This window comes from Clupea harengus, chromosome 14 (assembly GCF_900700415.2).
Source record: "Clupea harengus chromosome 14, Ch_v2.0.2, whole genome shotgun sequence".
In the NCBI taxonomy this organism is placed as follows: domain Eukaryota; kingdom Metazoa; phylum Chordata; class Actinopteri; order Clupeiformes; family Clupeidae; genus Clupea; species Clupea harengus.
Window position 1 is genome coordinate 6,544,184 of NC_045165.1, and position 69,722 is coordinate 6,613,905.

The window sequence follows — 69,722 nt, forward strand, 5'->3', positions numbered from 1 at the left end:
AATATAAAAATTGACGGTTCATTTACTAGATATGTGTACTGTAGATATGGTACAATATATATACGGACAAAGTTTTGGGAATAAAACATACAAATTTTCAAAATATTTCCAACCTGACTTTGCACCAATTCGGTAGAATGGCCCATAAACCTTGTGCGATGTGTTTATCATGGCTTCACTTTCAGCCTTGTGCTGGGGGTGAGCCCGATTGCAATTGTTGTTTGTCTAATAAATATACTTATATGCAGCTCCGGAGTCCTGAGGTAACTAGGGTGAATTTTCACCTAACATAATTGGGGGCTTGTGTCCGGGATTCCAACAACCTCATCGAAAAATCATGTCCATAGTTTTCATGTCACTACCGAAACACAGGAGTTTTAGTCCGTTGGCTGAGCCTGTTTTTTTAGCCAAACCCCTGCATTTATAACCAGGCAGTGATACTGCATCCCTGTCCCTCATGGCTGAATGGTAAGTAGCTAGATCCCATACTTTTGATATAAATGTGTTCCAAAGTCTGAAAATCAGTGTGTAACCTTAAGAATTGTCATTACCGAACACCTTTGTTTCTTCAATTAAGTAAACTTTTTGGGGTTTTATGCAAAGTATTATGTTTGTTTGTGTGTACACCTCTTCAAAGATGTGTTTGATAGCCATGTGCTTGCTAGAATTATTTATTTATGCTCAAATTTAGCTAGAATTGTCACTACCGAAACAGTCACTACCGAAACAGTCACTACCAAAACATATGGTAAAGTTTCAGTAGTGACAAAATGGAATGGTAAGTAGTTCAATCCCATCATTTTGAAATGTGTTATGTGGACTAAATGGTAAAGATGTAGATAATGCTGATTTCTATCTGAAATGGTTCAGGAGAGAAAGAATCATAAGACACCACAATGCCAAAAGGAAAAAGTGGAGCAGAGAGGCTGAGAGAATACCGACAAAGAGTGAGGGATGACCCAGTGAAACACCAAGAATATTTAAGGAAGGAAAGAGAAAGAAAAAGAAAAAAGAAACGAAAGGAAGAAGGAAAGTTGAAATGTATCAGTGATTTATCCAACAGGGAGCAAAAGAAGGTCAGAAAATCATGGAGGAAAAGACAGCAAAAGCACAAAACATTTGTGTTTTTAATATTCCCAACCTAAAGCATGGTATGAGTTAAGATTAAGCAATATGGTTGAGGAAATATGATACAACCTTGCAAACAAAATACTGTGGTCACTACCGAAACAGTGCTGTCACTACCGAAACAGTGCAGTCACTACTGAAACACTGGATGTTTTGTAAAAAATAAAGTATATTGAGTTCATTGAGTTATCAACTAAAATGTTATGATACTGATTGGTTTAATGTATGTTCAATTTCATCAATCATCAACTCTGGAATCAATGTGATCAGTATTTTGCATTTTACAAAGAAATATTGCACTTAGATTTTGATGAATTGTATAAATTGAACTTTGAAATTTGGTAAAAATTTCATTTTTATTGATTTCATTGTGAAAACCTTCAAGAAATATTTGTAAAAATACTCTTCAGAGAAGGGAAGGAAACACAATCTGAACAGGTTAATAATAATACGTTTTTACTATAGTTTATTACTATGTTTCGGTAGTGACAATTTTTGGGAGAGGAAAAACATTCCAACACATTCTGAAAATACAATATAAAAATTGACGGTTCATTTACTAGATATGTGTACTGTAGATATGGTACAATATATATACGGACAAAGTTTTGGGAATAAAACATACAAATTTTCAAAATATTTCCAACCTGACTTTGCACCAATTCGGTAGAATGGCCCATAAACCTTGTGCGATGTGTTTATCATGGCTTCACTTTCAGCCTTGTGCTGGGGGTGAGCCCGATTGCAATTGTTGTTTGTCTAATAAATATACTTATATGCAGCTCCGGAGTCCTGAGGTAACTAGGGTGAATTTTCACCTAACATAATTGGGGGCTTGTGTCCGGGATTCCAACAACCTCATCGGCTTTCCTCGCTGGGCTAATCATCAGGACCTGAACCGTATGGGGGAGTACAAGACTCTTTTTTCTAAAGTCCTCCAACTTGAATTGGAAGGAGGCCAGAGCCTGCCAGCGAGGTGAGCCGAGAGTGACGGAATCTGATGGGACTAGTGATTGGACTCTGAGCTGTATGTGAGTATATTCTTTGGGAGAGCTATCTCCGGTTTACAAAAGCGAGGAATATACGCTGAGGTATATTCCGGTCTCCTTAAGAGGCAAAGCCGGTCTCCATAAGAGACAAAAGCATAGTCAAGGGTATACGCTGAGGTATATTCCAGGAGAGCTATCTCCGGTCCTCTGGTAGCGCCAGAGGGCAAACATAGCCAGGACTCTTGGAGACTAACTTCTTTCCTCCTGAAAGGGTAGTAGAGGGCTCCTGTGTTTGTTGTTTTCCAGGACTCTTGGAGACTAACGTCTTTCCTCCTGAAAGAGTAGTAGAGGGCTCCTGTGTTTTTGTTTTCCAGGACTATTGGAGACTAACTTCTTGCCTCCTGAAAGAGTAGTAGAGGGCTCCTGTGTTTTTGTTTTCCAGGACTCTTGAAAGGGCTCTTGTGTTTGTTGTTTTCCAGGACTCTTGGAGACTAACTTCTTTCCTCCTGAAAGAGTAGTAGAGATGCTCCTGTGTTTGTTTTTCTGGAGGAGTTAGAGACTAACTTCTTTCCTCCTTTCCCTTTACCTTGTGTTTTCCTGTGGGGTTGAAACTGTTTTAGATATACTAAAGAATTTACTAGAGTAAGCTCTGGGTGCTGAGGTACAGCCCAGTCTCCTTAAGAGGCAAAACATAGTTATTTTTATGTGGAACAGAGTCATTTGATTGACTGAGAGATTCCTGCTCCGATGTGTATGTGGAGATACCTGATGGTAGAGAATATAATTCTTTCCTAATGAAAGAATAGAGAGATTCCTGCTCCGGTGTGTATGAGGAGACTCCGTTGTGTGTTTTCTGTAGGAGTTAGAGACTAACTTCTTTCCTCCTTTCCCTTTACCTCGTGTTTTCCTGTGGGGTTGATGCTAACTGTTTTAGATATACTAAAGAATTTGCTAGAGTTAGAGATACTCCTGGGGGCTGAGGTAAATTCCGGTCTCCTTAAGAGACAAAACATAGTTATTTCTGTGAGGTTGGACGAACTTTTTACAATGGGTAAAACACAGATATTTATAGTCATAATTTATGTAATTAAAGGACTGATTTCGCATTACTGAGATGCCTTGACCCGGAACCAGTAGGGGACTGATCACCCCAGGGAAATCCCCTGGCCTCAACCTCCTCACCAAACGAGAGAGACGGAGGATCTCTGGTCGGGCTTGGGTTGACTCAGCATTGCGATCTCAAGAACAAACTATGAGAGTATGTATAGAATATGTATGTATAGAACACTGTTTAGCCCCAAAAAAGATTTAAAGAGAAACTTAAACCTGTCACACTAACTACATTAACCTAGAATGATGCATTGGACTACACAAGCTGGGTGGGGGCTGAGTGCTGGCACAAAAGACTCTGCTGTATTTTCTGGGAATGATAATTCTGTAGATAATGGATTCCTAACTACGCGATAGAAAAACAAATGTTGCAGAGTTTACTTTTTGTTTTGCCTTACAGCCTCATATCACCATTGAGCGCTGCGTGACATTTAACCCAGCTACACTTTGACTTACAGCAGAGGATGGTAATCAACATGATTGTGTAGCATAGACCAGAGCTGACCTACAAGATATGCCTTTTCCAAAAAGCTGATTTAACTATTGTTTGTTGATGGTTCAAGCAAATAAACCTTGAACGCACAGCCACTACTTCCACACTATTCCGTACAGGCAGTGGAACTAATTGCCCTGATTGCTGCTTGCTTTTGTTTATTACTTTTATTACTTTTTTTTCCCTTTTATTATGATTTTAGTAATCCAAGAAGCCTATTGGAACATCAGGTTCTGATACGATGTTGATCACTTTGAAGAATTAGACTTAAAGTAAACTTAAAATGGGATATTTATCACACAAGGAAGACATTAAATAGTGTATTTAGTCGCCCTTTCGAATAAATAATTTCTTGTATATCTAGTCCCAGTGCATGCAATCTAGATTCTATACTTTGATGCTGCACTGCTTTTTGCGGACCTACAACAGGCATGCGTTTCTCGCAATTCTCCACTAGGTGGACAGAGTGACCAAGTAAACAGCGCCTGCTTTGTAGAATTAACTTGATTAAACTTAAGACACATGATTGTCTAGTTTTTAAGAAAAGAAACCAAAATTGCACTGTTCAAAAAGTTGCAACTTTTTTGTTTGTTGTAAATTATTTCTAACTGTATATAAAGGATAAGGTCCGGTATTTGGCAGACACTTTTAGCTTTAGAAACACATAGGCATCCAGGACTGTCCAGGAAAGGAACCCAGATCGACGATAACCACTGTACCAAAAAACACCATTAAGCTTTATATATGTTGATACATTTCTTAAAAATGAACATGTTCATATCAAATTGGGCACTAATATTCTCAAAGGCACTTCAAGTGGCATGTGTTTTGAAGTCAGATTATGCATCATTGAACCATTCATTTGCAGCTTGATGTAGGAAATACATTTATTTGTTCATTTGTCTGTTTGCATTTCTTTGCTTCATGGGGTGATCTAGAAGAAGCCTGTTGTGTATGTACTGATGTCATACTGATTCTTGCTAGCTAACTGTTCTTCTTGTAATTGATTGTTTTGACAGACTGGTACTCTTTAAACCAAAAGCATGACATGTTACATTCTTCTAAATTTGTTAGAATTTTGTTCTTTTTTTATGAGAGAATAAGAAATGATCAGAAACTATTTCTTTCTTTTCAATGATTTCTTTATTTTTAATCACATATGTGATACCTTTTGGACCTTATATTCACATTATCAATTTTTTCAATCAAAAACGTCAAAGCATGACACAAAAATCATTATACTGTTGTGTGATTTACTAATGAAATGATGATGTGGCAACAAATTCATCACTTTCCACTTGCTCCAGTAATCATACATTTGATGGATGGATCATTCTTCTTAACCGCATAGCGATGGCAGTTTGCCTTGTCATACACCTCCATGCAGTCATCAGGAAATGATATTGAAGTTGCCCCACTGACATAAAAAAAGAGACAAAAGATCTTTCATTGACAGTCATTTTGGATTTCATGCAGTTGATATTGTACAGCTAATGCTCATGTAATGGATCTAATACAGCTCGTGTAGAGGTGGCAACAGGTTGGAATGTATGCAGACTTGGAGGCGTAGTCAAGGGTAACCATGTTTATAAGAGATTTCAGACAAAAAAAAACAGTTGAGACAGAGTCCACAGTGCTAAACAGTGCCACAGATATTATATGTGTTGTGTTATTTGCAGGGAATGAGTGAAATAAACAGTTTAAAGGAAAGTAGTGTGTGTATAGATGAACCTGGATTATGAATTGTACAGGCCTTTTAAATAATATATTTAATCAAATGCCTTTTGACAGCAATGGTAATGAAGGTGGCAATGGTAACTTACACAGAGCAGCAGCTCATCCCAGTGGCATCGCAGGTGCAGTCCATGCAGTCCTTAGTCCTCCATTTGGTCCCTACCTCGTGCAACTGCCCACCATCCCTGCAGGCACGCACCATTTCTGAATAGAAACAATGTGGGAAGATATCATCAAAACAAGGAGACCTTTAATGTTTGCCCCTGCTTAACCCACATTGCATATGGCACTCACACAACAGTGTTTTCTTTTATTATATTAATAGAACATTGTACTTTGTGAACCTTGTGCCTAAGTTTAAATCTGTTAAAGTTATAGTTACCTGGTAAATCCTGACTTCTAACGCAATAAGCATGAGCCAGGGAGGGCAATGTGCACAGCACCAGAAGCAGTGCTGCAGGGACCTTAACATGAAACAAAGATGAAACCCTCAGTGTGCATCACTTCAATACCATGGATAGACCATAATGAAATAACGAAACTTACCATGGTGTCAGACTGAGTGAGTAACGCTGATGCAGCAGGTAGCAAAGGCTCTTTTTTACCTCTGAACGGCATGGGCAGTTAAATACCCGGTGGAATAGGGGTGGACACCAGAGGAGGGTCATGGACTTCCTCTGTTTTTTTTTCATGCTCCAGATATTGCCTAACATGGTAACTAATTGTTTCAGACCTGCACTGTCAGCATTAAAAGAAACATTTCGAAATAATCCTTTTAACCAACCATAGATATCAACCAAAGATATTCTAGCTCATAGAGTACATGATGATTAAATTACTGTAGGGATAACAATAATGTGAAAATGGCAAAGACTTTCAGCTCGAAATTGTAATACTGCCTTTTAAATGGAGTTAAATGAGTAAAATGGGCCACTTCACAACAATGAGAACATATCAGTTGTTGCAGCAGTTTGGTTGGCATGCATGTAGACCTGAAGTTCCTGAAAAAGAGATTCCTGCAGAGAACATTTACATTTAGTCATTTAGCAGACGCTTTTATCCAAAGCGACTTACACATGTGCGACTTACAATGTATACACATTTTACATATACACTGATGGCACACTGCACATTAGGAGCAATTAGGGATTCAGTGTCTTGCTCAAGGACGCTTCGACAGGGAATCGAACTAGCAACCTTCTGATTACTAAACGACTTATCTACCACTGTACCACTGTCGCCCTGTCTACCACTGTCGCCCACATGTCCTCTTATTTGTTGCAAGTGGGTTATATTGGAAGTGGTTAAATCATGGAGCAATTCATCAACGACCACTGGTTGGTATCAGCAATGATTCTAGAAATCAGTACTGGTCCTAGAAAAGACATGCTTAACATGCATTAACATGTCTCCTGAACACAGTGGAAGTTTGTTTGTGCTGTATGCTTTGTGTTATTACTTTATATGTTGAATAACTTGGAATAAGAGACTTGCAGAGAAGAATCTGAGGGCAAATAAGATTGGGTAGACAGACCATGTATTTACTGGGGAAAGCTGAAGACACCTCCGTCTTTGGGATGGATGCCACTCTGTGCATCACCTTGTGTGCCACCAGTCATGTCAGAAGCGTTGAATCATAGAATGTTGATCCCTCCAGTAGGAGAACGCCGAGCTCAGTCATCGTTCTAACTGTTGGGGCCAAGAGCACCAAAGACATGGGCTGAGAACAGGATTCCTTGATGTATTTGCCCAGTGTAGGGCGTCTCTATCTTGCTCCAGGCTTTCCCCGTGCACAGTGCATCTTCAGTCTTCAACCACAGTGCTCCTTGGTCTTCTCCTGTGTTTATTTGACTACTGGAATAACATTCTTCACAAAGGCTAACCTGCGTTGATGTTCACACCGAGAGAGCGACATGTTGAACATGGTAAATTATCATATCACGCAAATGCATTTCACTGTCACAAAATCTGACATGGAACTACACACAACATGAATTCAAACAGTGCAGGCTTTACCAACGAGAAGGAAAAAAATTCTTTGACATATTGTACACAGTCCAGACATGGGTTTATTTCTCCCCATCTCGTTTGTAGCTGACTAGCTGAGATGTGTTGATGCTGCTGACCAGAAGCTTTATAGCACATTAGCCATGCCAAAAATGTGTAGTGTAAATAGTTAGCATTAAACATTAAAATTCCCTTTGATTTGCACATCACTGGGTTCGAAGATTGCAGAAACTGCAAGATTGTACTGCAAGATTGAACATGTTCAAGTCAAGTTAAGTTGTGCAATATGTTGCAAAGAACAGAAAAAGAGGGCATCATTTCCCTTCCTGCAAATTTGCACAACGCATGTTCCTCCTTGAATATTTAGAAAACTGGGTGTGTTGCAATTGCAAAAACCGCCAGACTATAACATTTGCAGAGGCTGCATTTAATTTAGACTGAATTAATAAATGTTTCACATACCGATGCACACCAGTTTTTCCATCCATCTTCTGATGCATAAACTTGAACACATCACCAGTGTTGTATCCTGGAGTCTTCAGGCGTTTTAGGTCTCACAACAGACACCCTCGTCCAGGTGATTCGATCAGGATTGATCAAGCCTTGACTTGAAATGGCGTTCTACTGACCCCACTGGTCACCCCTTTTCAGCCAGAGCCATCTAGACACTTTCTCTGCCCCCTCCATGTTGCTGAAGGCTCTTCTCCTGCTTGCTCCTGTGATGCCCAGGGATCCATAGGCCTTGCTGAGGGAATGACTTGCGAGCCCCCAACCACCCGCCTCCGCTGGCATGCACCTACCTCAACCACCCGCCTCCACTGGCACGCACCTGGTACCTCCACTGGCATGCACCTGGTACTCGACCTGTTACTGCGACATTACTCCACCAGCTCCTGATCACTCGCCCTCTTCCACTCATGCGCCTTGAGCTCCTGAAGTCCGTCCCAGCCCTGTGCCACGCTCCCTAGCAGGGCCCAGTGCCACACTCGCTGTGCCACGCTCCCTGTGCCACGCTCCCAAGCAGGGCCCTGTGCCTCCTCACGGCTGCTATCCGTCCACTTCCTCCCCATCCTCACGGCTATCCCGGCACTGGACACGTTGGAGTCCCTTGATCCAGTGAGCTGCGGGTGTCTTCGTGCCCACGCCACGATGAATCCCTCCCTGACAGAGCTGAACGGGAGGATCATCGAGAAACATTTGTATTTGTTTTCTTTAATACCCTTTTGGGTTCGTCAAGCAAGCAAGATGGTGTGTCTCAGCTAAAAGCATTTCGTAATTACGTCATTACATCATTGAAATGTTGAAAATGCACAAACTCAATATTTTAAAAGAGGCTTTTATAGGGGCTTGTAGAATTCTGTACCTACTGAACATATACAAATGTATATATAATATACATACCAATTTAAGAGCATTTTAGATGCTAAGGATGTGCCTCAATGCTGTCGTTTTAAATGATTCTCTGATTTAATTATTTTTACTTTATGTTAGTTTTTTTATACTTAATTTCTGAGTTGTTTAATGTGTTTTGTTTATTTATTTTGTCTGTTTTGTTTTGTTATGGTTTGTTTATTGATTGTTGTATGTATTGTGTAGCCTCAATCAGGGCATTGCTGCAAAAGAGGCCTGTGCTCAGTCAATTCTCCCTGAATAAACAATGATGATGATGAAATGACTTGCCTAGTACAGAACATTTACACATAATCGACATTATCTGGATTTCAAAGGTACAGCATCAACCTGCATCTGTGTTTGATGAAGCTTGTCATTTTAACTCTGTGCTTCCCCACAACCTCTCCTTTTCCGACTTTCCTCTCTAATGAATAGGTGCTACATGAGTATATATATTACTAAAATAATTAGTAAAAGAAGCAGCGGTACAATAGCTGCATGTGAGGACCGGATTTATTCACCACAACAGTGAAGACTCACTGCTCCATGGATAAAAGAAGCACATGTTCCACTGCACCAGATGTGCATGCTTGTGGACTGGACTTGTAGCCTCATAGGCATGTTTGTGTACTGGACTGGAAATGTTCCACACATTTGTATGCTGATCCCCGATAAATTCACATATAGTTAAGGGTTTAAAAGTGGCGGCCAGACTGTATCCACTTCACAGACATAATGAAGCTTGTATATTGGTTTTGGACCTTGTCAGTGGCTAGGTTATCATTCTACAAGAACATAGCTGACAATGGTTGTTAAAACCAATATTACTTCTTAACCTAATACTTCCATGGAAATATGTGATTTTATCCGCTCTTAAACGTTCTTATACTTTGAAAGCCATGAAGATAGTGTCAGTGTCTGTAAACTTTTCAGATACATAGATTAGATCAATAGATTAGTTCCATAGATTAGATCCATTAATATAACGTTTTCTTGAGAGACTAATGACCAATTCTGATTCATTGTGGTCGGAAGTCTCACTCCAGGTAACTTCAGTCTGTTTAAAATTAAACCCAATGGCCCAGATAAAAACCTTGGGATGATGGGGGAAGGGCTTAACAAAGTCTTAATTCCTCAAAGGTTCATGGGGAGGGCCGGATTTAAGACAGAACACAGAGTCGTCTTTTTTTCAGTGTTCTAGTGAAAAATATGTCATCGAGTAACATCTTTACCGTCCTCCAGATTAGTACAGTATATGGTAAAGTGGGGCCTCCTTCTGGACAGTTGAAGTACTGTATAATTTATCCCCTCACACCCCCCTGCACTGTCTGTGTAGTAGGATGGCTGGTTCATTTCCCAATAGAAAGGAACCTACCAGTTTGAGTGATGGCATTTACTATTTTTTGGTAATAGCCATAACGGTCAGACAAAAAAATAGTTATATGACTGAAAAGGCTACAGAACTGTATGATTGCCCATGTTATTATATTAAAAAATCTCTTAATTTGTTTCCCAGCAAATAATTCAGACTTTTGCCAACCTGTTCTTTAATTGTGTGGAGTTTGATGTGTTAATTACCTGCATATCAAACTCATAACTGAGCCTCATCTAAGTCGTGCATGCAATGTTATGTACAGATCACAAACTATGAACAGATGTCACAATATTAATCCGAGATAGCGCTTTTGGATTACAAAAAGATCTGATATAGTTTCCGACTGCTGTTTATCAGTAGCTACAGGCATTATTAAAACACGGTACAGTAACACTATCGTTTGTATACAAAAACATGGATGATGGCTATTGGGGGAAAGTGTACTGCTACATTCTTTACTGTACGTGGTGAATACAGAATTGTAATAGCCTATCTACCCCTGGCCACACAGGCTTTTTTTGGACGGCAGACTAAAAACGGGTCAACACAGAGTGGCATACTTTACTTTTCCCTTCCCATGGACTGACCATTCTACCTTTACCCACGTTGTACCACTTGTTATAATACTTGTTATTACCACTTACTAAACCAATTGGTGTAAACCTGTTTATTTAACATTGTTGACATAAACATTAATATTCATGCCGTTAATGTCGTCGTGGGAGCGTGTGTAAGGTAATGCTGTTCTCTTTCACGGCAGGCAGCACACCACTCAAACTGCGCCAAATTACATAACGGGGGCTGGTGACCTGCCACTAAACACGCGTCCTGATCTGAATGTACTCTATGCGCGAGCGTACCCGCCGCTCGTACAGCGTGCTGGCAAGGCGTCCGCAACAAATATGGAAAAACTTGAGGGTACTCTGTACTGCGATGACGCAGCTGGGCATTGCATTGCAGGGGAGCCAATGGTGTGTCCTGATGCGACAACAGGGAACCAACTGGGGCGGCAGTTCTGGGAGTTCCCTGGACGTCATGCAGAATGTGGCTATATAAGCTGTCGATGGAGTTTGTTGTGGGGTTTGAAGGAGCGCGTCTCTTAGCGAATACTGAACAATTCGGTGAGATTTGTTATTGGTTGCGTGGGCAACCACAACACAGCTTAGACAGTTTTGTTTGACCATCTTAACCGGAAGCCTTGCGGTTTTTATTTTTTGTGATGAAACTCTTGAAACTCTGTGCGGAGCAGTAAGATCCATCCCGACAGTTTAGAGCGGTTACTGAATTTGGAAACTTCAGCCATAGTGATCTCCCCGCTCACTACTACAAATTGACAGTAAAATCGACTAGTAGTAGGACCTGCTTTTGTAAAAAAAAGAGCGCTGTGCATGTCAAGTCATTTTACTGGAAAATATACTGAAAGGTATAAGAGGGACGAGTGATATCCAGTTTTGACCATGCCTCTCGATTTGGGAATGTATGACAGCCACGCGGGTTATAAATCTGAAAAGCAGTGTCAGAGAACATCGTTCGCATTTTACCAAGCCGTGAGAGACTTGTTACCTATATGGGTGCTGGAGGATATGAGGACAATGGAGGTGTTTCACTGGGAGGACGATGGACGGGCATGCTCTTACTCCCCATGCGAGGCTTTATTGTACGCGCTGGTGCACGACCATCAGCAGTACGCGAGATACCTCCTAAACCGCTATTCCATCCAGGCACTGGAGATGCCAAGCCGAAGCTTCTGCTGCTGTCAGGCGTCCACCACGCCGCATCTAAATGTCGCCATCCGTTACAACCGCGTCAACATCCTCAAAATGATCATGGACTCTATTGGAGACTTCACTAAGACCGAGAGACAGAGCTATCTGAATCGTCACGGTTGTGTTCACATCGACGGCGGCAAGACTGCACTGCAGCTTGCTTGCGACTTGGTGCGTCCTGAGTGTTTGATCCTGTTGCTGGGACATGGCGCTTGCCCGTACGTGACAGACCGCTCTGGTAATACCCCTTTGGACTGCCTCCTGAATCAGATATGCCAGAGCAATTTTGACATGCGGCGGAAACACGTCTGCCTGGGATACCTCATCCTCTTCATGCCGGAGCTGCGCTTCCGGATGAAGAGCCAGCTGCAGGCGAACGCGCTGCAGTGGCAGGCGCTCCTGGGCGAGCAGGCGTTCCAGTGGCTCTTGGGAAAGGCCCCTCCGTCCCTGTTCGTGCAGGCCATGCAGAAGCTCTCGCAGTCCATCCCCCCTGAACAGCTGGACTCTCTACCAGATTTCCTCAAGCCACCTGACTTCAGACTGCACCAGCTGCAGAACGTGGCATAGACTTTATCCCCCCCAAAACTCAGCGATGGACTGCATTGTAAATAGTTTCACGGACTGAAATGTTGGGAATCACAGAGAATTCCACTGTAAATAGCGGTTAAGAGTACTGTAGGAATTGTTTCAAACATTGCACAGAAGAATGCAAAAAAGGCAAGCATATAAGCCCTGTACAGTGTATAAATTAAAGGTCATTTTCTTAAAATGGTTTTGCCCTGTATTGTTGCTGTGGCAAACAGCCACTGAGGACAATAACCAGTTTAACAACACACAAGTTCAACCACAGCGCAACGCTGAAACAATCCACCAACTTGATCACACACACTGCTTACTTACAAAGTGTAAAGACGGCACATGAGACATGCAGCTGGATACTGCATGCTATAATGTCAAAAACAACGCTCCAACTCAGAGAAATTGTAAACATCTTTATTTGTGAAGTTTGTGAAGCATGGGTCAAAGACAAGGCGGGAGTCATTTGGGTTTGTAAGTCGTTCTGTTAGCTGCATTGCTGACATGATGCCAGGCATACTATAGAGCACACTGAGGGGTTGTTAATGCTATTGTGTTATTCCCTGGAGCAGAAGAGACAGAGGTCTGACAAATATGATGGGGGGAGGCGGGGGTCTCCTGAAGCTTGCCCATTGGGTTATCTTGTCCAAGTAGACTCAACCAGACAGCACAGCAAAAGCCTCTTATGCAACAGATACAGTGCCATTCGTTGTCAGTGGTGATCAAGTCCAGATACAGTAACATCAGAGACGCCCAAAGCTAGATCACATTTTAGCACCAAAAGTACAACCAGAACTTAAACCTGTAATTGACCGTCATGGTCATCTTGACATAATCAGTAATTATCTTTTTAGGCATCCATGTTGAACAGCCAATTTAGGTCAAAGGTCAGGTTGGACCTCTGAGAGAATCATGATGAAACAATGACGGGAAATTAAAGTGTGACCCGTAGACAGTGCTGACCTGTCAGGCATCTCGTCTCCGGCTATCTGTGCTGTGAGATACACAGGACGCGCTTGCAAAGACTGGCAAATCAGCATCTGTCTGCATGATAAAGTGATGATGACGTTAACACATAGTATTAGTGTCAGTGTTTCCTTTTCAGATAGGAAACAAATAAGAAATCAGAGATATTTCAAGTGAGACAATTGAATACATGTAAGCCACAGTCCCTCAAACATTTCTCAACCAGTATATCTAGAAGGTTAGACAAAGCTGTTATAAAAGTGCTGTTGCAAAGATTATGTTACCAAGACACAAGTGCTATAGTAGCAACTTGGTGAGCAACATGGTTGCAACCTGACACTATTGCAACCTGTAAGCTTCTGGTATTCTGTGTGAATGAGGCCCTTGTGACCGACACCCTTATGGCCGAGCTTCAGGAGATCCATTAAGGGAGAGACTTCTCTCAGGCTTAACAGCATGGGAAGGAAGAGCAAGAAGCCAAGCTTGGACCGGTAAGCCATCCCCAGGTTCACAGTTTCACAATGGCCGTCATGCAGTCCATGGGCAGTAGCAGCTAGCCTTCGAGTAAAAGCTGTTCAAGCCCCCACATCCTTATTGAAAGTCAAAGCTGACCATACAGTAGATGAAGAGAAATCCCCTCCCCCACTAACAAACTCTATAAATTCACATACACAACTTCATTCGTAGCTGCAAGGCCAGTGCATATCATTAAAAACAAAAGACAATTGTCCAGCATAAAACAACAATCATCTTTCACAAACAGACACGTCTGTTTCGTTATTTCCCTTTCACATGTAAAGAGTTAAGTGTTAAATGTTAAACAGCGACCACCTTGAATTGCCACATATTAAAATGCTTAACAGATGTCTACCCTGGTTTGTTCTGAGGTAAATAAAATAAAGTAAAAGGGAAATGCCACTCTAGGGTCTTCATGTACAGTACTTATCACGATTAGTATGCACTACACACACACCCACTATCTTTTAACTAGTGAAGTTACTCTTGACCCATTAGTATGGTTTAATATTTACACACTAATTCCCTATAGATTCCAGAAAGCTACTTTATCACACGGTGACTCCCAGGAGGTTGCATAAACATGACAATAGTGCCACAGGTTGTTTCTGTTCCAATGATTAGCTGAGAAACCTCTTAGAGGGGCACATAACCACAGCAAATTTAACCATATGCCTAGTTTTCTGAACAATATGGGTATTTGGACTTTTGTTAGAATCAGAACACCATGTCCAGTAGAGCTGTAACACCCAGGTTAAACAGAATACATGATTAGCCATCCAGTGTCTCTCACTTTGTGATGGTGACTTCTCATACTTGGTACCTCATAGATCCTTTTAAAATATTGCCTCTAAAAGAAATAAAAAATAAAAATAAAAATGTTCTTCTGGAGAAGATGTAATAAATTATTCCACAATTAAAATGGGTAGATTAAGACCAATTCTGAAGGACCACAATTTCAGTTCAGTGGTCATAAGTCTGTACAGCGTAAGCCAACATCCATGAACATATTTGAGCCAGTCATGCCCACAAAGCATGGCCCATCCCTTTGTTACCAGACGGTTATTTACACAGGTTAGAAAGAGAACAAGTAAAGTGCCTACTAGCCAATCAAATGCAACCGTTCCTAGAGATGCATGGTTTGATTGGACACACAACACAGGGGTTGTGATTGGAGGGGGAGGATACAAAACATAACAAGGTACCGGAAAGATCCTAAATAACTTCAACAAAACCTAAAAAAACCTCATTGCTCTTCGAGAGAGCAATGCAATTAAAAATGCTGATAGGAGGAGGAAGAAAAAGAAAGATGTAAACAAAAACCAAAAAGTTTCTCTCAACTGGTCCTGCCTAGACCAGTAACCTAAAGAGTTCTCCCTGCATGAGGGGGGGGGGTTAGATGACTTCCCACTCGTCCTCCATGTCGTCGTTGCTAAGGGACCCGGTGGAGGGGTGTGGTTTGGGGCTGTGGGGCTGTAGGGCTTTGGTGAGGCGCTGGGTCAGGCCGCCGGCCGGGGTCACGGCCCACAGCTCATCCAGAGGAGTCACTGAGGGGAGACCAGAGGGAATCAGTCCACACACATCAATACTGAACACACACACACACACACACACACACACATCAATACTGAACACACACACATCAATACTGAACACACACACACACACACACACACACACATCAATACTGAACACACACACACATATACACACACACACACACACATCAATACTGAACACACACACATCAATACTGAACACACACACACATATACACACACACACACACACATGAATACTGAATACACACACACACATACACATACACACACACACACACACACACACACACACACACACACACAAACACACCAATACTGAACACACACACACACACACACATATACACAGACATGTGGTAAACAATGAAACCAACCCCCCGCCCCCCCCCACACACACACATGTACCTGAAGATAACCAATTAGCCAATTACACTGCACTGCAAAGTTAACACATTCATCTGAACACAGTGAACGACCTCAGCCCTGAACCGAAACACTTCCGTTCACTATTCACCAAAACAATGCCTACAGTAAGCTCATGCGCGTCTACACAGGAGAGACCCAGAACTGCATTCATGCAGACTGGGTCTACACAGGAGAGACCCAGAACTGTACTCATGCAGACTGTGAAAGAGGTTACACAGGTACGCTTGGGTAGGTGGCTCATTCAAACAATCACCTTTGTTCCACTTCTCCTAACCTTTGCACGGATTCCAACCCTGATGTTCAGCAGATAATATTCTTGGACATAGGATAATCTTAACATAACATAACCATAAAACTGTCTGATAGCCCGTTAGTCATACTGAAATGAAACCCGTTAGTCATACTGAAGTGAAACCCTGGAAGAGGTAGTCGTCTCACCTGTTAACCAGCTGACCAGGCCAGGGATCTTCTTCCAGTAGTCGCCTGCGGGATTTTTGTCGGTGATGCCGTACCGCCTCGCCACCTCACCATTAGGGCACCGTACCCACACCGTCCTCATGCCCACCGCAAGCTGACTGGCCTGTAGGCCTACAGGCAGACAGACAGACAGACAGAATAAGACAGGCATCATGGACAGCAAACGTATTGTACACACTGTACTGTACACACAATAAACCACATTTTGATGACCTTAATGTTTCCTAATGATAACCTTCTATTTCGGGTCATGTTGGATATTTCCAAACCCATTAGTAGATTACTTACAAATGGTTTATGAGACATTTGAAAAATGTTGTAAATGTTTAATTTATGCATAACTTACATATCTATAGTCAACAAAACTACCCAAAAACCCATAAAAACTTATAAACACATTATTATTATATATTATTTAGAAAGATAATAATCAATGGCGCCTAACACAATAAGATGATTCACTAAGGCGTTTATTATGCTTTATCAGTTTATTGAGTTTTTGGCAGCCCCCCAATCTAAAGGGAGTACTATTTATACTTTACATACGTTGATATGAAATGATGAATAAAACATCAATTATGACTCAAAGACATGCTTGTATGTTAAAAAACTGCTTGTAAAATACAGCACATTAAAAGCTAAGAGTGCAGACTCACACTGGCTGTTTAGTGAGCTAAGAATCATTCCCAAGATCGTTATGAGAGAGTGTGTGTGTGTGTGTAATTTGATGCTACAGAAATATTAATTGACGTACCTGGAATGTGTTCCCAGTCCGTGCCCACTGGCATCTCGTCAGTGATGCCCACCCTCACGTGCACATTGGCGCGGCTGTCCAGCCCCCACAGCATGTGGTCATTCGGGCTGGTGTGCACCCTAACCAGCTGCACTCCAACCGGCTACACACACACACACACACACACACACACACACACACACACACACACACACACACACACACACACAAATCAATGCACGTTAAGAAGCTCTCTTTTTATAACAATATCTTGCACTGAAAAGCTGGTGTTTTGAATATTTAAAATGCTCAGGTGTCACAGTATGATGAAAGGCAAATCAGAGACACACCCAGAAACACATGGTAATGAAGGCCTTGCTCAGACCATGATACTCTGTCAATGCTCAAGTCCAAACTGAAACATGTACCACTGGACACACCAGTGTTGAGCTCTTAGCAAGGATTAGGTATCGTGCTCTTCAGATAGCAGCTCTGCTCAGTGACGTCAAATGAGCCATATTTGTGGCGCGTGCGTGTGTGTGTGTGTTGCTGTGTGAGTGTGTGTGCTTGTATGTTTTTGTAGATAACACTGAGACAAGCCCCTCAGACTCACGTCACATCTTGTTAGGAGGTAGTGGTTAAGGTTACTTTCTTGCGAGTATGGTTTTTGTGAGCGGCAAAGGGTGTGTGTGTGTGCCATGAACGTGAGGGGGGCGTTGCTGTTATCTTGCGAACACACACACACACACACACACACGCACACACACACACACACATACACGCACAGCTTCAGTCAGCAGTCAAACAGTCCCATTTCAACTCATCACAGGTCTTTCTTGAGGATGCCTATCAAGGTCCTTAGATTTGTTGTCCATTTTGTTTGGGTTTCTCTGTGTGTGTGTGTGTGTGTGTGTGTGTGTGTGTGTGTATGACACAGAGTGCAAGACGGACCAACTTTGCTACCTGAAGTATACTGAGCATACGTAAAGTGTATATGTGTGTGTATATGAGTGTGTGTGTGTGTGTGTGTGTGTGTGTGCGCGCACGTGTGCATACCAGAGTAGGTGAGTCAATGCAGATCCAGGCAGGGAGCATCATGCTGGGATTGAGAGGCTGCGTCCCCACCCTGAAGTACACCATCCCGCAGGAGTCACTCCCCCACACATTCTGGCTCCCGCACGACATGCTCACCAGCCTGGCATGCCCTGATGAACACACACACACACACACACAAACAATCAATCAATAAATCATCTTTAAGGGAAATTTCATGATCTTTTAAACTGGGCCCTATTTTTAGAACTTTTTGGGTCTAAAATTTTACAAATTTTCCTACTAAAAAACAATTGAAATCGGTCCAGTGCTGAGCACTAAAACTGGCAACCGCAAAACAGCTATACAATGGAATCCTTTGGAGCTAGCAACCACTTGTTTTAGCCACTGATCAGCTATATATTATTATTATTGTGAGGGTCTGACAACATGGATCCCCAGAGATACACCTGCGTCTGTATAGAACTGTAAAGAAACTGTAAAAAAGGACTGTTTGTACGGTCGGTTTTTAATTGATTGAATACTTCACGAGGTCAAGGAAAGATGTGAAGTAGAATTATTAAAAGCCTGAGTCTGTTTACCAGTTTGTACGGTCAGTGTTTGACCTTTCTCCTCTTCCTGTCTCTGATGCAGCACCCCATTCAGTGCCTGTAGTCGATTGGCCTACCGTGTGGTGCTGCAGTGGGCACATAGAGGAGAGCGCCTCCCTTCGATGATCGCCTACAGCCACTGAAGGGGGAGCTACATCAGTTTCTTCAGTCTCTTTACAGTTATTTGGAGACGCAGACGTAGGCAGATCTCTGTGGGAACCCTTTCCATGTTGTCGGACCCTTATTGCATAGCCGTTTTGCGGTTGCAGGTTTTAGCGTTCTAACTCAATACTGGACCGATTTTGATCGTTTTTGTCCCTAGTAAAGATTTCAACCCAAAAGAAACAAACTAGGGCCCAGGTGTATTTTCAAATTCAGTAGTTTCCCTTTAACAGACTGGACAAGAGAACAGTGGGTTATCGCTGCTTGTTTGCATAGCCACAATACATACCCCATACACAGATATGAAAAGCATAAACAAATGGTTATCTGAAATAATATTAAAACTGAGAGAGAAACATAAGCAAGTTACACAGAGAGACACAGATCAGGCTATCGTCATTTCCACACACACTCTCTCTACACACACACACACACACACACACACACACACAGGAGCCAGTGGGGCAGAGGGTGGCCTGACTTGTCACCTGCCTGCCCTCTCCACACATTCCCTGCACACATACACGTCACACACACACACACGTACACACACACACACATAGATACACACACACACACACACACACACACACACGTCACACACACACACGTCACCATGACCCAAAACATGCCTGTCTTCACCAGCCTATATGACAAAACGTCCCCTTCCTGTCACAGTGATGATAAATGATGCCCCCTCCGCAGGGTGCTCCTCTGGGCCTGAAGGCTCACGTCACGTGTGTTCCCCCATGCAACAACGCCAGAAACCAGACTCCTTCCGCAACAACGGATACCAGATTCTATTTCGCCGGGAGGGGAAAAAAAAAACCCAGCAGAAAGTAGACCACTTAGAGACAGCAGCGGGCCAACACAGCGACCCAAGCTTAAAACGTAACTAGGCCAGGGTCACGAGCACAGGTCCCTTAGAGACTCCGGGGGAGGGACACGGTGTTCCAAATTAATACATCGACGCTCGCAACAGCCAACTTACGTGCAATATATAGCTGAAGTGCACACAAAGTAGAATACTATCAGTGCCGTGTCACGTGTCATGATCGGTTGAGCCTCCATTGGCTCCTCTAAATGGGGTTGCCCTGATGTTATTAGCGTTAACACAAGGTGTCTGAGCTGTGGCTCCATGTCATCTAATCACTCCGACCGACTGTTAACCCGTCTAGGCCAATACACATTGAAGCAGACATGTTATCTGTTGAATGTTACTGGAGAGGACCTTAATACTAGAACAAAGAGGTCGCCCAGACTGGTGACTGAAGGTCATCGTGACTCTGTTCTGATTAAGTTAACATCACTGCTACCAGTAGAGAACCTGCAGAGAACAAGGCTGCATCAGGATTCCAAAGGTCTTAATACCAGCGGTTCCTGCCGCTGAACTTTTCAAATAGAACTGCGGAACTGAGGAACTGTGGAACCAGTGAAGACAGAAGTCCAATAGAGCCATATGAAAGGTGTTTACATTACTGGGGCAGCTGTGACTATAACAAGCCAATGCTGTTTACTTCTTTCTAACCAGAGTGCCTTGGTCAAAACAGATCCTTGTCCGTCCAGGGAATGTTGACCCTGTTGAGCTTGTGGCTCTGGAGTTGACCTAGAGTTGAGCTGTAGATTATCCTGTGACCATTCTGCCTATGGCTTTTTAATGGAGCTACAGACTCACAAGGGGCAAGGGTCTGTATAAGTCAAATCACAAGTCCAGTGGGACAGAGGAACGGGCTAAAAATGTGTCTGCCATCAGCTGGCCCACCGAGCTCACAGACACGCACGCACACACACACACACACACACACACACACACACACACACACACACACACACACACACACACACACACACACACACACACACACACACACACACACACCCTCCTCCCAAAAACGGGCATGGCTACAGCTGCCCTCATCACATGCTTCTCTATTTGTAGATCCGTCACGGACACGTATACATTCACACACACACACACACACACACACACACACACACAGACACACACACACACACACACACACACACACACACACACACAGACACAGTGTCTTGCAGTGCCCCATGTGTAAGAAAACACACAGTTCCAGGATGTCCTTTCAGGCCCATCAATCTCCCATTAACCCTGTTTAGCTCTCCTTACTAAATCAAATCTTTACAAATCCAGATTTTCCTTTTCCTTTAAGAGTCTTTTTAAAACAAAAATGAATTGTCCGTATACACCTCTGTTCTAGTGTTGTTTTGTGTATTCTCAATATAAAAATAAATAAATAAATAAATAAAAAAAAGACACATTTTGCCACAATTTTGGCCAAAAGTCACAATGCCAGTTACAATAATATAGGAAACGGAATCATTTCAGCAATAACGGGTAACTACAAAAGACTGCTTCTGAATCTGTACGGCATCCATGGAGTATGCTAATTAAACAAAAGTAATATGCAAGCCCTTGTGAATACAAACAGTCCAGAATGCAATGTCATGCCAAAACCTGTATGTATAAGTGAGACTCACCTAAACCACATAAATGTTGAGTTTCAGTGTGTTTTTGGATTCACATTGCATTCAGTCATTCTCAATTACATGACCAAGAAGGGTGCTTTAATAAATATTATGTTTTCAGCAAAGCGCAGAAAGACACACACGCTAAAACCTTCAGGACACCTTTTCCGCCATTGGTTTAGGGGGCGTGTCTTACACATGTCTCACATGAACAGCATACAAACACAAACACACAAACTCAAACACACATGATGGTGAAAACATGATTTAACTGAATCATTATTCGAATGATTTGACTTAGAGAGACATAAAGTCGTTGTGACTTCTGTGCATCTACAAGTCCTTTCCCTCTCTCTCTTCTCCCTCTTTCTTACACTCCCCAGTCTCGAACCTTGACACATCACATGGGGACGAGGACCTTATTAGAAAAACATGTTACGCAAGAACCACCTGGCCCTGTAAAAATATAAACACATCCCTCAACAGCGAGTTTGGACATGTGAGAACCCCTACAACACCCCCTCCACGCCCTCGCCCTCTCCTCTCCAGGAGTCAATCACCCGCCCCCCCCCCCCCCCCCCCCTGAAATGTGTCCCTATCAAAGTCAGAATGTCACACTGTGTTACTTCAGGACAGGAACACCATGACTGACAACTGCACCTCTGTTGTGTGTGTGTGTGTGTGTGTGTGTGTGTGTGTGTGTGTGTGTGTGTGTGTGTGTGTGTGTGTGTGTGTGTGTGTGTGTGTGTGTGTGTGTGCGTGTGTGTGTTTGTGTGTGTGTGCGTGTGTGCGCGTGTGCGTGTGCGCGCGTGTGTGTGTGTGTGTGTACATGTGTGTCTGCATGAGGTGCACAGAAGACGGGGGGTGTGGCTCGGCGGGGGATGGCGGTGGGGGGCGGTTGAGGTGACCCGTCATGCGTCAGCGAGGGAAACTATGTTCCCCACGCAGCCCAGTGTCACTCCTGACCTCAGTACTGTGCACCTGACACCACAACAGACCACTGACATTTCAGCCAGCCCCTCCAAAAATGTCCCCAGTCCTGGCTCCCGCAGCTGAACATTAAGCTCATTTGTACACATAGGTCTGCCTCCAAATAGATGTATAATTACCCATTTCCCGCACGGAAGCTCTCTGAAATAGTATTAAACTTAACTAAACTTAATGGGACAGACAGTGGGCACTACAAATATTTTCTCTCAACAGCTGTTCTAGGAAAATCATCCAGACACCAGGGCTTTATCGATGTCCCCCCCCCCCCCCCCCCCCCCCCCCCCCCCCCCGAGCCACATTTAGCACCCATGTGATCAACAGGGTATGTGGCGTTTCCTCTCTGTTGATGTAACAGTCTTTGTATGTGTGAGTGTGTGTGTGTGTGTGTGTGTGTGTGTGTGTGTGTGTGTGTGTGTGTGTGCGCACACGTATGTTTGTATTTGTGTGTGAAGGAAGGCAATGCCCCTCATCATTTGGAAGGCAAACTCGTGGTAGCCCTCTGTGGGGGTGTGTGTGTGTATGTGTATGTGTTTGTGAGTGTATGTGTGTATGTGTGTGTGTATGTGTATGTGTATGTGTATGCGTTTATGAGTTTGTGTGTGTGTGTGCCTGCATGAGCTATTTTACAGATGCCGCTGCAACAGGAGACACATGTTTACCATCCACAGTAAAGTACAGTGGAACTATGCATGCAATGGTTCTCTTTTTTATGGACATATTCATAGTTCATTGTGTTCCATGCCTATTTATGTGTGACCTTATGGGGCCATAGTTTCATAGATGGGCAACGAGCAGCGCAACAAGCAAGGTCCGTCGCACATGAACTAAAGCTATCGTGTGGATCGTGAGCATTGCACTGACCCACCCATGTTTGTGCTTAGGATCTTGCTCATGGTATTAAATCAGCAAAATGATCTTGCCATGTTAATAAATTAGCTTCACCTCATGCAGGGACTTTGCTCGTTGCTTTGCTCATTGCCAGTTGAATTTAGGCCAGAAATTAAGGCCCATTAACTCTATCTGTGTGTGTTTCAAGTTTAACTTAAATATGCGTTATTTTCATGGGGAGTTGAACTTACTGTGTATGTGCGAATATGTTTATATGTATGCATGCGTGTGTGTGTGTGTGTGTGTGTGTGTGCATGTATGCATGCATGTATGCATGTATGTATGTCTGTGTATGCCTGTGTGTATGCATGTATGTGTGTATGTATGTATGTATGTATGTATGTGTGTGTGTGTGTGTATGTATGCATGTATGCATGTATGTATGTATGTGTGTGTATGCCTGTATGTATGTATGTATGTATGTATGCATGCATGTATGTATGTGTGTGTATGCCTGTGTGTATGCGTGTATATAGGTATGTATGTATGTATGTATGTATGTATGTATGTATGTGTGTGGGTGTGTGTGTGTGTGTGTGTGCGTGTGTGCGTGTGTGCGTGTGTGCGTGTGTGTGAGTGTGTCTCTATACTCACCAAGCTGGCTGAGGTCCAGCAGGGTCCAGTGCATGCCGGTGGGGCAGCCCAGAGTCAGGGAACGAATGTGGACGCGGCCATGTTGGTCCAGGCCCCATAACGCATCCTTGCAGGCGGAGAGATGCACCATCTCAGTCTCCGGAGGGAGCTGCACGGTGGAGGTGCGCAGCTGCAGGTCCCCATCCCAAATACAGAACAGATCCTTCCTGCTCTGACCCAGCCACAGGAAACTCCCTACACACACAGAGAGCACAACCGCCAAGCCATCACAAACCCATGGGGAAAATGAAAACAACACCTTTTCATCCAAATCCATTTCAGGATATCTAATGTCTTTCTGTTTGTATGTGTGTGTGACTATTGTGAGAAACTGCCTTCACATTAATACTATGAACAAAATAAACGCTCTCATTTTGCCAAGTGTTGCAAACACGATGAATACCATGGTTAATTAGCATAGAATCAGAAACAGCTAGCGAGCTAAAGGATTTGGGCTTTGCAACAATGGAATCCATCGTAACCACGCAAACTATCCAAAGTTATCCTTGTCCATGCCTAAAGAAAGTAGCACTAGAAACTAAACAGGCTTGTTTTTAAACTAAACCAAATGTTCAGCATATGTGTCAACCGGGGTGTAGCGAAGGGGGAGAGTAGTCAGCCCACCCGGACTTGAACCCCGGGTCTACAGGGTGCCAAACCTGCACTCTGACCGTAAACACAACCACAGCCAGGCTCAATGGTATGGCAGTCAGAGCACAAACTCATGTGTAGTGACAGCACTCCGCCACATGGGGCATGAGTGGGATAACAGCCATTGAGGCGTCTCGTTACACGGAAATACTGGACAAGCCTGAGGCAAAGAACTACACAACGCGAACCAGAGTGAAGCAGCCTTTAAAGCCTTGATGTGGCACCTAAATACTGCAAGAGGGTGGTGTGTGTGTGTGTGTGTGTGTGTGTGTGTGTGTGTGTGTGTGTGTGTGTGTGTGTGTGTGTGTGTATGTCTGTCTGTGCATATGTGTGCCTTTGTTTATTTTAGGCCATACTCTGGGACAGTTGGGCCTCAGCTGAGAGGAATGAATGCAGTGTGGATGTCAGCATAAACTGCATATGTGAAGAGGTTGTCCCATTTGTAAGAATATTGATTTGTATATTTGGAACAGGGACCATGTACCAAAAACAAGAATCTCTTAAAAATGAGAAGAGATAAGAGACAGCATCAGTATGGCACCAGTTTGGAGCGTAACTTCCAGCTTCCCGTATGTCATCACTGGGAGTGTGTTTAATAACTGGTTGGTGAGTTTGTATGCATTAGCATGTGTGCGGGTGTGGTGTGTGTGGTTTCACCTTCTTTAGAGGGTACAGCTGAGGAAAAGACAAAAGCCCACTTAGTGGCAGACGCTGTTCCTCTTGGGACCACGCTCCTCCAGTAAGTACCTGTAGACACACACACACACACACACACACACACACACACACACACACACACACACACAGATAGCCAGACAAGCAGATAAACAGCAAAATACAGAAAGTGTTTTTGTTGATGTCTATAGTCCAAAGGTAGAACAGTATCTGGGATGTCCAGACAAAAGAGTTCAGAGTTTGGTTATCAGGGAGTCATTTCACAAGCACATACAAACACCAACCATTTAAAGCAGTTCTAGCATGCCCTGGGCTGGGAACCTCAGCAGCATAAACACGACACCCTTTCAATTAATTGGGTGTCCCATACACTCATACACTGGGGCTTTAGACGTGATTGGATTCATGCTTGGACTACATCGTGATTTCATTGGCTGTCTGGAGCTGATGTGTGATTTGATTGGTTAAGCTTGAGCTGCCCCCTACCTATGAGGCTGCCTTTGGCCACGTGGAAGTCGTTGCGTCCGGACGCGATCCACACGCCGCTGCCGTTGGTGCTGACTAGGCTGGGCTGGCACTGCGAGTGCTGGGAGAGGAACGCCACGCGCAGGCACTCCGCCACCCGGTTCACGGGCGCCCGCGTCGCCGTGGCAACGCTCTGCGTGGCGTGGATAAGCGTCTGGAAGAGACTGCCCTGGTCGAACACCACGTAGTCGGTGATGCTTACCTGCATAGGGGTGGGGGGTGGGGAAGGGGGCCGGGGGAGATGGGAGGTGAAAGGAGGGTCAATTCACCGTTGGACCGAAGTGCTGAGTCTGATGTTCTGCTTTTTACACTTGGCTACACACTGATTCATTACATAACCACACTTGCAGCTACAGTATATCTACAGCATGGCTCGATATAGGTTCAAGATGTTTCTCGTTTGTCTTTAATGCAATATTCTGATTATGTACCCTTGATAGATTTGAAGAAATAACAGCCATTCCCTCAAAAGCAAAAGGATTTCATGCCTGTGTCCACTAATAAACCAACAGACCTGACCTGAAAAACCTTTGATCTGTGGTCCGATGAAAGCAGTAGGCTATAGGTGGGGTTCATACCCCATACTCAATCAAGTTTGTAACTTTACACTGGAGTAATCACAGAATGGATACATTCCCTCCTTACCAATTCCTTGAACTTTAAAAAAGTGAAAAGTAAAAAAAATATAAGTGAAAACGTCCTGTCCCAAACAAACAGATCTCAAGTGGCTTGGCAAAGCTAATGGCTATTGTTACAGGCTCACTGCAGGACTGGAATGCTATTGGGCAAGACTATATTCTCAAGTACCCTCACTGATACATAACCTAGCCATATGTGCTATTCCCTGGGTTCACAATATGTATCCATTCACAATATATGCAAGCCATATTCTTTAGTGTGTTAGATGTGTTTACTTCCATGCATGTCGGACAGCTGTGTTTACAACATTCACCTGCCACCAGTGCTGGTCCTCTCCCTGGGGCAGTTTGGTGGAGATCCCCGTCCTGAACCACAGGCTTCCGTTGGTGTCCAGAGCCCACAGAGTATTATTCTCACCCAGCGCTATGCACATAGGCTCGAGGGGCTGGTTCTCACTACTCACACACACACACACGTATGCATTTGTGCACATGTTATTAAAACACACACACACACACACAGACAGACAGACAAACACAGACAGACACAAACAAACAGACATGTCGGGTTATCTGTTTTAAAGAAAGCAAAGTCTGACTTCAAAGAGCTCTCCATGCTCCCACACACACGCAAACACACCTACCTGATTTTGTCATTTTTCCAGACTTCTCCCTCGGGGCAGTAGGAGTTGAGCCCCTCCCTGTAGAAGAGCCCCCGCTGTTCGCTCAGCGCCCACACCACCCCGGCCCTGGCACACACCTGTGCCAGCGGGCACGGACACTCCACCTTCACCGAGCGCGCACACGGCCGATCCACACTCAACCCTGCAAACACAAGCATTGCAGTAAGTACACACTACATACAAGTGCATAATAATTATACATACGTGTACACATTATGGAGTATGGACATACTGTACAATGCTCACTAATCAATTTAATATATTGAAAACAAATATGAACCAGCAGACGCATTACAGTGTAAGCTTACAAAACACCAATTAAAAAAAAAAATCTGTTAAACTTGTCTAGTTTATTAATGTAGCTGTGTGAAATCTTAAAACTGTCTATCAAAAAGTTTTTGTGTTAAAAATGTTTAAAGTTGGTGCTCCAAAAAGTCAAACCGGAGTCATTTTTGCTGGTCTGAATCCACATGATGTTTAACCTTACCAATGAATCATAACGGATTTAGCTGGAATTTATACTGGATGTACAAAAAAGGCCACTGAATTTAAACTTGATCTGTGTTCCTGTATAATATAACTATGAAGTACAGTAGAACAGGACATGGATCATGAACGAGTGAGTGTGTGTTTGTCTGGCCAGCTGGCTGTGTGTACGACCTCTACCCTGCTTCGTCAGTTTGACTGTGTTCTAGCTAACATGTGGGTGACCTCTACTTAGTTTGTGCTTAAGAGAATGAATAGCTGGCTGCGGCTGTGTGTGTGTGTGTGTGTGTGTGTGTGTGTGTGTGTGTAAGTGGGCATGTATTGGGGGAGAGGAGGGTACTGTGTTGGACCATGTGTGTGTGTGTGTGTGTGTGTGTGTGTGTGTGTGTGTGTGTGTGTTTGTCTGTGTGTGTGGCTGTGAGTGAGCACCAACTGCCTCTGATCTTGCGCTCAGGCTAGTTATGTAACGTTTAAGCAGTTAGCTCACACCATTGCAGCAACTTGCCTGCCTGCATGCACGTGCGCACACACCCACACACACACACACACACACACATGGTCCAACACAGTACCCTCCTCTCCCCCAATACATGCCCACTTACACACACACACACACACACACACACACACACACACACACAGTGTCTTGCTGGGCCCCCCTCAAACGCGTCATTCAAGGATGTCCTTTCCTATCAATCTTCCATTAACGCAACGTCAACTAGTTAAGAGTGACACTCAACATCACACAAAAAAAAAACACTCTGAGACTCTCCCCCTCTCTCATACACACACACACACACACAACACCCACTAGTTTTAAACAGCCTTCACTAGGTCATTCTCATAACCCTTTATTTAGCATGCCCTAACTGTGATAACCCTTTATTAGCATGCCCTAACTGTTGAAAGGTACATGAAACCTAGCATCCGACGCTACCACACTGCATAAACACTGTCAATAGCTTTATTTAGATATTAAAAACATCACTGTAGGTACAGTACATATGAATCAGACATGCAGTCATGTCAGCAGCAAAACCAACTGATGTAAACATGAATAGAATACATTCTGAATGAGAGGACTATTACTGGGAAACAAGCTGGACATTCAGATAACTTCTGAACCTATAGCGCCATCAAGTGGAGTCAAGTGGAACACAAGGACACTCAAAGCCTATGGATTCTACTGGAGTTCTTGGCACGGAGTTTTGTGTTTGTTTTTGTAGCCTACTTTCATGTGTTTAAAAGTACACTGCAACTTAAAGAAAGCACAAATGATCTCAGTGTGTGACCAGTCTGTGGCAGGCTTTCCCAAACCTTCGTCTTCATGTAAAGCTTACAGACCGGATATGCGCATGTGTGTGTGTGTGTGTGTGTGTGTGTGTGTACGCAGAGGAGAGGTGGTAGGCTCTCACCTGTCTGCAGGTACAGGTCTCCATTGGTGCGAATGATCCAGGCTGTGTCCTCGCTAAGAGCCACGCAGGCCGTCTCCGTTAGGGCCTTGTACCAGTGCCTCTTCCCCTTGATGGTGACCTTACCGCAGGCATACGCCGTCATGGTCTTCTGCTCCACCTTCCACAGCAGAGAACCTGGGAAAACAGCAGCCCTTTGAACCCCCGTGCTCTCAACATATACAGAATCTATTCCTGAACTTGTAACGTAAAATATCAACCATACAAGTCCACAACCTAACTGTTTGAAATCATTAGAGCCCTCAATGTCATCACAGTATTTGGCTCACAATCTGTTTTGTGTCTGTCATTTCCACTCAAAAAGCTTTCAGAAGCAACAATTTACACTTAACTCTGAGGACTAACGACTGGCCAGTACCATAACGACTGTGAAGACAAATTACCTCCTTCCCCTGGCATCTTATAAACGGGCTCAGTTGGCATCTCAAATATATGTTTGTCATATGTAATTCAATATCACACATGTGAAAACATCTCAATATTTCACTGCACTCGCTCACCAATCTTCTCCGCTCCTCTGTTCATGCCACTGATATGTTACGGTGTCAAGACTCAAATAATAACTTAAGACTCGAAACAGCACGCCACATCATGCTCTGCAGAACGCAGGCAACGCTACAGTGACAGAGAGCAGTGATATTTCTTATAGCGTGTTTCATCTGAACCTTGCCTGTCCTTCATGCTTTTGCCTAAGTAGCAGCAAAAATGCGGATGTCCTCCGGACCTGAGGGAGACAGCGCCACCTGCTGGACGTTCTCCTCAAACTTCTGCCAGGTGAGCACGCCGTTGGGCAGGGGGGTGCAGTACAGGCTGCCCTTGAAGTCCAGACACCACACGTGTCGCTCCGTCACCACCAGGCTCAGGATGCCACAGCCGGGGCCCGAGTATCCCATCCAGCTCTCCGCCAGCTGCAGGAGCACAGAGAAACAGGAAAGGGTGGGAAGGACACAGAGAGACAGGACAGGGTGGGAAGGACACAGAGAAACAGGACAGGGTGGGAAGGACACAGAGAAACAGGACAGGGTGGGAAGGAGGAGCACAGAGAAACAGGACAGGGTGAGAAGCAGGGGCACAGAGAGACAGGACAGGGTGGGAAGGACACAGCGGTCACCATTTCAGTACTTAAAATGTAGACAGTGAGCTGTCCAAATAAGATCAGGTAAAAACAACACTGACATCTCAATATCAGGAAATGAAAGGGAATGAAATCCTAATTCCTCATACAACCACCTACTTATCTGAGGCAGCATAATCAACAAAATGATTGACTTTATGCATGTAGACAATGTGTATGACACTGTGTAAAACACCTGCTTTGTGTTATTTATCTAAAGGAAGGCAACTCATGCTATTTACGACTAAATGGTACTCATCATAGTTCATAGTTAGCACCTAACCTGATCTGCTTTGTGTAACCTGGACTCTTCTTGTGCGTGCTGCTTGATCCCCTGCAAGCTCAGTGCGTCCAGCCCATCCCTCAGTCGCTCGTTGGACGTCGAGCTGGGTAGCCCATGGCCGTAGATGTCCTCCTCGTCACTTGAGGGCGACGGAGAAGGCTCGGGTGATGGAGTGTATCCGAGCGGCCGGATGGGGAGCTCCAGAGCGAAGGCCTCTGCGTGCCGGGGGTCGGCGGGGTCTGAGGATTTGGCGTCGTCGGCGTCGGCAGGATCGGTGAATACGGAGCTCGTGTCCTCCATGGGCTCGGGCTCCTCGGACGCCTGCATGTAGGAGAAGGTGCACTCGAGCAGGAGGTCAACATCTGGGGTCACGACCTCTACCGCATCATCGGGGGGGCCCCCAGACGAGTCGGGTTTGCCTTCAGATCCCTCTGCCGAGTCGCTCCTTCCATCCTGGTCCTCCTCGGCCGCGGCTGCCGAGTCCGAATGTTTGCTGCCCGCTTGGCACTCCATGTCGCCAGAGGGGACGGCCGACGAGTCTGTGCCCGCTGGTGAGCATTGGGCAAATGGGTCTGAGGTGAGATTGGAGTCCGCGGTGGTCGGGGTGCCCTCCTGGTCGGGCGACGTGTTGCTCTGGAGCTCCAGGCTGCTGTACAGGAGGCTGGTGGGGTCCGATGGGGGCTCGCTCAAGGGGGTGCTGATCGCCTCGCTGCTCTCCAGGCCGCACCCCTCACCCGCGTACATGCTCTCCGACCAGCTGCTGCGCTCCAGTACACGATTCCCAAGACTACCGCTTTCTGTGTGGGAAAAATGAACAAAGGACAGTTTGATTACTTGTTCTCACAAAATGTATCACTGGTATTTTTTCTATATGCTTTTTGTTCAAGCAAGATGCTCACACTGCACACTGTGTTGCCTTACACAAAGCATGAACATACACCTGATCTAATCTCCATCCATGACAAACAAACACACACATGCACACGCGCACACACACACACACACAGACACACACACACACACACACACGCCTCACCATGCCGCCTTCTCTTGCCCCTCTTCTTCACCCTGATGGCCTTCACCACCAGCTCCTGCTGCAGCTCCTCGGGCGTCAGCGTGCTGTAGCGGCTGCTGGAGAGGTCAGAAGGCGAGTACTCACACGTGCCCGGCGTACTGTCCCAGGAGGTCACCGAGCTGCTGCGGCTCCGCGACTCACTGATGCACATGCTGGTGCTCCAGCTGCCCTTCAGCGCCAGCAGCTCGCCCGGCTCCAGCCGCTCCATCAGGCCGGCGCCTCGGGACGAGTCCGTGCCCGTCGGTGTGCCGTCCTCCTGCACCTCCTCCACCTGCTCCACCTCCTGGCCCTCTCCGGGCCTCTCCTCGGGTTCGGCGATGATGGCCATCGTCCTGATTGGCTGAGCCACCTCCACAGCGCCGTTTGGCGGGAGCAAGATGGTGGGTGTGGAGAGAGGGGAGGTGACACGCAAAGAGAGCTCCGACACTGAGAAAGGAAAGGATGGAAGAAGAAAGAAAAAGACGGTGAGAAAGAACCTGAAAAAATAAACGGCAGTCATAGGATGTAGCAGGCCACGGGACAGACCGTTTCTTGCATCTAAAGGTGGTGAAATGATTCTCAATTCAATTTTTCTTTCTAAGGGCAACCCTTTGCTGTTGACAGCATTAACATCATGAATAAATCAATCCACTCACAGTTGGAGGACAGTCCCTCGGGGCAGTTGGAGATGCGGAAGATGTCCCGATCACCTTTCAGGATGAAGATCTCATTTTCTGTGCATGAGACAGACACAATGTCCCCACAGCTCTCCAGCCCGCCAATGATCACCTAAATAAGGATTTTAAAAACAATCACAAATATTCTACATTGAAATACCTGGATTATTAGATTATATTTTGATGATTTTTTAGAATAGATTATCAGATAATATTACATTATTCAAGGATATTTAGGTTGATAAAATGATTTGCTAAAAAAAGAATATAACCACTTTTAGCAACCGCATCTCACTCAGAGATGCAGAGAAACCGCGATGAAAGGGACCTTGACATAGCAAAGCTCCTGGGAATCCATCCTGGCGGCTGTTCTTTTATTAGCTTAGAGCTGCCACACACAGCTCAGTTGCCTCTGCAATGCTTGTCTGGAGGCCTTCAGTTTTAAACAATGCTTGTCCCTAAGCTAGAATGAATCCCTGTGCGAAGTGAAATATGGAGTCTATTATTGCCATTTTAGGTTTTTATGCCATTCACAAGAGAGCCTGTGTTGTTCAAATTATTTTTAACACAACTGGGTCCAAGCTTCCTCAGGTTCTGGAGGGTATTTTTAGTAAAGGTTTTGTGCAAAACATCAACACTAAAAAAATGAAGGCATCAGAACAGACAGACAAAACTATCACAAAGTCTGATCCTGATGGGTGAAGTTTCTGGGCTACCTGATTGGTGCAGTCCAGGATGTAGACACTGTACTCGTACCTGATTGGTGCAGTCCAGGATGTAGACACTGTACTCGTTCCAGCTGAGCAGCCAGCCCTCCTTCAGGAAGCAGCTGACCAGGCCTAGCTGTCGGTCGGGCGGCCGGTAGCCTCCCGTGGGCCCCAACCGTGGGAAGAGCTGGAACTGGGGCACCTCCGAGTTGAAGAGGGGCCTGAGCACGTGCGTGTCCTCCACGCGGCCCCTCACGTCGGTGCGCCACAGACGCAGGCCGGGCCGTGATGCGTACACCAGCAGGTCGCTCTGCTTGCACAGCCCTGGCTGGAAGCAGGCCCCAAACTTTCCATTACTGAGAGAGAGAGAGAGAGAGAGAGAGAGAGAGAGAGAGAGAGAGAGAGAGAGAGAGTGTGCGTGTGAGAGAGAGAGAGAGAGAGGGAGCGAGAGAGAGAGAGATAGAGAGAAAGAGGGAGAGAGAGATGAAAGAGAGCGGAGAGACAATGGATAGATGACAAAGGGCCCAGGGTGGCAGAGAGAGGGTGAACAGAGAGGACAAAGAAAAAAGGACGAGAGGACAGGGAGAAAAAATGACAGCAATTTAGATCAGCTCAGCTTTAGATCAGCAAGACAGAGTATTACCAACCTCAACATGCCAAACAGCGAGTAACTGATTAGGTGAGTGAGATTCTAAGAACACAGAGCTCACTCAAAGGTGTGCATTTACATCAGAAAAATACAGCCAGAGGACACGCGTATACAATATGGCAACAATAACCAGCACAAATATGCATCAAACGTATGCATGTTAGAAGAGACGTTCTGCATTAGGAATTCCCTGCATAGAAATATTTATTACAGATTCCAAAACAGGTGGGGTTAGCAGATGGTAGCCAAGGGTAATAAAGAGTGCCACCTGCTGGCTACCTGCAGGGGGTGAAATAAGGAGCATTCGATTTTTTGCTGATATTGGACATCCTCTCTTAATTTAGTTTCACTGAAGTCTTCACTCTCTTCTAGCTTGTGCTATTAGAGCTGGGATGTGAAAACGGTGAGTAGATTGCAGTGATGCATGTGAACACAATAACAGCTGCAAGAGGACCTGAGGCGAGACATCATAACAAGCACTTGTTCATAGTGAAACTAGCGGTGTAGAGACCGCCGGAACAACGCCGATTGTTCTAACGGTAACAGCACACAACGGCATGTATGCAGTGAGGTACCTCTTGCGGGGTTTGGTGCCCAGCGGTTGCATAGTCTGGTCCTGGGTGTAGAAGAGCAGAGATCGGTGGTAGGTGGAGACTAACAGCACTCGCTGACTGTAATCCAGCTGCACAATGGCGGAGGGCTCCTCTAACAACATCACTGGGTTACACACACCCTGGGGCACACAAACACACACAAACACACACATTCACACACAAACACACACATTCGCACGTGCACAGAATGGTATTATTGTCTAAAAAGCCATCTTGCGTGTGTTTCCTGAGAGCGCGTTTATTACCCCATGACTCAGTGTTGTCTGCTATCGATAATTATTTTGAAACACATCTGCGTTATTCTCATGCAGCCCCATGCTGAGGTCTACCAGTTTCCTCCCCTCTGATAAGTGGATGAAAAACATCAGCTTCTTCAGGCAAGTGTTATGAATAATGATCACTCTAGGCCAACATGCTCCATTCTCTGTGGCAGTTCTGAGTGTGAGGTTGCATTGATGAGATTGGGAAACAGGCCAAAACAGTTGGCCACATAGTGCAGCTGGAAAGTCACCTGATCCAGGTCGACCGCAGAGAACACCACCTTGCCCTTGTCGTCCCCAGAGAAGAGCTTCATGCCGTTAGCACTCCAGGCCAGCGCCGTGACTGTGCCCTTGTGAAGCCCGACTACATCAAAGCGCCTCAGCTGCAGAGAGGGAAGAAGTATGTTAATTAAATCTGACCTACTCACGCAACATGACTGAGATTAATTAAGGTATGTGCTGGTTGAGGAGGAATTGACAGAGTTTTGGTTTAAAACTAGCAAGCTAAATACCTAAAAAAAAAAAAAACTAACTGGCGCTATAGTAAGCAATGTCATGCTACGAATGTTTTTTTTTTTTTTTTTTTTTACAATTTTGCAGGTTGTTCCATTCCAGACCATAGAACTACATAGTGCATAGCCTGGATGGCTGTTAGGAGCTACAGGTAATAATAATAATAATAATAATAATAATGTATTGTGATAGTATATGGTCATGTGAAGGACAGATACAATCATAATGAATTTGAAGATGATACCAAAAGTAGTTGCCAATAAAGACATACACCAAAAAGTGGCAAATTGTTGCACACTATTCATTTAAGTAATACAAATGTTTTCACAAAAGAACAAGGTGGGTCAACCATTTTGAAATGAAATGGACCTGACTCCCTTTGTCTGTCTGCAAGGCCTGTGCTAGTCAAACCAAATGCCTCTTGATTGAGAGGGCACTAGACTGCATTTTTAAGTCAACTGAGGTCAAAAGAACAGTTTGGCCTCATCATTTTTCTCATAGTTCACACGTTTTACACATTAAAAGTACATTAAAACACACTAAAACAAATAAAACACAAAAAGATAACAGGAGAAAATAAAAACCACAGATCAGGCATACATAAACCATAGGAGTCAAAGGGCCAACTGCCGCAATGCAAGTCTAACAGGAAACAATTAAATCACATTTTTTGAAGTAGTTTTGCAAATCAACATGATAACATTTGTTATAATTTTTTTTCATTCCATAGGAGTCATTGCAGAGGTAAACAATGCAGAAATACAGAACTAAAGTTACAGTTACAGGAGTGGCCCTCAGCTACCCACCTGTTTGTTCCTGCCGGGCAGCTGGGAGACCAGCTGGAAGAAGGTGACACGGCCTGATGCGGTACCAACTGCCACCAGATCATCAAAACAGCTCAGCAACTTCACTGCTGTAATGGCCTCGGACTTTCCCTAGGAGGAGGTGAAAAATGAGAAAATAAACCTGAAAACTCCACACAGCATCCCAGAGGATGTGATTGATGGAAGTTTGGACTTTAACTTTTTTTTAATTTTTTTTATTTAAGTACTTTAGTGAGGCATTGTGTAGATATTTGTCAGTCAATAGGTATGTCATTCTGAGCGATAATATAGTGTTCTTACCTCTAGATTGTATTTGTTCATCTGACTGATTCGCCTGCAGTACAGATACAGCATGCCAATACTGCTGCCCACTGCGATGTAATCACCGTTGCTGTCCAGGGCCGTCAGATAGACAAGCACTGAGCGGAAACCTTTCTGGATTTTGGCAGGGATGGCATTGAGTAGGTAGTAGAGCGGAGAGAACTCCTTCAGCGGAGCAGTGGGATTTGGTGTTGCCATGGTGGCTACAGAGAGATCCGCTTCTGTAATATGAAAAGTATGAAATAAAACTAAATAAATAAATGTGTCAGTAACTTCAATTATTTTCTTTGCGTTAGTTGTGGTGGACAAACCATCACATGTAGAAGCTATTAGATGGTGATACACATTCAACAACGTTTGTGGGACAGTCTCTCTAGTTCTATCAGAGCTGTCCCAAGTTGGAGGCGTTTACTTACTGTTATCAATATGATCGCTAAATTGGCTCAGGGCATAATATGAATTAGCGTGTGGGGGGTTTATGATTAAAAGTAAAAGTAAAAGTAGGCCTAATGACGCAGAAACATGTGCGGTGTCAGTGCGGACTTCCTGTTCACTCCTACGGTTTATGAAGGCTACTCACTGAATGACAACTGGTGCCTCTCACGCGACAACAGCAGGTGTGACAGGAGGCACTCAGATGAAGACAATGAGAATCGCGGTTTGATTTTCAGGCGTACATGTAGAAATTAGTTTAAAACACATGTCCTGTGCTTGCGCCCCTGCCTCGGACAACACGAACTCATCCAACACTAAGCTAACTCGTGTGCTGGCTGGTTGCTGCACACGCCCTGACACTGGAACACTGCTCTGAATAATGACCAACCAAAAGTAGTACGAGTAAATCCAGAAAATATACCTGCCCCTTATTAAGAAACATACAAACAACCGCGTTTCGTTTAATCTGTTGGTATTCATATATATATAAATTACAACAACTGGCCATACTGTCAAACAACCAACGCTGTCGCTAGCTGGGTTCATGTTATATGCAGCCTAATATTACATGGCATGGGCTACATCTCAACATAAGACCATCTTTGCAAATTATAATGTATCAAAGACACTGAGGATAGCATAATCTGACAGACATGTTTAAATAAGCGATGTATGAACATGCATGGTAACAAAAGAAGTGAGATAACGTTTTGGTCTCACCCGATTCCATAACAGAAGCAGTTATCGGGCTAACGACCAGCTGTTAGCCCGGGGACAGCATAGCAAGTCAGCTAACGTCACTTGCTTAGCTTAGGTTACAGGTTCTGAAATCATTGACAGTAAATGTCAACATTTCCTGCAAACTTACGATTTGTAAAAAATCTTCTGTACTTTTAAGGCACAAGTATTGATGCCAGAAACACAACAAGCTGGTAACGTTGACCGAAGACATTAAAGATGCGGATCATGGTTGACAATGCTTAGCATTCTGTCTGTCAACAACAAATGCACGTACAGTTTCAGTCCAAAACATTGAATGTTGAAGCTCTATCTACGCAATGGGCTACTGCCACCCAGTGTGCTGGAGGATCAAATGCGAAAGCATGGAGACGTTTTCCTTTCAGAATTCCGGCCAAATTACGTACCGCTGACTACCCAGGCTACATACTGTATATGTATCATTCTCTGCAACACACAAATAATAAGACAAGTGGACGTAGGAGTTGGATAGCCAGATATTTATGTTTCTATGTAAGATATGTATTAGCGTCTATAACATATGGGACAATTGTGAAAACACTGCTTGTAGCCTACATTATGTCCCAATCTCAGTGTCCCCACTACCCGCACAGACTTAATTGACGCCCTAATTGATTGGAACGAGAGTGCCCTCATGCACTTGCATTTGACAGTGACACAGCCCTAAAATCTCACGGATTTAGCGCAACTTCAAAATCAGTGAGTGTGAGCACTGGGATTGGGGCATTGGAAGCAGGATTTAAGCAAGCGGACGCATTCATAAAAGTTACAGAGCATAACATTAGCACACATGCGACATATGTACACGACACGTACATCATTTCTAGAAACATAGATTAAGGTATATACAAATAAATATACAAAATAAGTGGATACAAATGGAGAGTGTCAGCATTCAAAGTATTGGTTGTGGAATAGCTGGGTATACAGCGTCCTCGCAAGGTTACTATTGTAGTAGGTGTAGAAGCAATGAAGCAGAAAACTATGCCAATGATGTAATTTGTTTATATGGCGGGTAAATAGGCTGGTATATAGTATGTATTATAAGAAGATTAGGATTTGTGCATAATTATTTGGTGGGGGGCAGCTGTAAGCAGAGGGTTTCAGCAGGTAGATCGGGTGGCCGCAGCCCACAGTGCAGATAGCCTAGAGAAGAGAAGAAGAAAAGAGACAAAGTCAGTGATCAGATTTAAATGGCCTTAATATGTATATGTAATTGTGGTGGGTAAAAATGTTGTCACTGGTTCGCAGGTTAAGGTCCTACAATATGGGAGAGAAGAGAGACAGGAAGACAAACAGAAAATCTGAGATGTATCATCTGTTGAAGAAAAGGGTGAATCAATTAAACAGCAATAGTTGCTAACTAACATAGACAGGAATTGGGTATGGCTCGGTCCGATACGCAATCGTTTCCCATTCACGTTTTTTTTAGCGCACACACTTAATAGAGGAGGACTGCACTTTTGACGCTTTTTAAAACTGGTTTTAGGTGGTCTACAATTAGTAAACCAGTTACCAGCCTCAGGTGGTTAGCTAGTTGCGTTGTGTAGAACGGGACTAGCCCAAATTTACGCCAGCAAAAGTAGCCTAGTGGAGTTGGACCTTGCCCACCAACTGAAAATATGGGTGCAACAACACAGATAATGTTTATAGTGTTGTTTTTACTCAGAAATGTTACAGCTTCCATATGTGAAAGAGATTTCAATTTGGAAGATGTTCAACGCACTGATCCCAGTCTACTGTTTACACTTCTGTCCCCCAGGCACCTAGAAGAGTTGTCTTCCTCGCGCGCGTTTCTTGATTAAAGAAGTGGGCGTACAGGAAACGGAAATACGTCATATTTCATCCAGCCTCTCCAGTTGTGTATTTTCTATGGCAGACAGTTATATGGAAACTAACATGCACCACTGTCTTCTAAAACATCAAGAGATTTGTTTGTCTACATATTTTGTGAGTGGATACCACAAATGTGGCCTCTGTCACTCCACCCGTGTTTCTGAGTGACAAGGGCGCGTTTGATTACATTTTCACTGCATGAAAATTTAACGTGAGCTATCACTAGTCAAAATGGCGGATAACGACGACGAGAGCAATAACATGTCAAACGACACAGTAGCCGAAGACAGTAATAACAGCTTGCAAGTTCAGTGTGTATCCGAGTTGCCACAGTCGACTGTGTCTGTTACCAATTTAGGCAGTCATGTCACAGTAAGTAACCAGTGTGTTGTAGCGGCGAATGTAGCTGGAGAGGCGACCAACACGGACGGCTTAGCTGATTTTTTCCACAGTACAGAGGAACCATCCAAGGAAGAAAAAGATTGTCAAGTGGTCACCCAGTTCGTGGACAACGGTGGTTTGGCTGAACAGAATGTAACGTCCTTCATCCCTAAAGCTGAAAATTTTGAAGCAGCAGTATCTACAGAATGCACAGCAGTTACCACGGAATTTGTGAACACTATTACGCCAACCACCACTATAATTTACGTCCAACCTGATGGTAGTTTTGTGGAGGGCTCTGGGTTGACGGAAGAGGAACAGAAGCAGTTAGTCGAACAACTTGCAAAACAGCAGCTTGTTCAGGTATCGGAAAGTGAAGCTGCTCGTATATTAGAACAGAGCCAGGCCCACAAACCACAACCTGCTGCTCCACAGCATCATCATACCGGATCCCTAGTGCCAGTTGATCTGCAGCAAGTGATAGACCATGTCAACAAATCACCACAGACTCTGTCTCATGTGATTTCACCCAAAGTACTGCCGAGAGTCATGAGTGAGCAACCTACGTCTTACATCACTCTCGATGCAGGCACCCTGTTAGCTAGTGCTGGGCAAGTGAGTATGGCAGCACGCCCACAGCCCCTCACCATCGTTCAGAATGCTTCTCAACGGCTGCAGAGCGTCGCTAAGCACGTTGCTCTCCAACAATCTCAGAACGGCACCCGGCTCATTCAGCAGAAGGTAAAAGCTTCAATGCAGTTTAAATTGTACTTGTGGAATGTAAAACCCGTGTACAGTTGTTGCTCTGCACTTAGCACTTGAAACATAGTTACGTCCTTTTTAATGTAATAATGAACAGGTTCATTTTATCATCCATGTAATGTTTTCATAGATTGTATGCAGCTATCTACTGTGTTTATAAGTTTCAGAATCCTCCTGAAAGTTGCTCTGTGTTTCAGCAGCCTGTGGAAATGATCCGCATCCAGGTGCAGGGGCCTCAGAAAATGGAGACCAAGGAGCAGACAGTCACACTCCTCCAGTCCAAACCTATGGCTGTGACTCCCATCCGGGGGAAAGTCACCACGGCCTCAGTTGTCGGCAGCCCGCATGTCATTCACATCACACCTCTGCCCGGCCAGCAGCAGTACATCCTGCAGAATCCCGGCGAACCGCCCATTCAGCTGCTCCTGCAGCGGCCGGCACCGGTGGTCACAAGCTCGGCCCCTGTGCTGCACAAACCTCTCGTCCAGATACCCGTCAATGGCTCACCTGTACGCCCACCTGCACCCAAAGTCACCCCTCTGGTCGTGCCCACAGCCAAAGTCACACCTGTTCCTACCACACGGGCACCCGTTGCCAAACCCGCTTCTGCCCCAGCGCCCACTGCCCCTGCAGGGGAAAAGGAGAAAGAGAGGCCACGCGGAAGGAAACGGGCCAAGAAGCCCCAGAAGATCCAGACCCGGTCTGGCAGGGTGTCCCGTCCACCAAAGCACAAAGTGCGGGACTACAAATTCATCAAGACGGAGGACCTGGCAGACAGCCACCAGTCCGACTCGGACGACTACTCCGAGATTAGCGTGGAGGACGAGGAAGAAGACGGCAAGAAGAAGGGTGTGGATGTCAACTTCAACCTCACACCAAAGGCCTTCAAGTGCGAGACCTGTGAGAAGTGCTACGTAGGGCTGGGTGGCCTGTCCAGACACTACAAACTAAACCCCTCTCATGGCACTAGCCCTGCACCCAGCCAGGCCACCGGGGGTGCACCAGCACCCGCCAGTGCCACAACAGCAGCAACTTCAGTGAAGGTTAGATACGTTTTCTAGATACGTTTTATCGTTTGTCTGGCTTTTTGATTTTTGTTTATTTCAGTATTTTGTCTGTATATTGGAACCACTTGTTTTGGAGACAAATATTGTCTTGGAACAATGCTGTCGAGATGTGCAAAGTAAAAATAGTTTCTTCATGAACACCATATTTAGGAGATGAAAAACGAAGTAATTGAACTGGTGTACTCACACATGCAGTGCCCCAGAGGATGAACAACCATGCTCAGTACATTTCATTGGCCGGTGTCTGTTATCAAAACATGAACAGCCTTGTGGTTGAACCCATGTTTAACCATGATGACTGAATGGCTCCTCTCTCTCTCTCTCTCTCTTGCAGGCTGAGGCCGTGTCTGGCGGGCTGCAGCCGCCGCAGCAGCGAGGCCCGGGAAGGCCCAGAGGGCCCGGCAGACCAGGGAGACCCCGCCTTGTCGGACGGCCTCCCAAAAGAGGCCGGCCTGGTCGCCCCCCTAAGATTCAGCCGCCAAACATCGCAGAGCAGCAAGCACAGAGACGCAAGGCACGGCTAAAAGAGGTATGGGCACCAGGGCAGGTTGGCTTGAAGTACGGTTTTGACCATGTGGACTGGGGGTTAGATTCAGAATCTAGTCTTGGCAAGAAAGGGTTGAGCCACAGCTGGAAGAATATGTAAGGAACCACAAGTGGGTAAAGGTTTCTGCTTGTTCGTCTTTTTGCTGTTTAGCTGAAATACAATATTTTATTATAAGACCCTGTCTTGGTAAACCTAATTAATCTGCCCACTCAATTGAGGAACTCAACATTAGTCCCTGTTTTTTTTTTTTTTTAAATGCTATATTATTACCCGTTAGGTAGGCTGATCTAGGTTAATTTCTTCTGGATGCCTTAAATCCATAATGACGAATACTTCTCTTACTTTTTAATAACTGGTTTCGTCTAGGAATAGTGTCGCTCGGGAAGCTGCCACGGCCGGTTTCTAGATTTTGGCATATTCCACAGGCACAACCTGTGACTAGTTCTGGAGAATAGTTCAGAGGTTGCAGTGCCTCACTGGTGCTCACCAGCATGTTAGACCGAACTGGTTTAGGGACTGAGTGCCAGAATGTTGTGCGAGCTCAGTACAATCATTCAGTCCAATCAGTGCATAGATAATCCACCGCTATATATTACAATGTAATAGTTCTGCTGCAGTGTACAACCCAGGTTATTAGCCAGGTACCTCAAGACTTACATCGCTGCTTTTTGAGTTGTAACTAATCCTAGTTTTGCGTTGCTGAAACACTGTCACCGTGTAATACTTCTCTTGTTAATAATTTCAACTAAAGGCAACAAAGCATTAAAGCATCACAATTCATTTGTCTGGTGCAAATGACTGATTCTGTTACACATTCAAACTAGTCTTCGATGAATAATCCAAAGTCAAGAGAAGACATGAACCATTCAAACTTTCAGAAGGTATATACATACTTGGCTGCTCAGAGGATGATGACTACACACATAGTCTGTGGCTACAGGATACTCAGAGTGCTGTTTGCTATTTTCCCCTTAAATACTGAATTTAATTAATATACCAGACGTAGGACTAGATTATTACCTCCAGAGTGGGGTTTCCTGCAGCCTACAAGGATCAGAATTCACACCCTTAGTTTTACCCTTGTTTGGAAAAGCACAGGGAGAGAAACAGAGACAGATGGTAGAGATAAAAACACCAGGATGGGTGTGAGAAGTCAACCTAGTGTCCTGGAATGTTTTTTTAAAGATGTGTTCTGTAAACAACTGACCCACACCTATTCGCTGCAGAGTAATTGTAACTGGAAGACCATCTGTCTTTTACAATCCAAAAATTCTTGGCCCACAGTTTAGGGCCTTACAATGTATAGGCCTAATTGCTTCTTTCCCATGTACTAGTAATGTTGGGTATACTGGAACTAGAACTTTTGCCTGCCATTAGAAAAGCATTAATGAAATTAAACTTTGATGTCTTTGACGAGGGTTAGATTTAAGGTTTATGGAATATGATACACACTGAGCCAAAGATAGCAATGAATGCAGGCATATTCCCAGCAGCATGTTTTAGCAGAGCTGTGCTGTCCTTCAATAAACCATGGTTTGTCTTGTCATGCTTTCCGGTACAGGCTTTGGAGCAGTGCAGTGATGAGGACCTGATGGAGGTTGTGTTCCCACGGCTCACGAAGGTCATGACCGCATGGGAGTTTATTCTGATGAAGGTAATTCTGAAGTATGCAAGCCAGTGGCATTGTCTGTCTTGGGCATACAGTCTATTCCCCACTTTGAGCAATTTGTTACTATGTAACTCAAAATCAGTAATAGAAGACGGCAGTATCTTCAGTGAACAGAGGCAAGACTTATCAGAGTGGGTTTACTGGAAAATACTTGGAAAAACTTTTGTCTTATTGGCTGGTCAATTGTTCAATTAATGTTTTTACTGTGCCAAGTGCGAGCACATCCAATCAGTAAGTGTGTGTAATACTCTATTCTGATTGGCTGGCACGTGTCCCGTAAGAAGGTTTAATCACTGTTGTATATCAATGTTCTGGAAACTTGGAATGGTAACTATAACTATAGTAAATAGCCTAACGCTTGATTGAAATGTGTAGTCAGGCAAGCTAATTAATGAACAAAATTAACATATTTTGCTGTTTTGCCAAGTGGTGTTAACAAGATGAATTCCATGGTTAAGTAACATGGTCACTAGTTACCTGGACAACAAGCAAGCATAGGACCGCTGGAGGGCTGCACATCCCTAATAAAAAAAAAGGCCTTTCAAGCTGACAGTCAGTTTTAATGGCATTGATGGTTTTATTAGAAATCTGTAGTTCACAGGAGAGAATCTGTGTTTAAAGTAAACAAAATGCTATAAAACAATAGTATTTAAATATAGGTCCACTTCCTTTGTGTTGATTCTACATGAATCATGTTATTCGACATTTAACTATCCATCGTTTCAGTCTACAGTCTTAAGAAGGAAAAGAGCAATTGCACAGCAAATTGTGAAATTAAGTAGCACATTTTTTTTATTATTAATTGACAGCACTAATTCAAATTCTTATTCATGAAAAGTTACCAATGACCAATGTGTGTGTTTAGCAACAATTTGCTGACATATGAACTCAATATGACATGAACTCATTACTGTCTATATGTGGGCATCTCAGGGTCATTCTGGGAGACATCAATGGTGTTCCCTTAAGTGCCACGCAGTCTTAAACACCCCAGACCTCCGGGACTAAATTCTCAAATCTTCACTTAGTACTCGGGGCAGTCAAAGAACTTACCCCGTCATATCTCAAGTCATGGTCCAGGGATATGGTCCAGGCAGACTAACTATGTCCTGACCATCCTGTGCTCCTCTGAGCTCAGTAATAGCTCACACAGTGAATGCACTCATAAGCCCCCCATGGTTGAGTGTAAATGGGGTCTAAGGCTGGAGGGTTTCGGAGAACACAGCATGACCACCTGAGCTAACCCTGACTCCCTCGCTGCAGGTGGAGACGGGGCGGACGACCAAGTCCCAGTTCGCCGAAGTGTACCGCGAGTTTGAGCAGCTTCATGGCCAGGTGAAGAAGATGGCCCAGCATCATCCATCTGGCCAGACTCTGGAAGTGCACAATATGGAGGTGTGTGGATATTTTTTATGCGTGGATATTTATATTTATATGGAAGTGGGGGGCTTCCCGTGTGCATATTTGGGTGTGGTCAGCGGTTGAGGTATAGAAATCATTGGACCAGGAAATGAGTTGAGACTCCGTTCACTCAGGTGTTAAGGTCCCTCGGCATCACGGATCGTCCCAGTCTGGCGAAACCTCTCGTCCCTGCCCCGACACCACCCGCCACCACCACGGGTCCTCAAGAGGCCGTGGCCAGTAAGAACATCAGACACATGGAGGTGAGATCAATTTTTCTTTCATTCTGATGAAAATCGGACATGATACAGTTGTTGTTTACATTGTTTGTATTTTGTTAAAAAAAAAAAAATGTTAAAAGCATGCCGTGTGCTGTGATGTATCCATATTATAAGGACAGATATTGTGATAATATTGGATTGTGAGTTAACCTGTGATTCCCACCCCTCGTAGTCATAACTTTTTTATATATGCTATTAATATATAATATAATATACATAATAATATTTCTAAACTTAGTGCCACCTGGTTTGTTTACTCTCAGAATACTAAAATGCTGCCACCAGCCAAAAGGTTCAAAATGGAGAACACTAATGGCTTTCAAATCAGCCAAAATGGTCTTCAGAAGCCCCTGGTGGAGGAGGCGTCCAAAAAGGGTTGGTTGAAATGCACACATTTGATCTGCATTGATGTATTCTTTAGACCAACCATGCTGATATGAAAATAACACTCAGGCTTACACTTTTTTCACACTGGAAGACCAGCAGATGGGTTTCAGTACAGTTTGCATGCATGTCATTTAGTTGCATTGGCTCTTGAGTGAAGCTCTTTTCCATCCCTGTACTGTGTTGATCTCACAGAGGCGACTGCTGTGCAGGCTGGCACTGCTGCACTGCTGAAGGAGCCCCAGGCCCAGACCCAGCCTCAAACCCAAGCTCAGCCCCAGGCCCAGGCCCAGCCCCAAGCTCAGCCCCAGCCCCAGGCCCAGCCCCAAGCCCAGCCCCAAGCCCAGCCCCAAGCCCAGGCCCATCCCCAGGCCCATCCCCAAGCCCAGCCCCAGCCCCAGCCCCAGCCCCAGCCCCAGATAGGGGGTTCTGTCCCGGACTCTAGCACAGCGCCGGCTGCCCCAGTGGCTGCTGTAGCTGAGCCCATGGAGACAGAGACTGGAGCCGTCCCCATGGAGACGGAGACTGGATCCAACCCCCTGGAGCCTCAGGGGGCCATGGAGCTGGTGGAGTCTTCCGGGGGAGAGATGTCGGAGCTGTCTCAGGACGAGGGCGGTGCAGCCGTGGACGTTGCGGAGCAGATGCAGGACCTGGAGGAGGCCCTGAGCGGCGAGCCGGTGCAGCCCGACAGCCGCGCAGAGGAACCCGGACTGCAGGTAGAGCGGTGTTGCGGGGATCAAGTTCAGGAACAGGTGCTAGATGGCGTCTACATCCAGGCAGAGGGCGGTGAGCTTCTCATGCAGCACAACCCGCTGTCATCGGAGGGTATCGTAATCGAAAACGTGCCCGATGTCGTCACCACCACCACCACCACACACAACCAGGCGCCACAGGGGAGCGCACTAGAGAACGCACTGGCCATCGAGGCAGACGGCTCAAAAAGCGCAGACGCTAATGTCGCCGGACTTCAGCACTGAGCTCAAACACACACGCAAAATACGCATAGTCACCATATCTCATCACATCCCTCTGACATGGGATTTCAAGCAGGACTGCCTTCCGGTTCCTTCTCTGGCGATCAGCCACCCCTTCAGTGCTTATCTCACCTCCCATATTGTAGTTGAGTTCCGTTCATGTTCCTCTAGCAGTTCAATGAACACTGTTCTTGCTCAAGTGATTTGAGATGAATGTTCATGAGGTACACCAGCAAACATAACCTCTGTGTTATGAATACAGACCATCAGTGTTTTCCATGCATTATTTGCATAGATTCGTGGGGAACATCAAGCTCTATTTTCTTTAAGCTGTGAATTAATTAATAGTTCTATAATTATCCCTTTTTAGAACATTCTTTGGACTGTAATCATAACCCAACAGGATGTGTAATAGCAGCTATTATTGCAAATCGAACTGACGTTTGAGGCGTGGTTATATGGTTCAGTTCAGGCAAATCGCACAAGATGTTCAAACGAAGAGTAACGGACAGGAATAAATAAATATTTTGAAGACTTTGGTTTCATCTTCGGGTGTTTAGCTTTTTAGGCCTCCCACATGTATAGTGGACTCTTTCAGTTTTGCGACCCCAAACTTCAGTTTGAGTTGAGGTTTGTGTGTGTGTGTGTGTGTGTGTGTGTGTATGCCTGGAGCAGAGAGCACATTTCCTGCCAGTTCACTGGCCACCTCTGCAGTGTATTATAGTTTTGTTTGTTGTTTTCTTAATTACATTATTTTGTAAGCATGTTTACCCCCCCCCCCCCCCCCGAAAGGAAAAGCAAACAAACAAGAGCTCTTTTCAGTGTTCCTTTGTATAGATTTGTAGCTCTTTGTTGATCAAATTTGTCGGTGACATGTTTATATGTAGATAAGTGTCCTGTTTGAAGGCAGTCTTTCAAGTTGTTGCACTATTTTATTACTTTTTTAATATAAATATTCCACTGTACCGTGTTTTTCTTTCAGTCATAATATGTTTGAAATATCAAGAGGGATATATGTAAAGGGGAGAATTAAATCACATCTCCTAAAAACTCAGTGGCATCGTTTAATTTTTCACACTTTCACACAAGTTTCACAGTTCACAGCAAGTGTTTCTATTCTAGATAAGGCTTATCAAAGCAATAATGCGTCTCTCTCAACGAGTGAAGCAATGTCATTCATTCTTTCAGGGGTTTATGAAGACACCCAATGGACAGCCTCATTTTTGAGACGTTGCAGGGTCAGCCAGGACCATACAAAATGTCACTGTCCACACAGATGACTTCCTGTTAGACGAACCCCCAGCGTGAGGCCTCTTGCAGTGAAAAGGCTTCCACTGGTATGTGCAGTCTTTAGCTGAAATGTTATAGCAGGACTTGGAGACCACTCAAAGGCCAGTAAATTCCCAAGCAATGCATATCTTCAAAAACTCTACTGAATGTCCCGTGGTGCCCACTTATGTTTGTAGGCAACGGATCCCAATGTCCGGTGTTCTGGATCTCAGTCAGGACATTGACCAAAGTGTAGTGGATGTTTTTCAGAGCTGTGGGTTGTGGGAGGGATTTAAAGTGTCCTGTGTCCGGTCTCCAGAAGCAGGCTCTCTAAGAGCAGTTTAGTCTGGTCGTCTACGTACGGCTGGTACAGCCAGGCAGAGAGGTAAACCATGGAGAGCTGTGGATCAGAGGTGTGGGCCAGCTCCTGGAGGATCAGCTGCTTCAGGGCCAACTCCTGCCTGTAGCATTTACACAGCCTGGTGGACACGTCCGCTGAAACCACAAGGTTTAGAACATGAGGAGGAGTGGTTAAAGCAGACGACTTGTGTCATCAACATGCCAATGGAAGGGCAGTTCAAATTGACCCAATTTTACTTCACCTGGTGCAAAGATGAGGCTACAACACAAAGTTTGTTTATCATAAACTGCAAAGACTGCTCCTGCTTTTTAATGTGCCATTACATAACTGACATGGTTAGCTCCACATTCATTTGGCCTTACCAAAGTCAGACGTGGGCCAGGAAAGGAAGAGTGGACAGTCTCTTCCTTTAGCCCCAAACTTAAATGTCTCGAGGTCGCAGATTCCTCTCTCAGACGACACAATTTTTTCCATTTTGGAGACGACACGAGTCTGGAAAAAAAAAGGTTATTCCAAATCAGAGCAAAGTTAGACCAATTTGACCACTTCATGAAAATAATATGAATGAGGATGGTCTTACCATTTTCTCCACAATCTCCTGCAATTTGGAGCACTCCTCTTCGAGAGCTTTAACGGATCTCAGTGTGTCTGCCCCCATAGGAGGGGTGATTGCCAGGTCAGCATCGGCCCCCGCCAAAAGACTGGTCTCCTTCACTGGCCTAAAAGGTTTTAAAATCACCACACATTAATCTTTTTTTTGCCTGGATTTACTCCAACTCAGCAGAACACCCACTCAAGATCATCAAATTGTTTCAATCTTTATTAATTAATAATAATTAAATTCACATGAAAAGATAATACTTACTCTTTACTTAATACCAGGTTGACTATTTTGGTTGCAGTGGTTGATCCTTCGTCATTCAGGCGATCCCATTTCAAAATGAAATTGTGCCAATCTGCAGCATTGTCTTTCAGTTTTCTTGCACTTCCAGTCAAGTTACCTTTCGTTCCTGGGGTTAGGCTCTCTGTTAATAGGCCAAGACAAGAATGATGTAAACGCAAGTAGGCAAGCCATAGAAACGCAATGAAAACATGCAGCTGTCAACTGCCCACACGTCAAGTACTACAAGGTTAGCAAACTTGTCAACTAAAACTGAAAGGTTTTTAAAGAACCTTGTTTAATGTGTTTGGATTAAATAAAGGTATATTAATACAATTCATTTACAGATTACGTTACCAACTGGTGAAGTCATACATTTTAGCTAGCAAGGTACCCAAGTTTTGTCTAGAGAAAAACTTACCATCCATTCTATTTGTGGCTAACGTCAGAGCTTCCTTTTCAATAAGAAAACGCCGCCTGCGCAATCCCCTGCAATAGCCAAAACCGAAACTGTTCAATGTGTCTAACGCAATTGTCTGTACATAAATAGAAATGCCCCACAGAAATGTGTTAAGCTCCCTTCACACAGGTTCCCATGCTGAAAACACAGCAGCGTGTAGCCAACGACAATAACGAAAATGTCAATATGGCCGCGATTCGTAGTTTTCTTCAAAATAAAAGTGTAAAAGTATGTATTATTGTTAAACTATACGAGTACGAAAAATTTAGCAAACTGTATGTGCTACCAAAGATAAGATAAACGTAAAGGTGATCAAATACAAAAGACAATGGAAATAAGGAAACTAAACACTGGATCATGCTCACTCTCAACTCAGTAAGAAACATCTTCATTACAGCCTAATAACCTGTTGTCACTAAAAGTTGTCATAGCCTATTTACCTATGTAGCTATGCCATTGTTATTATTGCCATTGGTCTAAGTAATTGCTACCATTTGTGTTTTCACATTTTATAAAACGTTTCATGTCATGCTGTTTCACAAATTGTAGTTCCTTATGTAATAAGAGGGTTCCTTAATGTTTATGCAGAGTGCCATAGTTCTTTAAGATGTTATCTAGCATCTGGTGCAATTTATATACCACCTCAGTAGTTTTTCATGTATATAATTGAGTAGACAAAATGTGCAGATGCAATATGCAGTGTATTTATCTAGACCAGTTAGCAATACACCAGGCATATTATGCCGTGTAAAACGTTGAAACATTTGTCAAACCAGATTTTTTTAAACAACATTTTGAAGCGGACTTTTATTTTAACACTTTTTACCGCCGTATTGCCGCCCATTGTTGACTGTTGTCGCTAGCTCCAAGGACAGTTTCCTCCCATCGCTTGACGTGTTTAACCAGTGAGATCACTTGTGAAAGCCTAGGTTCCCCTCATGTCGCCCTCTATCGATATGGAAGATTAATTTCAGCTGCCTATGTAACGATGGTCAAGCAACGGGGAGACGGAGGCGAATCTGTTGAACTTTCTTTTATTTTCCTTTAGAAAATAAATCAAAACATTGCCATCAGGCTTTGGTGTGAACGTACAGCATCCGATCAAAAGCATAGGCTTCTCTGCTGATTACTTCAGTAATAGAAAATATGTACAAAACTTTTAACTTCCCATACACAGTGGAATGGGCATAACTGTAGCCTAAGTGCACAGAGTTACAGCACTTCATTCAAACCTATTTACATTATGGAGCCACATACCTTTAGAAAATAAATCAAAACATTGCCATCAGGCTTTGGTGTGAACGTACAGCATCTGCACAAGCAAAATATAAAGCGTTACATATAGGCAACATCTACGTCAATATCCTATTGTACACTATCAGCGCTTGCTAGCCAGCAATGCGCCAGACAGAATGTCTGAACACATGGAACGATAGCTAATTAACGTTCGGTTAAACTAGCTAACATTCGCTGTCATAATAATAATAATACTTCATACTTCATACTTAATACTTAATACGTAATAATACTTTCAATGCATGTTTAACTAAACAGTTAAATCCCTGCATGTTATATTGAACAGTACATTTAAAGCATGGACGTGGCTAGCGGAGTTTACGGCTAGTCGGGAACATATCAGGTACAGTGCTTTGTACAGTCAACCTACCCGATCAAAAGCATAGGCTTCTCTGATCGGGTAGGGAGACAGCACTGGACTACACGCATCAGATCTGCAGTACACCATATGGCCAAAGGTGGCTCCCATTCACACTTTTTAAACAAGGCAGTTTAATTTTGGCGAAAATCATATAAAACCATACACTACATTTTTAACTCTGTTACATCCACCTCCTCTGAATTTCGCCAACATTTACAATTCTGCAAGGCATTATGTTCACCCCTACCGAAAAGAAAGAAAGAAGAAAAAAAAAAAACCCACATGACATGGTTACACATGGTTTCCAACTTGAAAAGTATCCCCAAAAAGGATGAAGTAGAAAGAGTGACACAAAACTCACTACCAACTTCTGGAAGTAGGATGCCGTCTACACCCCACCCAAACCATGTCTCACAGATAAAAGCATGTCCCTACAAAGGGACTCTGACTCAGCAATGCTATATCAAAATATTAAAATACACTTAGATTACCCCTAGTCTCACTGAGACATCTGAAACATTGCCTTAGAAACGACATTGCTTACAATACCCTGTTTGGACATCTGACACAGTAACCGGTTAACTGGCTTCACTATACGTCCAAAACGAGTCCTAGCTGTGTGTAAGGTGTTGGAATCTGAGTGAGTGGAGGGTGGCCGTGTACTACGTGCATCGTCTAAGTGCTCTGCGTTGTGTGTGTGTCTATTCCGAGAGCCAGTGAGTGAGGCATGAGAGAAGCTATGTTCAGAGCTCAACTCTGTCTGTGACTGTAACTGCGAACTGCCTGTATGCCCAGACCCATTACTTATACTCAGGACGTCTTCTGGTGAGCTACACTCTGCATGGACATCTGCATTCACAGTGGTCAGGTTGTCAACCCACTCCTGAGTCCTACTTCCAGCATCCTTTCTACCAGCAACAGGCATCGATCCATCCACATCAGTGATGTCGCTTGACTCTTTCCCGCAGGAGGACACAAAGGTCCCATCTGAAACACTGTCCTCATCAATAGGCAGGAAATTAACGAGCATCAGAAGATTGCGATGGACAACTCTTTCTTGGCCTGTTTCAGGGTGTCGGATCCGGTAGGTGTGAGTGGAGGCATTGATGCTGGCAACAGTATATACTGTGGACTCCCAACGGTCTGCGGTCTTTCGTTTCCCTCTCTCCCGCTTGTTGGACACCAGGACACGATCACCCACAGCAATCAGCTTCCCCTTTGTACGGCGATTGTAGAATTCAGCTTGCCGATTCTGCTCTTTGTTGACATGCCCTTGAGCTATAGCCATGGCCTCTTGCAGGTCTTTAGTCAGAGACACCACATAGTGGTCATAATTGCTAATCTCTGGATCTTTCAGGATGTTCTTGAAGAGAATGTCAACAGGCAGGCGTGGGACTCTACCATACATAAGGTAAAATGGGGGATAGCCTGTGGTTTCATGTACCGTGCAATTGTACATAAACGTCAGTGTTTGGAGGTGTCGGGGCCAGTGGCATTTGGCTTCAGGCGGGAGGGCGCGAATCATGTTCCCCAATGTCCTGTTGAAACGCTCCACACTACCGTTGCCCATTGGATGGTATGGGGTGGTTCGGGACTTCCTCACACCGGCGACCTTCAGCAATTCACTGATCAGTTGACTTTCAAACGAGGCCCCCTGATCGGAGTGGATTCTTTCGGGAAAGCCGTATATGCAGAAGTACTTGTCCCAGAGTTGTTTCGCCACCTGTTTGGCGCACTGATCACGGCAGGGGAAGGCTTGGGCCAGCCTGGTAAAATGGTCTGTAACTACCAGCACATCAACAGACTTGTTGTTCGAATCCTCTGCAGTCCAAAAGTCGATGCACACGATTTCCAGAGGAGCAGACGTCTTTATACTTTCCAAGGGTGCTCTTCCCTCTGGATCGGCAGTCTTGCTGATGACGCATCTTGGGCAGTGACGGACATACTCTTTAACGTCCCTGTCTATATGAGGCCAGAAGAAACGCTGGCGGGCCAAGCTCAAACTCCTGAACTGCCCCTGATGACCAGCACTGTCGTGAATGCCCTTGAGAACCTCGGATTTAAAGGAGTCAGGGACCACTAACTGGTGTCTTTTCTTCCTGGACACCTGGTCTTTGGACACTCTGTACAGGATGCCATTGCAAGTGGTCAGTTTCTCCCAGTGCTTCAGGTATCTTACAACCATAGCAGGCTCCTTGGACTTCTCTCTCCTGGATGGACGACGGCCTCTGTCCACATAGTACAGCACCCTAGAGAGGACAGGGTCACTCAGCTGCCCTTCACGCAATTCTCCCTCTGTAAATGCAGGAAGGGGCTCTTCATCAGTGGGAACCAGCTGTGGGAATTGTTGGAGAGTGCCAACAGCTCGCACCCTGGCACTTGACTCCCACAGACTGTGTGTCTCAAGGATGGCGGAGACTTCCTCTTTGGAGAAGGACTGGTTCTTGGCACCGTCAGACACATAGGGCTCCCCTCTTCCACATTCTAGATCATCCTGAGTGGCGGACTGCCTAAAGGTGTCCTGGACCGTGTCAGCTGAGACAGGGACTGCCTTGGCAAGGAGCTCACTGTAGGGGTCTTGGAGCAGCTGTCTCCCAGTAGCTGACTTCACAAAAGGCCGACGACTCAGTGCATCCGCGACAGTGTTCTTGGGACCCGGGATGTACTTGACATCGAACACGTAGGACGCCAACTTCGCCACCCAGCGCTGCTCGCAGGCATCGAGCCGCGGCTTGGTCATGATGTGTGTGAGGGGGTTATTATCTGTCCACACAGTGAACGTATGACCCTTAAGCCAATGGCTAAACTTGTCACACACGGACCACTTCAGTGCCAGAAATTCCAGGCGATGAGCAGGGTACCTTTTTTGAGCTCTTGAAAGGGATTTGCTGGCGAAAGCCACTGGTCGGGCCACAGTGTCACCTTTCTGAACTTGCGATAGAACTGCTCCCAAGCCATCCAAGGAGGCGTCGGTGCATAAGACAAAGGGACGTGTGAAGTCTGGGTGCGCTAAAACTACTGAGGTCAGTAACGCCGTCTTCAGGCCCTCAAAAGCTTTCTGATGGTCTGGCATCCAATCATCAGGGGTCAACTTCCTGTATGGAGCCGGGCGTTTTGTGCAGGGTCTTCCCTTGCGCTTCTGCTTCTGACCAGCCAAGAGGTCAAAGAGAGGCTTAGCCATTGAGGAGTAATTGGGCACAAAGTGCTGGTAATAGTTTACCATTCCCAAGAAAGACCTCACACGAGTCTGAGACGGGGTCACTCCATCAAGTTCCATCAGGTCAGTAGCCACCATCTTGTTGACGGCCTCAACTTTTGCCGGGTCTGTTGACACACCTGACTCATCGATGATGTGTCCCAGAAATTTCACGGACCTTCTGAGCAGCCAGCACTTCTTCGGGGCAAGCTTCAGGTTGTGCTGGCGAAGCCGACTAAAGACCTGCTCCAGCCTCTCAAGAGCCAACGCCTCAGTTGGTGCAAATACTAGCAAATCGTCCAGGTAGCATAGCAAGCTTAGAAAGTTCTGGTCACCGAATATGCTGATCATCATCCTCATGAAACTGGCTGGGCTGTTGCACAGGCCCTGCGGGAGACGGTTGTACTCGTACAAGCCCATGGGTGTTGTGAATGCAGAGTACTTGCGGTCGTCTTCATGCAGCGGCATGTTGTAAAACCCGGACGTGAGGTCCATTGTGCTGAAGAACGTGTTCCCACCCAGAGCAGCTAGGCAGTCAGCTTGGTGTGGAAGGGGATGGGCATCCTTCAGTGTTCGTTTGTTGAGCCATCTGAAGTCTGTGCACACCCTCAAGTCACCATTTTTCTTCCACACCAGGACGAGAGGTGAGGCGAACTCGCTGGTGGACTTCCTGATTATCTCCTTCTCTTCCATCTCACTGATGACCTGGCGGAGCTTCTGATATTCAGCGGGTGGAATACGTCGGTAAGGTAAACGGAACGGCCTCTCATCCGTGAGCCGAATTCGATGTACAAACTCTTTGGCCTCGCCACAGTCCAGGTGATGGTGGGAGAAGATGTCCTCATATTTGACTACGAGGTCTGCCAGCTTAGTTTGCCACTCTGCCGTCACGTCACAAGACTCCAGGTCAAGATCCCTCAGGCCAACATGCTCCAGTCTCTCCCGCACAGTTTTGATGTTCGCTGTCGGTGCAGACGTTCCTGCAGGACTGACAGATGTGGCCTGTTGAGCGGCACTGAGCTCAGGGGCTTCCATGTCCTCCAGCGCTAGACAAGTGTAGACATCGGCGAGCTTGGCATTCCTCCGCAGCGTGACAGGGCTGTCCGAGATGTTAAGAATCTTGAGAGGGACCCACCTGTCGCCCCAGAGAGGTGTTACGACTCTGGCAACCATAATGCCTCTGGGCGCGGAATGAGATGACGTTGGCTCAGTTAAAACAGTGCTACCGGGAGATATCTTGGCATTTTTAGGAAGCATGCCCCACACTAGAAACTCACTGCCGGCCGGCAGGGTGACAGCTCTGTTACACCTGACTGTTCCAACCTTGTCTGGTACTTCATCATCAGACCAACGATCTAAGCCAGCGAGAAGGGAGAGAAACTGTTCACGTTCTTGGTCACCTGAGCCAGAAGATGACACGGCTTTCCAGTAGCTTGCATCACATTTGAACTGACGAACTACATGTCTAATGACATTTGAGCCAATGATTAAATCATCTTGCTGATTCTGTACAACGAAAGTGGGCACTGACACTCTGCATCCATACACTGCCATCTCAAGGTTCACCACTGATTCAGGCTTCACGCGCACACCTCCACATCCAACAAAGACAACGTCAGTCATCTCTTGATTATTCAGATGAACACCAGCATCAATCAGCTTTTTACGCGCCTCAGCACTTAATGAACAGGCCATTGAACCGCTATCTAACATAGCGCCAAGAGTCACTTTGTTTTCAACTTTAACAGGAGTATAAAATAAACTGTCACTGCTCCTGAGTTTTTGAGTATTCTGAATGACAACGGTCTCTGATTTATCCAAATTCTTCACTTTGTCAAACAGCTTAGTTGTATCATTAACGTGGGAGTTTTTGTCATGGCCTGTGCGACCTCCCTCAAAGCACAAGCCAACTAGTTTCCCTGTACGTTGCCTCGGGCAGGGGAATGACTGGGGCACGACCGGCTTGTATGGCCGGGCTTGAAACATGTGAAGCAGAGACGGTTAGAACGGCAGTGTGACTCGGTGGTGTGGCTTGTATCATTACAGACCTGACAGCTCATTGCATGGACATGAGGCTGGCCTCGAAATTGTCTGCCACCTCGGCGCGCGGCGGGCCTTGTGTGTCCAACCTGCACATTAGACAGCAGCTCTCTGAGCATTGACATCATCTCGCCAAGCATAGCGTCATTGCCTGGCTGTTGATTCAGCGGCAACTGGCCCTGAGGTGCAAAGGATGGGGACGGCCTCTGATACTGTGGCAGTGAAGAGAGAGTTTGTTGTTGCCGATGCTGTGGCGGCACATATGACTGCTGGCTCTGAGAGATAGGAGAGAGAGAATGCTGCTGGTTCTGTGACAGGACAGATGAGGGAGAGAGAGATAGCACACCCACTGAAGAGATAGCTGGAGGAGAGAAGACATTAGGACAGGACGTTTCCATGTCAGAAGTGTCGCGGGACTCCATGTGTGATTCGTGGCAAATCAGTGCAGCTGCATGAGTCTTAGGCACGTGCACTTTCACCGAGGACACCTGCTCACGCTGATACTCATCTATTCTCTCCTGCACTTCCTTTGTTGACCATTCATGTATCTGCTTATGTTTGAACACAGACGCAAACTCTAGATCTGGGCAGTGCTTCACAAACATCTTGGCAATCTCGCCTCCCATATTCTCTGTGTGTCTGCCCTGACGCTTCAGACCCTCTTCAGCTACATCGGCAGCCTTGTTAAGGCGTAGCCAATAATCAACGGGATTCTCTCTCTGGTTGGGCAGAGTTGAGTAAAAATCTTGGAGGGGCATGCTTGAGGATGTGTTACTGAAATACTGTGTCAGCATGCCATACATGACCTCTGGTGTGCATGAAGACTGAAGTGAGGGGTCGCTCCTCAGGCCTACCCTAACTACATCCCTGGCTTTCCCCATCAACCTCCCCATTACAGCCTCCACCTGTGATGAAACGTCAAAGTTCTGTTTCTTGATGTATGCTTTCATTAACTCAACCCATTCCTTCACTGAGTATTTGTCTGTATTATCACCCCTGAAAATCACAGGCTCCTTGTCAGACCGTACAACAACATTAACTTGTGTGTTCTCACTAAGTGTACTTGCACTACCACTTGGCTGGGTGTTCTGGGTGTTGTGTAGACTGGACTGTGTATCACCTGCATGGCGCATAGGAGTATTACCCTGAACAACTCCACCAATGACGCCATTAGAAACAAGAGAGGCTGTGATAGACTCGCCTATCTGTGAGCCTAATAGTGAGATCATATCAGTTAACTGATGCAATGTAGCATTTTCATCAAAAGGAGTTGAATAATGTGGCATATCTCGTGACATCTGCCTAGGCGATTCCGTTGAGTCCTGTTCCAACCTTAAATCCCTATTTCCTGCAGGCAACACAGGAGATGCACCCACATCTATCCCAACAGACTCCCTCGACTTTAAACAACCTCCTATCAGACCCCCTATCATACCTCTACCCCTCCCGAAAGAGAACTGGCCAATGTCAGACACATCATCTGGCTTTAACTTACTAGCCATTTTACCACAAAAACAGAAATGAGAGAAGAGGAAAAATAAAAAAAATAAAAAAGCATAAAACCTAGTTTTGCCCTCAATTGTTATTAAAACAGTTCACTCAGAATCCTCATTCATTGACAGCCCCGAGTACCTGACCATAAACAAAAATGTAGCACAGACAGCGTTCCTAGATGTCAACGCAGCTCCCTCGGCGCGACGATCTGCATCAAGCTGATCTTGGATCACAAGGTCACGGCACCAGTGTAACGATGGTCAAGCAACGGGGAGACGGAGGCGAATCTGTTGAACTTTCTTTTATTTTCCTTTAGAAAATAAATCAAAACATTGCCATCAGGCTTTGGTGTGAACGTACAGCATCCGATCAAAAGCATAGGCTTCTCTGCTGATTACTTCAGTAATAGAAAATATGTACAAAACTTTTAACTTCCCATACACAGTGGAATGGGCATAACTGTAGCCTAAGTGCACAGAGTTACAGCACTTCATTCAAACCTATTTACATTATGGAGCCACATACCTTTAGAAAATAAATCAAAACATTGCCATCAGGCTTTGGTGTGAACGTACAGCATCTGCACAAGCAAAATATAAAGCGTTACATATAGGCAACATCTACGTCAATATCCTATTGTACACTATCAGCGCTTGCTAGCCAGCAATGCGCCAGACAGAATGTCTGAACACATGGAACGATAGCTAATTAACGTTCGGTTAAACTAGCTAACATTCGCTGTCATAATAATAATAATACTTCATACTTCATACTTAATACTTAATACGTAATAATACTTTCAATGCATGTTTAACTAAACAGTTAAATCCCTGCATGTTATATTGAACAGTACATTTAAAGCATGAACGTGGCTAGCGGAGTTTACGGCTAGTCGGGAACATATCAGGTACAGTGCTTTGTACAGTCAACCTACCCGATCAAAAGCATAGGCTTCTCTGATCGGGTAGGGAGACAGCACTGGACTACACGCATCAGATCTGCAGTACACCATATGGCCAAAGGTGGCTCCCATTCACACTTTTTAAACAAGGCAGTTTAATTTTGGCGAAAATCATATAAAACCATACACTACATTTTTAACTCTGTTACACCTATCCTCTTCGCTTAAAGTTGGTTTGATTAAAAAAAAGCTTTGTTTACATTCACATGTTTGCACCGGTTCAAACAGCAGGTTTATTTTAGGGTTACTAGTTTGACATTATTATCGACCCAACAAAATGTCTGGTAGGCCTACGTCATTTTAGGACACGATGTTATGTTTTTGACAAGCTTTGATGCCTGTCAAGATTACAAACCATTAGATAAAAACAGAGTAAATCAAACTATTAATAGTGACTTGAGTAGTCTGTTGAACAGCTACTGTGATAGTTTTAATATGAAATGTGTAGGCAATATGATAATATGGCCACTGATAGGTTGTGATGTTTTGGCTAGTTAGGCAAACTTCATAAAAATGTCACCATGATCTCTTTTGTGATCCTGTAGTAGAGCCATACAATTTCAGTCTAGCCTATTGTGACATCACAAATTGAATAGTGTGTAGTTTAGACTGTAAATGTGTTGTTGACACAAAAGAGGACATAAGCAGTGACCTACATAAGTAGGTAAGTCTTTGGTATTTGTCTCTTAAAATAATGCTTCTTTGTAATTAGAAAATAGTGAGAGAGAGAGAGTTAGTGGCATTGCAATATCATCTTCCGTTTTGAATCTCCCTCACTGTCTCCCTCTCTCTCTCTCTCTCTCTCTCTCTCTCTCTCTCTCTCTCTCTCTCTCTCGCGTGTGTGTCTGTGTGCATTCTGATAATTCTACTGTAAAATGTATCCAGCACCTGCACATCTGAGAACCGGCAGAGACATGGAGGCCTGTGTGGTGCGTCCTCCCAGAAGCAGTTCAAAGTCTCCCCCAAAGCGGAGGCCCTTGACTCCAGAGAGCACGGCCCCGTGGCAGGTAGCATTCTACAGGAGTTCTACGGCTACACTCCTACAGTCAGATCTCTTTCAATGTGTTCTTCTTTCCCCCTTCCAAGCTATTGATGTCCAATCACGTTTAGTCTTTTCTATGAAAAAAAAAAAATGCTTTTAACTGGATATGGGATAAACATGTTTGTAATTTTACATTGTGGTGTTAGTCTGCAATTATTGGGTTTGCATTGTTTAACTGATTACTAATCATTACTTATATATTTCACTGTGTAAATAAATGTTCAAGCACATCATTACAGACAGTGGCTCTCTTTTTGCCCTTTACTGAGGTTGAGGAGGATGAGACGAAGATCTGGCTGTGGGACAGCGGCCTCATGCGGTGGCTGAGGATGAGCCGGATAGGCAAGTACCTGTGCCTGACCGCCATCCTGCTGCTGCAGCTCGTGGTGCTGCTGCTGATCATGTGGCTGGTGAGCTTCCTGCACGTGGGCCTGGGAGTGCCCTGCTTCGTGGTGCTCTTCTCCCTCTGGGCCTACAGTGAGAGGCGCCACGCGGCCTTCAGCGACTACCTCAAACACCTCTGTAAGATGGCGCACGGCCCACCAGCAGATTAACGTGCAGTGGGAGCGATGAGCCATGAGCTAAGGAATAAACTGGATGCCAAGCAATGTTTCTGGAGTGAAGTAGATATAACAGGAGCTCAGGGAGTCTTATTAAGCACAAAAATAAGTCGTTTGTCATTTTACTAATATAAAGTGTTACATAAATGGTTTCACTGAAAGTCATGTTATGAGGATGAGGGAAGTAAACGTGAAAAAGAACTTGGATTATATGTACGTTTTGAGAGAGAAGAGAGAAGCCATTCAGGTAATTGTCTGTACCTCAGCACTGGTGATCTTTAATAATAATGTGTGGGCAGGAGAACTTTCAGGAATCAACAAAAATGACACAAGACACAAAAAACTAAACAATATGTATTTGATTTTTTAAATATTTTTCCATGCCACTTAATGTTACCTTTATAAATAGTTATGCTACATCATATAAACAAACGTATCTTACATTTAAACTTCAACAATACTTTCTATTAAGTATTGAGCTATAATATTAATACAGGTAGCAAAAGCAAATTTTCAGAATTGTAAGGACATCCAAATGTACAAGAGAAACACAAATCCTTTGAGCAAATTAAGATTAAGCAGAGTGTGAAAGATTAGGTGTGTGTGTACGTGTTTGTGTGTGTGTGTCTGTATGTGTGTGTGTGTGTGTGTGTGTGTGTGTGTGTATGTGTGTGTGTGTGTGTGAGCACATGCTGACATATGTGTGTGTCAGGTGATTCTAGTGATGATGATGATGATATTGACGATGACAATGATGACGATGATTATTCTGCATCAGAACGTCGTGGCCTTCATTTCAACAGACATTGGCATCTTCTTCCTACTCTTGCGCTCACGCCAGGAGAGGATCGTCCAGGTTACCGCCCAGCCAATCACCAGGCCCGTTACAGCCAGTACTGCAGTGGCCCACACAGGCAATGTGTCTGAGCACTTCACGGGCGTGGGGGTGGCATGAACATGGGGGGTAGTGAGGACAGGAGGGGTCGTGGGTACAACAGGGGCACTGTTCACACGGGTGAAGATGAAGGGATGATCCTGGTAGGGAAAGACAGAGAACGGTCGTTACGCTTTACACACACACAAAAAATTAAAAAAATATACATATAGACATAATATACATATGATTCGTATGTAACTCTCCTACAGAAAAAAGGAAACACACAAACACAAACATTTTTATGTTAACAGACCTTTGTGGGACACTGGATCTTGCTGCGGTCATGTGTGAAGTTGTTGTAGTTTTGCTTGCTGCCTACTGGTTCCAGCTATGAGATAGATTAGTTAGAGGAGAGAAATAGCAAGTATGTTGATGCATGGCAATATGAGTGTGTTGTGTTGGAGTGTTGGAGTTTCAAAGTGTGTACAGTGTGCAGAGGGCGTTTGAGTGTGTTGTGCGAGTGTTGGAGTTTCAAGTGTGTACAGTGTGCAGAGGGTGTTTCCTCACCATGTTGTTCCACAGTGCTAAGGCCATGTCTGCGTGTCCTCGCTCACTGAAGTGGAAACAGTCCACGGAGAAATAATCCACATCTGGTAGGCCAAGCTGTTAGAGAAAAAAAAACACTGGTTTAGACTACGTTGTTGTTGTGTTGTGGTGTATGTGTACTGTATGTGTGGACGGGTATATATGTGGCACTGTAAGGATGCTTCATTTACCTTGTTTATAGGCAGCATAGAGTTCTGGAAGAAGGGCTGGATGACCACGGCGAAGTCTTCCCTTCCATCATAGCGTCCCCCATTGACCAGAGCCGCTGTCTCTACCTACACATACAAACACCAAACAGGTAAAACCACACTCATATATATTCACATACAACCATACATACAAAAACAGATGAGCATGCATACCTGCAACCAAGTATTTATAAACATACTGACACTCTCTTGTGTTAAAGAGTGCGCTCACCTGGAAATCTCTGTTGATCCTCTTCATTTCATAAAGCTCAAGAGAATTCTCTCCAGACTTCAAGAAACACGGGCACAGATTTCTGGAACACACACACACATATCCGCACAATGTACACACAGTTGCATACATGCACCTCAAATCATTAAACCAAGTTAAGGGCACAATGCTGTGAAGACATACGGCTGTAGAAATTGGCAGCCCACCGTCTCCCGCTTGACTTTACGTAAGTCTTCAATTTCCAAAACCTCTGCTACATTTACCAGTACTCTAGGCACCTACAGTGAACACAAAAACAGACACACATATACACACACACACATACACACACACACACATGGACACACACACACACACACACACACACACACACACACACACACGTGCACACAGGCACACACACACACACACACACACACACACACACACACACACACACACACACACACACACACACACACATACACACACACATACACACACACACACACACAAATGAGTCATGTCAGAAAACATACATAGTTTCAACAGGATATGGGGTAGAAAATCCAGAGACACATAAGTGCAGCCTTACCTCATTGTAGAGCATGTCAAAACTCTCCCTCAAGTAACGTGTGTAGTTCTGCGTGGACAGTGCATCCTGAAACAGAGGATAGAAAGAGAGATAGAGAGAGCGAGAGAGAGATTAATGTCACTGAATAAAATAAACAGACTGTTCCCTTTAAAACCCACAGCTGTCATCTGCTGAACTAACCCTGTCGCGACAGTACTGACACAGGTCATTTCCTCCGATGAGCAGTGTCACAAGCTTCCAGTCGTTCGCCCAGTCTACTTTCTGAAGGTAAAGAAGTCAGAGTGTTGTGAGGAAGGGACTGTGTGTGACTATTGGGAAAGATATCACTTGTCCTTACATGGCGTAGTTCATTATGCTGCCATTGATGTATACAGCATGGTTTTCAAGTGGAAAAATTCAGACAGCCACAGGGTGAACCCTAATGCCATAAGTCCACTCACACTGTCACTCTTCCATGCCAGAATCAGATCTCTCACTTGTCCTGGGATCCCCCTGGAAAAGACAGAAGAAACTGAAACGTGTGAGTGTGCATGTGAGTGTACGTGTGCACGTGTGCGTGTATGTGTGCTTGTGTGTGCGCGTTTGTGTTTGTGCGTGCGTGTGTGTACATGTGAGTGTACGTGTGTGTGCGCGTGTGTGTGTGTGTGCGTGTGCGTGTATGTGTGCGTGTGGTTGTGTGTATATGTGTGCATGCGTGTGTGTATATGTGTGTGTGTGTGTGTGTGTGCGTGTGTGTATATGTGTGCGTGTATGTGTGTGTGTGTGTGCGTGTGCATGTGTGTGTGTGTGCGCGTGTGTGTGCGTGTGCGCGTGTGTGTGTGTGTGTATATCTGTGTGTGTGTGTGTACATGTAAGTGTATGTGAGAGTGTGTTTTGCAACCTACCCTGCTTTAGCTCCGCTAACTGCCATGTTAAAGCCATTAGGCCTTTTGCTCCGTCCCTTTGAGAAACCATAGACATTTGGGTTGAACTGTCTAAGAATATCTGGAATTCACAGAGAGAGAGCGAGAGAGAGAGAGAGAGAGAGAAAGAAAGAAAGAGAGGGAGAGAGAGAGAAAGAAAGAGAGAGAGAGAGAGAAAGAAAGAGAGAGAGAGAAAGAAAGAAAGAGAGAAAGAGGGAGGGAGAGAGAGAAAGAAAGAAAGAAAGAGAGAGAGAGAGAGAGAGATTTTCATCAGGATGTTTTGGTAGGTAGTCAACTGCCCTGTGATAAGCAACTGACAATAAAGAGCTCTGTTGACAAAAGTTCATTTTGGTGGACGGTGGATGAAAAACAGGATGAATAAGAAGGATCAATAAGAGGACGAGAGAAACACAACAGATGAAGAAGAGATGAAAGAAGGGATGAGGAGAACACACTCACTTGGTAAAGTGGTGACTGTGTCCAGGCTCTGGTCTCCTCCGATGCTGCAAAGACAAGCAACCTCATTTTCTGCATCATCGAAAGGAACGCACCTCATGGACTAGATGGCTGTTGCAGCTCAGATGCACAATGCGCATGGCACAGCTCGCTATTGTGCATTCTTTAAACTAGTGTTACAATGCTTAGAACAAATGTACACATGTGCACAATCCGTGTGCAACCATGGTTACGTCATGTGTGTTACCAAAACTAAAAAAAAAGTCAAACCAAGGCAGCTGGCCACTGGTTTATTATGAAGGACAAGATTTGCCTTGATGTCGTTTCAGGAGTGAGTCCCTACATAAGTGGAATAACAGAGGTGCACTAATGAGGGAGTGATTTAGAGTTCAGCCAGCTCACCACCATGACACTCCTCTCTCCTCGTTCGTCAGCTGCAGTAGGTTTCTAGCTTTTGCTCCAAAGCCTGCCTACGATAGGGGAGAGATGTGGTAGGATATATGAGAATATGGTCATGGACACACAAACACACACGCGCACGCGCGCACACGCACACGCACACGCACAAGCACACACACACACAAGCACACACACACACAAGCTTGATTACATACACGGTCTGGCTTTGACAAACCACCATGTACTCACAGTGATTGAGTCTCCCAATGAGGCCACCACCCTGATGTCTCCAGGCCGTAGTCTGTGAACTGAGAGGACAGAAGTGTTAGGGCCAATCAAACTATTACTGGCTACGTCCACCGTTTAAAGCCACATTAGGTAACAATTTGACCTTAAAATAACAGCTTTAAAATTCTATGTGGTTTTGTATTCATACTTGCATCAGTCCCTCCCATCTACCTCTCACACTGAGTCCTAACCAGCGATTAGGCTTGTGTGCGTCCCTCTCTACCTTTAAGAAGCTTTTGAAGACCCAACTCTTCAGAGAGCACCTCCCTTCCTAACTTGCACTCCTACTAGTACTTAACTTGCACTTACAGTAGTAACATTCCTGCACTTTTTGCTATGTCTTATGTAAAATAGTATTTATTGTTACACTAGGTTTCTATTGCTCGTAGCTTGATTGTTCTCTCCCTTGTACGTCGCTTTAGATAAGCGTCTGCTAAATGACTAAATCTAAACGTTGTGTTCACCTGATGTAGGGATGGTGGGGGAGGGAGTGGTGTCTTCACAGGAGAAGTCACTGCCCCAGTTCTACAGAAAGCGAAAAGACAGGAACATTGTTAGAGGTGTGTGTCACAAAACAATACATCCCCATCTTTACAAACCTAACAAGCTCTGTATCTGTCGTGTCTAAGGGTTTTATGCTCACTTACTTGAAACGTAAAAGACTGTCTTTATGTAAGGTACAGTATAATACATGGAGGTCAACACTGGCAAATTGACTGGAGTTGAGATTTGAATCTGGCGTTGAATCAGCGATGGTCCAAATGCGAAAAGAGTCATAAACACAACAGAGCCAGGAGATGCACTGTAAACTGCCACATACTGAGCGTCAAACACAAATGTTGAATGATGGAGCCAACTGGGGGCGCCAAATGCTCTGTCTAAATCAAAACAGGCAAGTGGCTCTACCTAGAGGTAAGTCACCTGTTCTTCAGCCTGTGATCTACCACAGTAACACTTCCCAGGTAATCACCACAGGAAATAAGCTGTCACGTGATTAATGACAAAAAAAAAGGCAAAAGAAAAAAAAACTGTTCTTACAGTTTAATGAATTAATGGCAGTCTTAAAGGAGGCCGAGGAGAGGCAGGCTTACTGTGACTGGGGGTGGAGTAGGCACAGGTCCTGAGTATGTGTGGTTGCTGTTTCTGTACGTCCGCAAGTAGGGGGAGCTCTGACGTTGGGAGAAAAAGATTAGGGTGAGGAATGTTAAGCACCCTGGCAGTGGGACTGGAGAGTTGAATAAGGCCCCTGTAAACATCCAGCTCTTTCGGAGCCGTTCGGAAGCCTACCTCAGATGGGCACTGCAGAGACAGACCTGCTGAGAAATCATACGTGGATGTCTTATTCCCCACAGGCTCCAGCTGGCAGAGAGAGAGAGAGAGAGAGAGAGAGAGAGAGAGAGAGAGAGAGAGATTAGAATGACATAATGTGATTTCTTCAGACATGTTCATGATGTTCATGTTTTTTTTTTACATGTAAACACTGAAATGTTTAAGGGGGGCTAACATGAACTGATTCTGTGGTGATGTGAGATGCTAGATGAGAAGACCCTCACCATGTTGTTCCAGAGAGCGCGGGCCATCAGCGAGTGAGCCTTCTGGCTGAGATGAAAACAGTCTGGGGAGAAAAAGGAACGATCCGGCCGCCCATCCTGACAGAGAGAACAACAGACAGAGGGGAAAGAGAATAAGAGGGAAATCTGTCTGGCAGCTGGACTTACAGCAGAAGCGCAGAAGAGGTGGAAAGATGTGCATGCAATGCTCCTTACCTCCAGCAGGGGGAGCACAACCTCTCTAAAGAAGGGCTGTAACACCACTGTGAAATTGTCATGTGTGTCATAATAACCCGAGTCCACCAGCTCCCTCGTACCCCGCTAAGAGCGACACACACACACACACACACACACACAAAACAACAAAAAAAACATGTTTTAGCCATATTGGTCTTGCAGATTAAGAAGCAAGTCAGTGTTGTTATGTCATCTGTATCAGCTTGTATGTGCAGTAGAGAACTACCTGTGCTTGTCATTACCTGATAGGCTCTGTTGGTATCCACAAGTTTCTCCAGCTCCCGGGTGCCCTCTTTGGGCTTCACCACACACCCGCAGAGGATACTGCAGGCCAACATCAGAGCCGTTAGTACTGGGCCAACTCAACACTCCACACCAGTGATACTACTGAACGAGCTCAACACATCACTCCACACCAGTGATACTACTGAACGAGCTCAACACATCACTCCACACCAGTGATACTACTGAACGAGCTCAACACATCACTCCACACCAGTGATACTACTGAACGAGCTCAACACATCACTCCACACCAGTGATACTACTGAACGAGCTCAACACATCACATCAGAGACATTACAGCTTAATTAACGAATGAATGTGAGAACAGCTCTGCTGCAGAAAGAGGAGAAGATAAGAGAAGAGAAGATAAGAGAAGAGAAGAGAAGCGAAGAGAAGAGAGGAGAAGAGAAGAGAAGAGAAGAAAAGAGAAAAGAAGAGAAGAGAAGAGAAGGGAACTGAGAACTGAGAAGAGTTAGGAAGAAACAAAGACAACATAAAAATGAACAAAACACCTGCATGTCAGGAAAGGACAAGTACTCACTTGAGCACCCAGGTGGGGCATTTTACACTTGAGTCAAGGTGCAGTTCTCTCAAAGGCACCATATACATCACCTCGACAAGATTCACCAGGGCACGGGGCACCTAAATGGTGCAGAGAGCAAAGAGATGGACACATGTAAGCATGTACGCATGTAAACAAACACACACACATATAAACACAGTTCAGAAACTGTATGAAGACATATTCATAAAAGGGATGCCAAGCTGTGTTGTACTTATCTTATTTAATTTATTTATTTTTATTTAATTTATTATAATTTAAAAAAAATATTGTATTCCTTTTACCTTGCTGCTATTACACCTGAATTTCACTACATGGATTAACAAAAGTTTATCTTATCTTATCTTATCATATCTTTTTTCTGCCAGTGGGATAACTGATTCTTTTCAGTGACGTCCTCACCTCTTTGTGAAGGATGTCCAGAGTCTCCTGGATCCGACCCACGATGTTTGCAGCAGAGAAATACACCTAGAAGTGGGACACGAAAGTGTTTCAGTTGGGTGTGAGTATGGGAGCGTTTGACATAGCTTATGAGTGAGCAATCGTCCTGCTTCAGAGTGAGATGGGAGATGTATTATGGGATGTTCAACTCACACTGTCGGAGCAGTGGTCACACAGATCATTGCCTCCGATGAACAGGGTAATCACTTTCCAGTCATTCTGGTAATCTATTCGCTAACACAGACACACAGAATGTTTTGGATCAAGGAGATTGTATGAAAAAGGTTACTGAAATAAACACTATTTAGGAGCAGGTTTGTGTGTGTGTGTGTGTGTGTGCGTGTGTGCGTGTGAGCACATGTTTGTGAGTGTTTGTTGTGTCTTACTGAGTCATTCTTCATCTTTTGAATGAGTACTCGTGCCTGCTCTGGCATATCACTGAAGGGAAATTAATGAATGAAATCTTCAGATACATTCATACAATGCCACTCAAGCACAAATACATGGACTGACTGAGAGAGAGAGAGAGAGAGAGAGTGAGAGAGAGAGAGGAGAGGAAAGAGAAAGAGAAAGAGAGAGAGAGAGAGAAGAGAGAGAGAAGAGAGAGAGAGAGAAGAGAAGAGAGAGAAGAGAGAGAGAGAGAGAGAGAGAGAGAGAGAGAGAGAGAGAGAGACTCACTGGGCATTGGCTCCAGGAACAGCCTGGTTGAGAAAAGCCTTAGGGGAGTCCTCACTCCCCTTCCCCACAGAGAAGCCCACCAGTGACGGATTAAACTCACGCAAGATATCTGTGTACAGACACACACACACACACACACACACACACACACACACACACACACACACACACACACACACACACACACACACACACACACACACACACACACACACACACACACACACACACACACACACACACACGCACGCACACACACACACACACGCACACAGTGGGGATGAATAGATAGAACCTTAGCAGTAAGGCTAGTAGCATGAAGTCATATTGGACTGTCAGTTACAATGTATACAGAAGCAACACATACTGTAGTAGCCTGTGCTTTATCACATAGTCATCTGTGTATAATATGGAGATGCATATGGAGGGGGCAAACTGTAATGCAATCTGATTTGGGGTACCCCTACTGACTTCAACTAAGCTGTAATATGTAAAGTCATCAAGACAGAAATGTCCATTGAGAGTGGACTGGACTATGATGATCACAAGACAATCGCATTTTATTGCTATGATGAGTGCTGTCATTTGAGATTAGGATGTACTAATCTCTCTCTCTCTATCTCTCTTGTTCTCTATCCCTTTCATTCTATCTCTCTCTCTCTCTCTCTCTCTCTCTCTCTCGCTGTGTGTGTGTGTGTGTGTGTGTGTGTTTGAATGTCAAGCACTAGTATACGGTGTAGAAAGTGCTGACATACTGGGGATGGTGGTGACGCTTGTAAGGTTGGAATCGCCTCCAATGCTGAGGAAGGTGAAAAAG

General features: G+C 44.7%; 6 protein-coding genes across 9 annotated transcripts in view; 2 read left to right on the forward strand and 4 right to left on the reverse strand.

Moving 5' to 3' along the window:
• Positions 1-4,844: 4,844 nt before the first annotated feature.
• Positions 4,845-6,104, reverse strand: LOC116223481 (beta-microseminoprotein-like). Its single transcript, XM_031580404.1, has 4 exons — positions 6,001-6,104; positions 5,837-5,918; positions 5,544-5,658; positions 4,845-5,137 (listed from the first exon to the last, which is right to left on the reverse strand). The coding sequence occupies exons 1-4, from the start codon at positions 6,070-6,072 to the stop codon at positions 5,008-5,010; spliced, it is 399 nt and encodes a 132-aa protein (XP_031436264.1). The 5' UTR covers positions 6,073-6,104; the 3' UTR covers positions 4,845-5,007.
• A 5,144-nt stretch (positions 6,105-11,248) lies between these two features.
• On the forward strand, positions 11,249-12,763 carry ankrd9 (ankyrin repeat domain 9). Its single transcript, XM_012833025.3, has one exon. The coding sequence runs from the start codon at positions 11,686-11,688 to the stop codon at positions 12,559-12,561; it is 876 nt and encodes a 291-aa protein (XP_012688479.2). The 5' UTR covers positions 11,249-11,685; the 3' UTR covers positions 12,562-12,763.
• Positions 12,764-12,973: 210 nt separating this feature from the next.
• tecpr2 (tectonin beta-propeller repeat containing 2) lies at positions 12,974-37,984 on the reverse strand. 3 transcript variants are annotated; one of them, XM_012833048.3, is made up of 20 exons: positions 37,518-37,984; positions 36,194-36,435; positions 35,876-36,004; positions 34,808-34,939; positions 34,258-34,415; positions 33,083-33,389; positions 32,306-32,438; positions 31,632-32,096; positions 30,596-31,392; positions 29,923-30,106; positions 29,142-29,315; positions 27,202-27,382; positions 26,872-27,013; positions 25,881-26,121; positions 25,377-25,466; positions 24,030-24,263; positions 18,307-18,455; positions 17,272-17,413; positions 16,479-16,628; positions 12,974-15,599 (listed from the first exon to the last, which is right to left on the reverse strand). In XM_012833048.3, exons 2-20 carry the CDS (start codon positions 36,410-36,412, stop codon positions 15,448-15,450), a joined length of 4,179 nt encoding a protein of 1,392 aa, XP_012688502.2. In that variant the 5' UTR covers positions 36,413-36,435; positions 37,518-37,984; the 3' UTR covers positions 12,974-15,447. The 3 variants fall into 3 exon arrangements, with proteins under 3 accessions (XP_012688502.2, XP_031435774.1, XP_031435775.1); XM_031579914.2 differs by having other exon boundaries at positions 37,370-37,984; XM_031579915.2 differs by having other exon boundaries at positions 36,795-37,984.
• A 1,227-nt stretch (positions 37,985-39,211) lies between these two features.
• znf839 (zinc finger protein 839) lies at positions 39,212-46,713 on the forward strand. Its single transcript, XM_031580501.2, has 8 exons — positions 39,212-40,366; positions 40,585-41,430; positions 41,789-41,983; positions 43,563-43,655; positions 44,934-45,065; positions 45,206-45,334; positions 45,616-45,727; positions 45,932-46,713. Exons 1-8 carry the CDS (start codon positions 39,476-39,478, stop codon positions 46,711-46,713), a joined length of 3,180 nt encoding a protein of 1,059 aa, XP_031436361.1. The 5' UTR covers positions 39,212-39,475.
• Positions 46,714-47,761: 1,048 nt separating this feature from the next.
• LOC105905063 (cyclin-dependent kinase 2 interacting protein) lies at positions 47,762-50,042 on the reverse strand. Its single transcript, XM_012833043.3, has 5 exons — positions 49,642-50,042; positions 49,206-49,365; positions 48,921-49,059; positions 48,703-48,832; positions 47,762-48,474 (listed from the first exon to the last, which is right to left on the reverse strand). The coding sequence occupies exons 1-5, from the start codon at positions 49,646-49,648 to the stop codon at positions 48,272-48,274; spliced, it is 639 nt and encodes a 212-aa protein (XP_012688497.2). The 5' UTR covers positions 49,649-50,042; the 3' UTR covers positions 47,762-48,271.
• An 11,282-nt stretch (positions 50,043-61,324) lies between these two features.
• The window catches only part of plb1 (phospholipase B1), an 18,603-nt gene continuing 10,205 nt past the window's right edge, over positions 61,325-69,722 (reverse strand). For both annotated transcript variants that reach the window (XM_031580768.2, XM_031580767.1), the window contains exons 18-42: positions 69,661-69,704; positions 68,906-69,014; positions 68,614-68,665; positions 68,381-68,461; positions 68,189-68,254; positions 67,766-67,866; positions 67,182-67,263; positions 66,919-67,023; positions 66,706-66,801; positions 66,440-66,511; positions 66,244-66,321; positions 65,617-65,677; positions 65,114-65,172; positions 64,868-64,935; positions 64,469-64,512; positions 63,992-64,091; positions 63,548-63,599; positions 63,288-63,368; positions 63,108-63,173; positions 62,717-62,811; positions 62,534-62,615; positions 62,284-62,388; positions 62,075-62,170; positions 61,821-61,895; positions 61,325-61,665 (exon numbers count right to left, since the gene is read on the reverse strand). In XM_031580768.2, the coding sequence (XP_031436628.1) occupies positions 61,405-61,665; positions 61,821-61,895; positions 62,075-62,170; positions 62,284-62,388; positions 62,534-62,615; positions 62,717-62,811; positions 63,108-63,173; positions 63,288-63,368; positions 63,548-63,599; positions 63,992-64,091; positions 64,469-64,512; positions 64,868-64,935; positions 65,114-65,172; positions 65,617-65,677; positions 66,244-66,321; positions 66,440-66,511; positions 66,706-66,801; positions 66,919-67,023; positions 67,182-67,263; positions 67,766-67,866; positions 68,189-68,254; positions 68,381-68,461; positions 68,614-68,665; positions 68,906-69,014; positions 69,661-69,704 (2,131 nt within the window). In that variant the 3' untranslated portion in view covers positions 61,325-61,404. The remainder of the gene's footprint in view (positions 61,666-61,820; positions 61,896-62,074; positions 62,171-62,283; positions 62,389-62,533; positions 62,616-62,716; positions 62,812-63,107; positions 63,174-63,287; positions 63,369-63,547; positions 63,600-63,991; positions 64,092-64,468; positions 64,513-64,867; positions 64,936-65,113; positions 65,173-65,616; positions 65,678-66,243; positions 66,322-66,439; positions 66,512-66,705; positions 66,802-66,918; positions 67,024-67,181; positions 67,264-67,765; positions 67,867-68,188; positions 68,255-68,380; positions 68,462-68,613; positions 68,666-68,905; positions 69,015-69,660; positions 69,705-69,722) is intronic.

Bases quoted from the DNA above. Each gene is read 5' to 3' on its own strand.
- LOC116223481 (XM_031580404.1), bottom strand. From the start codon at position 6,072: ATGCCGTTCAGAGGTAAAAAAGAGCCTTTGCTACCTGCTGCATCAGCG. The intron at 5,919-6,000 runs GTAAGTTTCGTT...TTTCATGTTAAG, and splicing joins TCACTCAGTCTGACACCATG to GTCCCTGCAGCACTGCTTCT. The intron at 5,138-5,543 runs GTAAGTTACCAT...TTTTTATGTCAG, and splicing joins GGGATGAGCTGCTGCTCTGT to TGGGGCAACTTCAATATCAT.
- ankrd9 (XM_012833025.3), top strand. From the start codon at position 11,686: ATGCCTCTCGATTTGGGAATGTATGACAGCCACGCGGGTTATAAATCT.
- tecpr2 (XM_031579914.2), bottom strand. The intron at 36,005-36,193 runs GTAAGAACACTA...ACCTCCTCCTAG, and splicing joins TGAACAAATACAATCTAGAG to GGAAAGTCCGAGGCCATTAC. The intron at 34,940-35,875 runs GTGGGTAGCTGA...CCCTCTCTGCAG, and splicing joins TGCCCGGCAGGAACAAACAG to CTGAGGCGCTTTGATGTAGT.
- znf839 (XM_031580501.2), top strand. From the start codon at position 39,476: ATGGCGGATAACGACGACGAGAGCAATAACATGTCAAACGACACAGTA. The intron at 41,984-43,562 runs GTATGGGCACCA...TTTCCGGTACAG, and splicing joins GCAAGGCACGGCTAAAAGAG to GCTTTGGAGCAGTGCAGTGA. The intron at 43,656-44,933 runs GTAATTCTGAAG...CCCTCGCTGCAG, and splicing joins GGGAGTTTATTCTGATGAAG to GTGGAGACGGGGCGGACGAC.
- LOC105905063 (XM_012833043.3), bottom strand. The intron at 48,833-48,920 runs GTAAGACCATCC...TTTTTTTTCCAG, and splicing joins AGGAGATTGTGGAGAAAATG to ACTCGTGTCGTCTCCAAAAT. The intron at 48,475-48,702 runs GTAAGGCCAAAT...TTGTGGTTTCAG, and splicing joins CTGGCCCACGTCTGACTTTG to CGGACGTGTCCACCAGGCTG.